This window comes from Musa acuminata, chromosome BXJ1-9 (genome assembly GCF_036884655.1).
Source record: "Musa acuminata AAA Group cultivar baxijiao chromosome BXJ1-9, Cavendish_Baxijiao_AAA, whole genome shotgun sequence".
In the NCBI taxonomy this organism is placed as follows: Eukaryota; Viridiplantae; Streptophyta; class Magnoliopsida; order Zingiberales; family Musaceae; genus Musa; species Musa acuminata.
This window is the reverse complement of record NC_088335.1, coordinates 26,130,821-26,202,909: the sequence shown is the minus strand read 5'-3', so window position 1 is coordinate 26,202,909 and position 72,089 is coordinate 26,130,821. Positions and strand designations below refer to the sequence as shown.

Sequence of the window (72,089 nt, the reverse complement as noted above, 5' to 3'; positions counted from 1 at the left end):
TCCTTTGGCAATCGACCTTCATCCACCCACTCCTGGGTCACACCTAGATGAAGCACCGCTCTAGGATAGTCCGTCGCCTAGTAGCTCCCGAAGTCCTCCGACTTCACTATAACTTGTGCACCATTGTTTGGATCCTGGGCCTCTGCCCCTACCAGCACAATCTCCGCTGCGCACCGCTTCCTTCATAGCAACTCGAATGGCAACACTGTGGCATATTCTTCAAGAGTACCCGCCTCTGCGTCCTCTTGCCCCGTGCTAAGGCATTCTGAACCCAACTTCGCCTCCGCAAATTGAGTCGCCTTAGTTCCTCCATCAAATGCTTTTCCGAGATAAGGTGCATGTGCCCCGAAGCTCCCTTCATCTTTGGCACCATGCAAGATGAGTCCGCTCCGTCAGAATGAAGGACCCATGGAACAACATAATCCTACTATTGCCTCTGCAAGAGTTCATGTCCTTGACCTCTGTTTAAGGAAAGCACTGTGCCTCTGCTCCACGTTCCAACTTCTATGCTGGCTCCCTTCATGCGGCTTGAGTACTTCGCCAAGTTACACCCAAGTTGCTCCGCTCCTCATTTTTGCATTGAGTCGATGGTGGCCCTCGCACCCACTATTCCACGGGTCAACCCTCCCTTGAGTCCGATCTCCATATCGACTCTAAGTGTGCCTTCATTTAAGTTGCTTCAGGTCGCTCCCCCACTTGATCTCGCAATGCATCCACCAATGCATTCTCTCGAGCGAGATCATGCGGCAACTCCTCGCTGCTTGCTCGGTCCATTGAGCTTCGTGGAGTTGTTGTTCGTGAGGTACTTCTCCTCAACATGTGAAGTCCGTCTCACATGATTCTCCCTCTGGAGTGCCGAGACTTATCCCTCCTGGATAACTATCCCGTTGGAGCAATATCTCTCTTCATTTCGGAGACCACCATCCCCTTGGACTACTCCGATCTGCTGAACAAACTGTGCATTGTTCTGCCTCCTGCAGACACACTTGCTAGATTGCGCCTCCACGTCAATACAACCACCGCTGCACCCCTCAAGGTCTAGCAACATGCTGAACTCGTTGCACACTTCAGTCTCCTCCGGACGTATCCTTCGCATGCCGAAGAGAAAGTTTCAATGCTCCATGGCGCCGAGTCTCGGTCGCCTTGGGATGGCCACGAACATTCCATCGTCCGCATACAAGCCCATGCATGAGTACCAAATTCTTCGAGTTAGCAATTCCCCTCACCTCTGTGAGCTTTGCATAACTCTTTTGGTCGTTGAGCAACTAATTCCACCTTGGATGGTCTCATTCTTGCCAAGCGCCTCGCTTGCCTAGAGCAACATCAAGTATAGTTGTCAACGTTGAGCCGTAGCTCAAACTCAGCCATCCCAACCTTTGTGCGCTCCGAATTCTTCCAAGCTTACCTGTTCTCGTGGTGCCTCTTGCGCGAAGGGTTGGCCATTCCCCTGAATGCCAATGTTAGATGCCCGCTCCTCTGAGCGACTCTTTTCCCTACATCTCCATGCCCGTTTTCCCTCAAACGGTCGTGCGTTGCTGACTGCCCTCAACGCAGCCCCGCTAGGTCCCCCACGTTTGCATGTCAAGTGTTTCTATGAGTGCTTGTCCCGCTCTGATACCATAATGTCACGACCTTAGCTGGTTTTGCCTAAGGCGTGCGGCACCCTTGCGCATCCGTCCGCAAAGGTCAGCCTCCCCGAAGCCTCCCATTGTCCCTTAGGACCAACAAAAGAGAGAACGGGTTAAAGAGAACGCCTCAATCGGGATCCACAAGCAAACATGTCCGAAAAACACTTCATAGACAATGCAAATTACAAACAGACTTTACAAGCTCTGAATAGTTGCACAACAAAGGGTAAAATGGTCCATTACAGACCGAAAAGCTCTCGAACGTGTCCACATGACACAACCTTTATTTACAAGCCTAAAGAGGCCACCAACCCAACTAAAATAGGACTATTAAGCCTTCGGCCGCCCCTTTACATTCTGTACAAGGCATGAACATGCCAAAAGACACGGACATACATAAGCATTATATCAAACACCTTGTTTAGAAGTTTGTCCGTGACATGTTGGCGGCGGCCTGTGCGGCGGTGCAACACTCGCGGGTGGTTCTGCCGGTGGGGCAACGCCCGAAGGCGGTGCTGCCCCTGTAGGTTGGCACCCCTACGGGCGCCGCCGCCTCCGCGGTGCTGCCCCTATGGGGGTCGGTAGGCACCGCTGCCTTGCGGCGCCTCACCCCGTGGGAGAAGCGGCCGCAAGCGCCTTTGCCCGCGGGCTGCCAGCCCCGCTGGATACAAGCCTGCTGCAAGCAGGCCACCGGCCAGCTGCTGCAGACGCAACCCCTATGCTGCCTGCTTGCGGCTACGCTACACGCACGCATATCAAGGGCAGCAACTGTTGCTGTCCTTTCTCGCTTTTGCGTCAACGATTTTGACGTCAAAAGTTTTTCCTAAACACAACACACACAATTCAAAACCAATCATTCGCACGAACAACCTAGCTCTGATACCACTGTTAGGAAATCTTGGGGGCGACATCACATGCGCAGCGGAAGAACAAGAAAACAAAATCTCTTATTCCCAAAGAGATGTTCGTCGTCGTGCGAAGATTGGTACGTAAAATCCGCGAAACTTAAAACTACGTATAGAGTATATTGTGTTACCTAGGGAGATCGTATATCCCTGTTTCCTTGCAGATCCTTAGGAGAGGGTGAAGGAGGTCAAGCGTCCTCCTCTCTAGTGATGATCCACATAGCAGGGCTGCGACGACGCTCCTCAAAACTCCGGGCCTACTCTGAGGTGGAGATGGGGAGGAGAATAGGAGAGGCAAGCAAAAGCTCTAGCCTATGAGGCTTTGAATCCCTCCTATTTATAGAGGTCCCCTGTCAAACCCTAATGGGTCCTCCCCTAGTGGGTATTGGATCTGCATCCAATAAGACAAGGGCTTCGTCGGATATCTCAAATTCGAACCTCTACTCATCGCAATGCCTATCATATGTGTGTGACCCTCTAGGCCCAATATCGAGCTAACCATGAGTCATACCTATCAGAACTCCTTCTAACTCAGTGAATTATTATCTTTGTAATAATTCACTTGACTCATCAACTACGAACGTACTAGGCCACTGCGCCGTAGTCCCCAGACGATACAAGGGAATCCAATCCATTTGACATGTCTGTCCTTAGTTACCATGTACCTATAGTCCCTCATCCATCTAATATCCTAAAGACCGTATATCGAGCTTGGTGCTGTCAGACCCATACGGTTTCTACTCGAGTCTCGCTCTAATCGGATTCTCCCAGAAAACTCTTTTTCTCTCAACCCAAATGACCCTGGCCAGGGATTTTTCTGAGCAAGAACACATGTGATATTCCTCTCATGACGCCGAGAGTGGATGATCCTCTATCAACACTCAATAGCCCTCGTAAGGTCGACTACCGCTCCCAATGACCAGCTGTACTAGATCTGGGACAACCAAACCTACAAGTATGGTATCAAAGAGTGGAGCACTCATCCAGGACATCCTTGGTGTCTCAAGTCTAAGGACCAGATACACCACTAGGACTACGAAATCGCTATTTGACAATAAGGCATCATCAACCATCCAACATTCCGTAAGCGGATCAATCAGTGAACTCATTCTTCAATGAGCACCTGTACTTATCCCTAGTGTCCCTACACAAGCAGCTATGAGACCAACTGCATCCATCATATGGACGGGTATACAGCACACCAGTCTATCTGGTTATCACGATGTCCCTCTCGAGTAACCTATGACCAGGATTATTTAGGATATGTGTTTAATGGTGAATCGATCTCATTATCGTGATCTCATCACGATCCGAGTCCCATTGCTCAAATCCAAGGACATCACAATATATATATGTATATATGCAATAGTTATAAAGTGATATACGCCAAAATATAATAAGTAACAAGATTATGTATCAAGTCACACGTGCCATCACTCACGTGATTGGCTTGCTGGGCACCTATGACTAGCAGACTTCCGATACACCCTTGGATTTCTTCTAGCAGACTCCCAGTAGGCTCCTAGTCTTGTGACGAGTTCAGTGAGTCTTTGGCAAGTAGTCGAACCTTCTCGGTAATCTCCGCGAACCTCCAACGATCTCTTTGACGGACATCCGAAAACTTCGACAAGTCCCTAATTCCTTCTCGGTTAGTTTCGGCAGCACTTCCGACGATTCTTCGGACTTTCGGCGGATTCTCGAACACCCAACGAACTTGACTACGGTAGACTTGCTTTATGTCTTCAAGCTATCGTAGTTAATCTTGTACACTTAACTCAATAATATGGATTAGATCAATTAACCCATCAATTGACTTCATCATCAAAATTAGAGATTCAACGGATGGTACCTTAATAGTGGATGCTAAAGGTACATGACTGGAGATCCATCTTAATTCTCAAAGCTCACTAGCCTAGATAAAGGGTATGTCACCTTTGGAGACAACAATAAGGGTAAAATCATTGGCAAAGGAACTATAGGTAACAAATCCAACTTTTTTATTGAAGATGTGTTGTTGGTTGATGGCTTAAAGCAAAATCTTTTGAGCATTAGTTAATTGTGTGATAAAGGATATATCATTATATTTGAATCCAATGCTTGCATTATTGAAAAACCATACAAAAATACATCTATGATTGCCATAAAATAAAATAATATATACACTATCAACATTGATGATCTTTGTAATGAAATATGTTTTTCAATTTTGAATGACGATGCTTGGCTTTGACATAGGAGATTAGGTTATGCTAGCATGAAACTAATCTCTAAAATCTCATCTAAAGGACTTATAAGAGATATTCCTCACATTAAGTTTGTTAAAGACAATGTGTGTGATGCATGTCAATTAGGAAAATAAATAAAAGGTAGTTTTAAACCAAAGAATCAAATAAGCACTTCTAGACCATTGCAATTAATCCATATAGATTTATTTAGATTAATTGATACATCAAACCTAGGAGGTAGTAAATATGCATTTATAATTGTGGACGATTATAATAGATACACTTGGACATACTTCTTAGCACATAAAAGTGATTGGTTTAGATATTTTTTAAAGTTTTGTAAACTTGTTCAAAATAAAAAAGGCTTTATGATTTCATAAATTTAGAGTGATCATGGTGGTGAATTTCAAAATCATGATTTCCAAAATTTTTTTGAATAAAATGGATACAACCATAATTTCTCTACTCCAAGAAATCCTTAACAAAATGGAGTAGTAGAAAAATAAAATAGAAACTTACAAGAAATGGCAAGAACCATATTGAACGAACATAGCCTACCCAAATATTTTTGGGTCGAAGCCATTAATACGACATGCTATTTCATGAATAGGGTTCTAGTAAGACTATTACTTTTCAAAACTCCATATGAATTGTGGAACAACAAAAAACCCAACGTTTCATATTTTAAAGTTTTCGATTCTAAATGCTTTATCTTGAATGAAAAAGATGTCTTAGGAAAGTTTGATGCTGATCAAGGTATTTTTCTTGGCTATTCTTCTAGTTCTAAAGCCTTTTGTATTTTTAACAATAGAACTTTGGTTATAGAAGAATCTATTCATGTTGTCTTTAATGAAGTTTCCGAATTTAAGAAAAATGAGTTTGATGATGATCTTAATTTTGATGCTTTGAATTTAAATGAACCTTCTCCTTCAACTAGCAACTTTGATGCATCTTCTTCCGAAATATCCTTACCCGAGGAATGGAAGAATTTAGATGCTCATCCTAAGGAGCTAATCATAAGAGATATATCAAAAGCGGTTCAAACTCGTTCTTCTCTTAAAAATTTTTGTGCCAACGTCGCTTTTCTTTCTCAAATTAAACCTAAATGCATTAACAATGTCACGCCCCCTCCCCCGAATTTAATTCTCATTCAGGAGGTGTGAACCTAACTCAAGATTGATAATATTATAATTCATCATCAATTCAGGATCCAATCACACATTTGAGGTCACTAAGAAAAACATTCAAGTCATTCACCTCTACAATCCATAATTCACAAAACCTATGCAATTTATAATCATACATCATGTCACTAGATGATTCTTAAAATCCAAAAGCAACTTAACTAAACCATAACTATATCATAAATCCATAAGCGCGGCAATTAATGCAATCACAAAACCAACATGTACTACATGTTTATATCAATACACAGTTTAGACTTAACAGTTCCAAAATCCTGATGTAAGAGGTACTTTTCAAATATTTACAAGATACATCAATCTAGATTTGTCATTGATATTTCATTACACATAAAAAGAACTTGTACAATATCAACCAATCAAGTACGAAATATTTGCCCCAAAATCTTCTAGCCTTCCACTACCTCAACCCAATTTACACATTTTAGTGAGCGATAAGCTATCCTGAAAAATTTATATATCAACGGGGTGAGCATATAAAGCTCAGCAAGTGACTAACATATCCATAGCAAAGAGGACAGGTTTCAAACAAATAAGGTATCAATATCATACAAAGTAGAGATACAAGATGAAACAGTAGCATGTTTTGTTTGAATGCAGAATTACAATGTCATATCGTTCAAAGTACGTTTTGTTCATACAATCGAGGAAAGGTAGTTGGAGCATATCATTGGCATAAGGAGCATATCGATGACATATGGTAATTTCAAGGCATAACAAAGATGTAAGGAGCATTTTGGATATCATGAATGCAGAATTACGATGTCATTTCGTTCGAAGCACGTTTTGTTCATACAATTAAGGAAAGGTAATTGGAGCATATCATTGGCATAAGGAGCATATCGATGACATATGGTAATTTCAAAGCATAACAAAGACGTAAGGAGCATTTTGGATATCATGAATGCAGAATTACGATATCATTTCATTCGAAGCACGTTTTGTTCATACAATCGAGGAAAGATAATTGGAGCATATCATTGGCATAAGAAACAGTTCAGAACATATCAATGGTGAATGAAATGCTTCAGAACGTATCAATGGCATATGGAAATATTTTGGAAGCATAAGAAGCATTTCAGAACATATCAAAGAACAAATACGAAATAGAAGCTCAAACGTCGTACTCTAGCATAGTGCATGTGAGGTTTAACTCAGTGGTGGCTCCACGCCGTGATGAGTTCTTGACTCCATTCACGGGTAGCCCTTTCCTACTCGAGCCCTCTCACCCTACCCAAGTGCTAGGTCGGCTCTGAATTTCATATCAAACAAATAGAAGGTGAAGTGGGATTCCAAACATAATATGGTCCATCCATTTCTGAATGACCACCAAACATAATCTAGAGCATCGCGGGCTCTAAGCACATACCCTTTACCATTTCTGGCAAAGGTCCAAATAATCCCACAAACACCAGAGTACAAAAGGGTATTGTGAATAATGAATTGGGACATATCGGAAGCACATGCGGAACAACGAAATGTACATATGCCTTACGAGTCAATACGATACAAACATAATCTTTCATAAATGTATTCAGATTTGAAAGAAAACAAAAGCAAGAGCATACAAGGATTTTCAAGAAATCATATATAGCTCAATTGAAATAAGAAAGTTAGATAAATTCAATGTCCAAAGAAATGAAATTAGAAGAGGCACATATCGAAAGCAAATGCGGAACAATGCGATGCATGTGCCAAATCATTACGATGCAAACATGATCTTTAGATGATAGCTGCAAATGTACAAATAAATAGAGGATAAAAGTATACAAGAATTTAAGGTAATAATGTAAAGCTTAACTGAAGTAAGAGTTTTTGCCGAAATCGATTTCCAAAGAGAATAAACAAGGAAAGCCGAAATCGACCAAAGCTCGATTCTGACAGAATTTGATAGGAACATTGTATGAACTATTTGGATAACCAATTATACTCCAATTTATACAAAGCAGGTGTCATTAGAAAGCTTTGTCAATCTAGTTTTAGACAAATCAAGATTAACAAGAATTAAAATTTACAATAGGGAGTTACAGATAATTTTGTAGCGAAAGGTCTGAAAATATTAGCTCTATTTTACTGAATCCATAGGGTCGATGAAAACAAATGTTTCAGTTAGCAATTGTACTCCAAAAATTTCAAATCAGGAATACACAGAAAGCATTTTGAGTCTAGCTTCGAATAAATCAACTTTGTATGAATCTGAGTTCACAGCAGAAAGTTATAAGTAGTTAAGCAACAAGAGGTCAGAAATTTCAGTCCTTGTTTTGCAGAATCTGTAGGGTTAATTTAAACAGAAGTCTTAGTAGGTATTTAAACTCCAAATCATTCGACCTTAGTATCAAAATAAAGAGTTTTTTGTATACTTTCAAATGGAAAGGTCTTGTCTAAATCAGAGTTTATTACAAAATGTTATGACCGAAACATTGCATAAAGGTCAAATTACCGAAAAATTACATATTCATAGCTTTATATCAAAACAAAAGAAGGTCTGGTTCTCAGTTGAAATCTTTCAAATTTTGTAGAATAAAAATGGAAACAGAGATTAAGGTTACTGTGGGATGGGGTTAGAACACTTGCCTTAAAATTATTTGAATCCCAAATGTGAGAAAATTGATGAAAAACCTCAAGCTCTTCTTCTTCTTCCCTTCTCTTCTCAAACTCACGTTGGCTGTAACTCTTCAGGTTTGTTTTCTTTAACCTTTCATCTAATTATTTGAGTTTTGGCTAATGCAAAAGGGGCTAGGTGTCATCTTTAGAGCAATTATAAGTGGCACCAACCTTAGGTTAGTTTGTGACACATATCCACTATATATTTTTTTTTTTAACTTAAATCTGAATCTTTCATAAATTATATCAAACTTCTAATATTTACTCTTATGTCCCTAGCCATAAACCTTTAATATAATATCATTTAATATAAAATAATTATTAAATAATCCTTATTTTTACAAACAAACCTTTTACTAAATTTTTAAAAATGGGGGATGTTACAAACAAGGCCTTGAAAGATGATTCATGGGTTATCGCAATGTAAAGAAGAGTTGAATCAATTTGAGAGAAATGAGGTATGAAAGTTTGTTTCGAGGCTAAATGATCATTTAATTATTGGTACTAAATAGGTCTTTAGAAATGTAATATCCCTCTCTTTTAAAATTTATTAATAAGAATTTATTTGTAAATCGGAGGACCTATATGTAAATATAGAAATTCCAAGGACTAAACTGTTAAGTTGCAAAAAAAAACCCAAAATTTTAGTTTTATCCCACCGCTTCCCACGCTCTCTGTTAGAAACAGAGAGTGGAGCTGTGGGGCGTGGGGAGAAGAAGAAGAGAAGTAGAGGGAGAAGAGAAGAAAAGAAGAATAAGAAGAGAGCGAAGAGGTAGAGGAGAGAGAGGTAGCAGCAGCAGCTAGGGCTGCAGCACCTCTGTTTCCTGTAGGAGGAAATAGAGGAGTGCATGTGTGGGGCGTCGGGGAGGAGAAGGGAAGAAGAGGAGAAGAAGAGAAGAGGAAGAAGAAGAAGAAAAGAGGAGGGTGGCTGCGGCAAGGGCTGCAGCGAGGAGAAGTGGGGCGTTGGGGAGGAGAAAGGAAGAAGTGGAGAAGAAGAGAAGAAGAAGAAGAGGAGAAGAGGAGAAGAAGAAGAAGAGAGAGGAGAGTGGCTGTAGTGAGGAGGTGTGGGGCGTCAGGGAGGAGAAGAAGAGAAGGAGAAGAAGAAGAAGAAGAGGAAGAGAAGAAGGAGAAGCGGGAGAAGAGGTTGTGACACCTCTGTTTCCTGCAGGAGGAAACAGAGGAGAGGGTGTGTGTGGTGTCGGGGTGGAGAAGGGAATGAGAGGAGAAGAAGAGTAGGGGAGGAAGAAGAGGCTGTGGCTACGGCGGTGGCAGTTGCAGCTGGAAGAGAAGAACGAGAGGGAAGAAGAGGAAGAGGGGAAGGTGGCTGTGGCTGCAGCTGCGGTAGCAGCTGTGGTGGCGGCGGTGGCTGCGGTAGCTACGGTTGTGGCGGTGGCTGCAGCAGCTGCTCTTGGGAAAGAGAAAGAAAGGAATGGGAAAAAAAAAGGGTTGTGGCCATGATTGAGGCTTTGGCGGCAACGGCTGCGTTTGCAGTAGCTATGTCTGCGAAAGAAGAGGAGGAAGAAGGCAATGCGGTGGAAGGGGCTGCGACTGTGGCAGCGGTAGCGGCGGTGGCTGCGGCAGCTGCGGCAGCTGCATTTGGGAAAGAAAAAAAAAAGAAGGAACGAGAGTAAGGGAGAGGAGGTGAATGTGCCCCTATGTTTTGCACGAGCTGCAGTTGTGGAGGAAGAAAGAAGATTGGTGCAGAAAACAAAAACAGGGAGAGGAGATAGAAAAAAATAGAAGAAGGATTCGGGCATACACCTTCTTCGGATCAAAATCTTCGAAAGGCAAGTGTCCCGATCTTTTCCCATGCAAGTGTTCCGATCCTTCCTATTGCAAGCTTTCTAATCTTTTCTATTGCAAGTGTCCTGATCTTTTCTCCTACAAATGTTATATTTTTCTAACCTTTAAACAATGGAAGGCTTCGATTGAGAACCAAACAGGTAAACAGATTAAGCGACTTCGAATAGATAATGGCATGGAATTTTATGAAGGTGACTTTAATGAATTTTGCAAAAATGAAGGAATCGTTCGGCATCGCACTGTTAGGATGACGCCTCAGCAAAATGGTGTGATCGAATGTATGAACAGAATACTCTTGGAAAGAGTAAGGTGTATGATCTCAAATGCAGGGTTGACAAAGGACTTTTGGGCAGAGGCAATTAATATGGCCTATTACATTGTCAGTCGCGCTTCTTCTGTAGCACTTAACTTTAAAACTTCAGAGGAAGTTTGGTTAGGTACTCCTGTTGATTACTCTGATTTAAAAATTTTTGGGTGTCCAGCATATATGCATATAAATGAAGGAAAATTAGAGCCTCGAGCTAAAAAATGTATTTTCCTTGGGTATGCTTCTGGGGTGAAAGGATACAAATTATGGTGTTTTGATCCCAAATCCTCAAAATTTGTAATCAATAGAGATGTTACTTTTGATGAATTATCTATGTTATCTTCTAAAGATGAATCTACTAGTTGTACAAATGATAGTGCACAGAAGCAGGTGGAGCTTGAGATTGGTAGGTCTGATTCTTTTCAGTCGAACTCTTCTACTCAAAGAATGCCAGTAGATGGTCCCGAGTTTACTGATGCAGATGATCCAGAGGAAGAGCAATATTCCATAGCCAAGGATAGACCACGGAGAAATATTTGACCACCACAAAGATATATAAATTTAGTTGCATATGCTTTGTCTGTTACAGAAGAAACAAGTGAAGTTGGTGAGCCTACTTCTTACTAAGATGCAGTTTCTTTTGATAATTCCGCTAAGTGGTTGATTGCGATGAATGAAGAAATTGAATCTCTCCATCGGAATAGAACTTGGGATCTTGTGAAGCCGCCTTCGAGTAAGAAAATTGTTGGATGCAAATGGGATACCATTGCTGATGAGAAAGTCATTGTTCAGAAAATTCATACGAAGGACAATCCAGCTGATATGCTTACGAAGCCTCTTCCAGTTTCAAGTTCAAGCAGTGCTTGGACTTGGTTGGTTTTCATTGTTGGTGATTGCCCGTTGGGGCTTTTATGAAGAAGGTGGAGCAAGTTTTGTTGGGACATGCCAAGGTGGAGATTTGTTAGTTTGGTAAGTTCCATAGTCCCACATCGGGAAAATCAGGCTTGTTATCTCCTATTGGAACTATAAATAAGGGTCTGAGCATTGAAGTCAGATGCACCACAAGTAGCACCACAAGAAAAACCTAAGTGTTTGTTTTGGGTTTAAGTTCACACTCAGTTAAATAGTTTGGGCTTATAGTTGAGGTTTTTCTTGTTTAGTATTTTCGGGTGTTTTATGGCCTAGGAATATCTTCCTAAAACATTTGTAATAGTCCCCCTTTTATAGTAGTGATTTGCTCCGCTTTCATCCGTGGATGTAGGTCAAGGTTAATTGACCGAACCACATAAATCTGGTGTTCTTATCGCTTTTATCTTTTTGCTTTATTATTTTGTTGGGTTACCAAAATTACCCTTTGGTAAATTTCCTGGGGCTAGCTCTAATAGCGGCCATGGTTGAGGCTGCGACTACAGCAGTGCAGCTAGGAAAGAAGAGAAGGAAAGGAAGAAGAAGAGAAAGGAAAAGGGAAGAAGAGAGGAAGAGGAGAAGGGGAGGCAGCTGCGATAGTGGCAGCTGCAGCTGGAAGAGAAGGAGAGGAAACAAAGCAGTTGAGGAAGAAGAGGCTGCGGCTACGGCGATGGCAGCTGCAATTGGAAGAGAAGAAGGAGAGGAAGATGAGCAGGGGAGGAAGAAGAGGCTGCGGCCGTGGCTGAGGCTGCGATTGCAGCGGTGCAGCTGGGAAAGAAGAGAAGGAAAGGAAGAAGAAGAGAAAGGAAAAGGGAAGAAGAGAGGAAGAGGAGAAGGGGCCTCTACGGCAGTGGCAGCTGTAGCTGGAAGAGAAGGAGAGGAGATAGAGCAGGGGAGGAAGAAGAGGCTGTGGCTGTGGTGGCTGCGGCTACGACGTTGGCTGTGGTAGCTGCGGCAGCGGTGGTGGCTGTAGCAGCTGCTTTTGGGAAAGAGAAAGAAAGGAAAGGGGAAAAAAAAGGGCCTGTGGCGTGATTGCGGCTGCAGTGGTGGCGGCTGCATCTGCGGCAGTTGTGTTTGGGAAAGAAAAAAGTAGGAACGAGAGAAGGGAGGAAGGAAGTAGTGCAGTGGAAGGGGCTGCAGTTATGATAGCAACTACGGTCGTGGCTACGACTGTGGTAGTGGCAACAACGATGGCTGCGATAGCTGCGTTTGAAAAAGAAAACGGAGGAATGAGAGTAAGAGAGAGCAAGTGACTATGCCTCTATGTTTTGCATGAGCAGCAGTTGTGGAGGAAAAAGAGAAGACATGTAGAAAACGAAATAGGGAGAGGACACGGAGGAAAAGTAGAAGGATTTGGGCTGACATCTTCTTTGGATCTTCGGATCAAAATCTTTGAAAGGCAAGTGTTCCGATCCTTTCTATTATAAGCTTTCTAATCTTTCCTATTGTAAGTGTCCTGATCTTTCCTGATTCATAATATTTTATTTATCACTTGGGTATTCAACCTAGAACACTACATTATGTGCTATATGTAAATACTATCATTGGAGATTCTTTGATAACGAATTTGAATCTGGTCCTCTTGTCTGATTTTTATTAGATAATTTAAACTTTTTGCTGATTTAGTTCTCCTAGAGATTTGGAGTTTTGATATTATACTTGCTATGGATTGGTTATCTTCTTATCATACCAGTATGGATTGTTATATAACAAATGATCACTTTTTGCATATTAGATCAGCCCATCTTTTATTTAAGAGTATTGGACATTATTTATCTTCTTGCCTAATGTATCCCAGGATAACTTGCTTGGATTACCTCCAAACGTGACTTTGCTTTTGATTTGGTCCTTGGGACAATCCCAATATCTAAGCCTCTTTACAAAATGATATCATTTGAGTAAGTGGAATTGGAAAAGCAGCTATAAGGACTATTAAATAAGGATTTTATTTGGCTTAATATTTCATCATGTGTTGCTCCGGTATTAGTTAAAAAGATGGATGGAACATTGAGGCTTTATATTGATTATAGACAGTTGAATCAGGTGACCATCAAAAACGATTATTCTTTAAAGTGACGACTTGTTTGATTAACTACAGGGTGTATAAGCATTTTCAAAGATTAATTAAAGGTTGAGTTACCATCAATTGAGGATCAAGGAGGATAATATTTCGGTCACTCTTAGATAATTGTGTAATTGTATTGTATTGATGAAACTATTTGAGAGCAGGAGGAGGAATAAAGAAATCATAATCCTCATCTTTTCATCGATTGAGCTATGACCAATTTGGATGACTAAATTTTCTTTTTAAGGGGAGGAGAGTGTAATATCCCTCACTTTTGAAAATTATTAATAAAAATTTATTTATAAATCGGAGGACCTATATGTAAATATAGAAATTTCAAGGACTAAACTGTTAAGTTACAAAAAAAAAAGAGAAAACCGAAAATTTTGGTTTTATCCCACCGCCTCCCATGCTCTCTATTTCTCGAGGAGCAGTGGGGCATGGGGAGAAGAAAAGAAGAAGAAGAGGGAAAAGAAGAGAGGAAGAAGAGGGAGAAGAGAAGAAAAGAAGACAAAGAAGAGAGGGAAGAGGGAGAGGAAAGAGAGATAGCTGCCTAGCTGCAGCACCTCTGTTTCGTGTAGGAGGAAACAGAGGAGTTCATGTGTGGGGCGTCGGGGAGGAGAAGGGAAGAAGAGGAGAAGAAGAGAAACAGAAGAAGAGAAGAAGAAGAAGACGAAGAAGAAGAAGAAGAAGAAGAAGAAGAAGAAGAAAAGAGAAGGTGGCTGCGGCAAGGGCTACAGCGAGGAGCTGTGGAGCGTTGGGGAGGAGAAAGTAAGAAGAGGAGAAGAAGAAAAGAAGAAGAAGAGGGAAAAGAAGAGAGGAGGAAGAAGATGGAGAAGAGAAGAATAGAAGAAGAAGAAAAAGAGAGGGAAGTGGGAGAGGAGTGAGAGGTGGGAGCAGCTAGGGCTGCAGCTGCTAGTCATAAGTGCCCAGCAAGCCAATCACGTGAGTGATGGCACGTGTGACTTGATACAGAATCTTTTTGCTTATTATATTTTGGCGTATATCACTTTATAACTATTGCATAAATGCATATATATTGTGATGTCCTTGGATTTGTGCAATGGGAATCGGATCGTGATGAGATCACGATAATGAGATCGATTCACCTTTAAACACATATCCTAAATAATCCCGGTCATAGGTTACTCGAGAGGGACATCGTGATAACCGGATAGACTGGTGTGCTGTATACCCGTCCATATGATGGATGCAGCTGGTCTCATAGCTGCTCGTGTAGGGACACTAGGGATACAGTACAGGTGCTCATTGGAGAATGAGTTCACTGATTGATCCGCTTACGGAATGCTGGATGGTTGATGATGCCTTATTGTCAGACAACAATTCCGTAGTCCTAGTGGTGTATCTGGTTCTTAGACTTGAGACACCAAGGATGTCCTGTATGAGTGCTCCACTCTTTGATACCAGACTTATAGGTTTGGCTGTTCCCAGATCTAGTACAGCTGGTCATTGGGAGTGGTAGTCGACCTTACGAGGGCTATTGAGTGTCGATAGAGGATCATCCACTCTCGGTATCATGAGAGGAATATCCCATGTGTTCTTGCTCAGACAAATCCCTGGCCAGGGTCATTCGGGTTGAGAGAGAAAGAGTTCTCCGGGAGAATCCGATTAGAGCGAGACTCGAGTAGAAACCGTATGGGTCTGACAGCACCATGCTCGATATACGGTCTCTGGGATATTAGATGGATGAGGGACTATAGGTACATGGTAACTGAGGACAGACAGGTCCAATGGATTGGATTCCCCTGTATCGTCTGGGGACTACGGCGTAGTGGCCTAGTACTTCCGTAGTCGATGAGTCGAGTGAATTATTACAGAGATAATAATTCACTTAGTTAGAAGGAGTTCTGACAGGTATGACTCACGGCCAGCTCGATATTGGGCCTAGAGGGTCACACACATATGGTAGGCATTGCGATGAGTAGAGGTTCGGATATGAGATATCCGACGGAGCCCTTGTCTTATTGGATGCAGATCCAATACCCACTAGGGAAAGGACCCATTAGGGTTTTGACACGGGATCTCTATAAATAGGAGGGATTCATAGCCTCATAGGCTAGAGTCTTTGCTTGCCCTTCCTATTCTCCTCTCCCTCTCCACCTCAGAGTAGGCCTGGAGTTTTGAGGAGTGTCGTCGCAACCCTGCTGTGTGGATCACCGCTAGAGAGGAGGACGCTTGACCTCCTTCACCCTCTCCTAAGGATCTGCAAGGAAACAGGGATATACGATCTCCCTAGGTAACACAATCTCTATACGCAGTTTTGTGTTTTTGCGGATTTTGCGCACCAATCTTCGCACGACGATGAACATCTTTTTGGGAATCGGGGATTTTTGTTTTCTTGTTCTTCCGCTGCGCATATGATGTCGCCCCCCCCTATGATTTCCCAACAGTGGTATCAGAGACAGGTTGTTCGTGCGAATGATTGGTTTTTGAACTGCGTGTGTTGTGTTTAGGAAGAATATTGACGTCAAAATCGTTGACGCAAAAGCAAGGAAGGGCAGCAACAGTTGCTGCCCTCGATCTGCATGCCTGCAGCCAGCCGCAGCCGCAGCCAGGCAGCACAGCGCCGGCGCATGCGCAAGCGCTGTGCCTGCAGCAGCCGGCCGGCGGTCTGCTTGCAGTAGGCTTGCGGCCGGCGGGGCTGGGAGCCCGCTCGGTAGAAGCGCCTGCGGCCACTGAGCCCGCGGGCAGAGGCGCCGCGGGGCAGCAGCGCGGGCTGAGGCACCGCAGGGCAGCGGCGCTTGTGGCCGCTGCTCCCACGGGCAAAAACCCCGCAGGGGCGGCCGCCAGCGAGACAGCACCACCTGCGGGCGCTGACTCGCGGGCAGAACCGCCCGCGAAGGCGGCGGCGCCCGCGGGGGCGCCGACCTGCAGCGGCAGCGACCCCAGCGGGCGTGCCACCTGCAGGCGAGGGCAGTGCCCTCGCCCTCGCCGCACAGGCCGCCGCCAGCAGGGTGGCGGCGGCGGCGGCGCAGCAGCGAAAAGGGGAAAGGGTATTAGGGTTTTCTGCGCAAAAGACAGGTTTGCCCCTCGGAATTTGAGAAATTCCAGTTTCTGTCTTTTATCCAAATTACGAAAATACCCTTAGGAATTGAGAAATTTCCTATATATCCCTGATTTCAGAAAATATTAATTAATTAAAAGGTTTAGTTGATTATTATTTTTATTATTATCTAGTAGTCCTACATGATGATGATTATTTATACATGTGATGTATGATGAGTGGACGGATGATCATGGACCGTGTGATGTGTGTACTTGTGATTATTATTATTAAGGTCTGCGAACCTCCATTATATTTCTCGTTTATTGTCGGGCCTGCGTGCCTATGATTAAGTTGTAATCACATGAGGAGGCGCAGCGGGAGCGTGGAAGCCATAGCGGGACCCACGAGACGGACGATCGTGATGCATGAAGATGCATCAAGATGTCGACGGAACCAACGAGGACGAGATGGACGATCATAAGGCATGGAGATGCACCATTGCACACATAGATCTTGATGTGAGTGATTAGGCCTACTGGCTCGGGCCTAATCATATTAGGTTGTGGTCCATGATCATCTGGTGTGATTGCTTATACACATACTAGATATGTATATATATTTGCATGCGATGTAGATATATATTAAATATGTATATGTGTGACATGTCATATTAGGAGACCAAATCATAGAAACATCTCTCGATAATATTAAGTCGGTAAACGTGAGGCAATTAGATTGACCCACGTGGCCTTCCATCGTTATGAGTAGGAACCGAATCCCGGTGTAGGTTGAGTTGGTCGAGTCCCTCGAGACTCACCTATATCGCGATTCGCTATCTTGCTTACGACATAGAGATGTCACCGGTGACCTGAGGGCATGATATGCTTGGTCGAGTCCCTCGAGGGTATATCATCAAATCAGACTCATCTTGTAACGAAGGTGTTGACTTAACCGAGCATCATGGTTGGTCGAGTCCCTCGAGGCCATGGTGATTCGGAGGCCGAACAGGACGGGAATCACAAGGAGTTGTGATCGGCAAGAGTTGTCTACCTTTTAGGCTTAGTGTGATTGGTCGAGTCCCTCGAGGTTACACTAAGACGCTGATTGGATCCTGATCCCCACTAGAAGTCTGCCGGAGACTTCCGTTTCACGTGCTGAGGGTGTCGTGTGACTCGTTAGTAAAATAGTGGGAGCATATTAAGATAGAAGTCCATATCTTGATAGTTTATTTCTTGCAAAATCTGCATGTTATTCATTTTTGCTACATCTTTATTTTCAGAAAATGTCGCTTTCAAATCCCTTACGTGGCATACTTGATGTCAACCGCCTCACTGGTCCAAATTATACGGATTGGCTCCGTAACTTGAGAATTGTTCTCACAGCGGAGAAAATCGTGTACGTCCTTGATACAGTGATGCCTACGCCCGAAGAAGGGGCAAGCGAGGATGAGATCGCTCGCTACGTGAAGTACATTGATGACTCCACTCTTGCTCAGTGCTATATGTTGGGCTCTATGACTCCAGAGTTACAGAGACAACATGAAAAGATGGATGCCAGATCCATTCTCCTACATGTCCGTAAATTGTTTGAGGAATAGGGAAGGACTCAACGATATGAGATATCCAAGAGCCTTTTCCGCGCTAGGATGACTGAGGGGACACCGGTTCAGAACCATGTCCTAAAGATGATTGAGTGGATAGAGAAACTCACAGGTCTAGGAATGGTCCTAGAGGATAACTTGTGTGTGGACATTGTGCTTCAGTCCCTACCAGATTCCTTTTCACAGTTCATAATGAACTTTAATATGAACAAGCTTGAGGTGACTCTCCCAGAGCTCCTCAATATGTTGAGGGAGGCAGAGAGTACTATTAAGAAAGAAAAGCCAGTTCTCTACACTGGTGAGACCAGAAAGAAAAGGAAAGCAGAAAGGTCCCTTAAGAAGGGAAAGGGCAAGGGCAAACAAGGTAAAGCAAAGGTTGCTAAGAAAGACCCAACAAAGGACAAAGGCCAGTGCTTCCACTGTGGTAAAGATGGGCACTGGAAGAGAAACTACAAAGAGTACCTTGCAGAAAGGGCGAAACAAAAGCTTGATGAAGCTTCAGGTACATTCATGATCAGTCTCCATTTGTCAGACTCTTATGATAACACATGGGTATTAGATACCGGTAGTGCTTATCATATATGTAATTCGTTGCAGGTTCTGGCAAGGCCTAGGAGACTAGAGAGAGGCGAGATGGACCTCAAGATGGGTAATGGAGCAAAAGTTGCTGTATTAGCTGTTGGCGAGGTCGCCCTACATCTGCCTAGTGGAGCTTTTATTGCATTAGATGCATGTTATTTTGTTCCTTCTATTATCAAAAACATTATCTCCATTTCATGTTTAACAGTTAGTGGATATAAATTTGTTTTTGAGAACAATGGTTGTTCGATATTATTAGATGATAAGATCATCACGAAAGGAACATTGCATAATGTTTTATTTATGTTAGACACCACTCCACATATCATGAATATAAATGTGTCTAAAAGGAAACGAGATGAGTTGAACAGTGCATACCTGTGGCATTGTAGGCTAGGTCACATCCATGAAAGAAGGATTCAAAAGTTGCTAAATGATGGATATCTAGATCCATTCGACTATGTGTCATATGCAACTTGTGAGCCTTGCATTCGTGGAAAACTGACCAACTCTCCATTTAGTGGAACTGGAGAGAGAGCCACTGAGTTGTTGGAACTCATACATAGTGATGTATGTGGACCCATGTCAACTCATGCCATTGGAGGTTACTCCTACTTCATTACATTTACTGATGATTTCTCAAGGTATGGATATGTGTACTTAATGAAGTACAAGTCCGAGGCCTTTGAGAAATTCAGAGAGTATAAGAATGAGGTGGAGAACCAGACTGGAAAGAGTATCAAAACTCTTCGATCAGATCGAGGAGGTGAGTACTTAAGTATAGAGTTTACTCACTTCCTCAAGGACCATGGGATATTATCCCAATGGACACCTTCTTATACACCTCAGTTCAATGGTGTCTCTGAAAGGAGAAATCGTACATTATTAGATATGGTACGGTCCATGAGGAGTTTCGCTGACCTACCCATCTCATTCTGGGGATATGCCCTAGAAACCGCAGCTTACCTTCTGAACAGAGTTCCAACTAAGTCGGTGGTGTCTACACCATATGAGATATGGAAAGGAAAGAAGCCTGATCTTAAAGTAGTTAAGATTTGGGGCTGCTCTGCCCATGTTAAAAGACACAACCCCGATAAGTTAGAATCAAGGACAGGGCGATGTAAATTTGTGGGATACCCCAAGGAAACTTGTGGGTATTACTTCTATCATCTCGAGGACCAAAAGGTCTTTGTAGCTAAGAGAGTAGTGTTCCTTGAGAAGGAACACATTCTTGACGGAGACAGTGGGAGAATGATAGAATTGAGCGAGGTTGGAGAACCAAGCTCAAGCACCACTCTACAGCCCGAGTCTGTTCAGGTATCTAATACACAAGTTTCAACTTTACGCAGGTCTGATAGAGTATCCCATCCTCCTGAGAGATATGTGGGACATATTAGAGCAGAGGATGTAGAGGATATTGATCCTCAGACCTACGAGGAGGCTATTATGAGTATAGACTCCGGGAAGTGGAAAGAAGCCATGAATTCTGAGATGGATTCTATGTACTCCAATAAGGTTTGGAACCTAGTTGATGCACCCGAAGGTATTGTACCCATCGGTTGCAAGTGGATCTTTAAGAAAAAGATCGGAGTAGATGGAAAGGTAGAGACCTATAAAGCAAGGCTAGTGGCTAAGGGGTATCGTCAAAGGCAAGGTGTTGACTACGACGAAACTTTCTCACCCGTAGCAATGCTAAAATCCATCAGAATTCTATTGGCTATTGCAGCACACTATAATTATGAGATCTGGCAGATGGATGTGAAAACCGCATTCCTCAACGGGAACCTGAAGGAGGAGGTGTATATGATGCAACCTGAGGGATTCGTGTCCAAGAACTGCCCAGATAAGGTGTGTAGGTTGCTTAGATCCATTTATGGACTAAAGCAAGCTTCCCGAAGTTGGAACATAAGATTTGATGAGGCAATCAGATCTTATGACTTCGTTAAGAACGAAGATGAGCCTTGTGTATACAGAAAGGTAAGTGGGAGCGCTATTAGCTTTTTGGTGTTATATGTGGATGACATCCTCATCATTGGGAATGACATAGGAATGCTATCCACAATAAAGGCTTGGTTATCTAGACACTTCTCCATGAAGGACTTAGGAGAAGCATCTTATATCTTGGGGATTAGAATCTATAGAGATAGATCCAAAAGGATGCTTGGCTTGTCCCAGTCCAGGTACATAGAAACTATTGTCAAAAGGTTTGGCATGGAAAATTCCAAAAGAGGTCTCATACCGATGAGACATGGGATATCGCTTTCTACGAGTATGTCCCCAAGACTCCAGAAGAAAGGGCGAACATGGATATGATACCTTATGCCTCAGCAATAGGGTCTATCATGTATGCCATGCTATGTACTAGGCCTGATATAGCGCATGCTCTGAGTGTCACGAGCAGGTATCAGGCGGATCCAGGCTTGGAGCACTGGAAAGCAGTAAAGTGTATCCTTAAGTACTTGAGAAGGACTAAGGATCTTTTACTAGTATATGGAGGTAATAGCCTTAAGGTTGAAGGCTACACTGACTCAAGTTTTCAGTCTGATGTCGATGATAGCAAGTCGAATTCAGGGTATGTGTACACCTTGAATGGAGGAGCAGTGTGCTGGAAGAGTTCCAAGCAAGATACCACTGCTGACTCGACCACAGAGGCGGAGTACATTGCTGCATCAGATGCAGCAAAGGAGGGAGTCTGGTTGAAGAAGTTCATCACAGATTTGGGAGTCGTGCCGGATAGTGAGGAGCCGATTTCCCTATATTGCGACAACAACGGGGCAATTGCTCAAGCGAAGGAACCTAGGTCTCATCAGAAATCTAAGCATGTTCTGAGGAGGTTCCACCTTATCAGAGAGATCGTGACCCGAGGAGATGTAGTAGTGGAAAGAGTTCCATCCGAAGATAACATTGCAGATCCACTAACAAAGCCATTGTCTCAGATTGTCTTTGAGCGTCACAGGGGTCTGATGGGGATCAGACACATAGGTGATTGGCTTTAGGTCAAGTGGGAGATTGCTAGTCATAAGTGCCCAGCAAGCCAATCACGTGAGTGATGGCACGTGTGACTTGATACAGAATCTTTTTGCTTATTATATTTTGGCGTATATCACTTTATAACTATTGCATAAATGCATATATATTGTGATGTCCTTGGATTTGTGCAATGGGAATCGGATCGTGATGAGATCACGATAATGAGATCGATTCACCTTTAAACACATATCCTAAATAATCCCGGTCATAGGTTACTCGAGAGGGACATCGTGATAACCGGATAGACTGGTGTGCTGTATACCCGTCCATATGATGGATGCAGCTGGTCTCATAGCTGCTCGTGTAGGGACACTAGGGATACAGTACAGGTGCTCATTGGAGAATGAGTTCACTGATTGATCCGCTTACGGAATGCTGGATGGTTGATGATGCCTTATTGTCAGACAACAATTCCGTAGTCCTAGTGGTGTATCTGGTTCTTAGACTTGAGACACCAAGGATGTCCTGTATGAGTGCTCCACTCTTTGATACCAGACTTATAGGTTTGGCTGTTCCCAGATCTAGTACAGCTGGTCATTGGGAGTGGTAGTCGACCTTACGAGGGCTATTGAGTGTCGATAGAGGATCATCCACTCTCGGTATCATGAGAGGAATATCCCATGTGTTCTTGCTCAGACAAATCCCTGGCCAGGGTCATTCGGGTTGAGAGAGAAAGAGTTCTCCGGGAGAATCCGATTAGAGCGAGACTCGAGTAGAAACCGTATGGGTCTGACAGCACCATGCTCGATATACGGTCTCTGGGATATTAGATGGATGAGGGACTATAGGTACATGGTAACTAAGGACAGACAGGTCCAATGGATTGGATTCCCCTGTATCGTCTGGGGACTACGGCGTAGTGGCCTAGTACTTCCGTAGTCGATGAGTCGAGTGAATTATTACAGAGATAATAATTCACTTAGTTAGAAGGAGTTCTGACAGGTATGACTCACGGCCAGCTCGATATTGGGCCTAGAGGGTCACACACATATGGTAGGCTTTGCGATGAGTAGAGGTTCGGATATGAGATATCCGACGGAGCCCTTGTCTTATTGGATGCAGATCCAATACCCACTAGGGAAAGGACCCATTAGGGTTTTGACACGGGATCTCTATAAATAGGAGGGATTCACAGCCTCATAGGCTAGAGTCTTTGCTTGCCCTTCCTATTCTCCTCTCCCTCTCCACCTCAGAGTAGGCCTGGAGTTTTGAGGAGTGTCGTCGCAACCCTGCTGTGTGGATCACCGCTAGAGAGGAGGACGCTTGACCTCCTTCACCCTCTCCTAAGGATCTGCAAGGAAACAGGGATATACGATCTCCCTAGGTAACACAATCTCTATACGCAGTTTTGTGTTTTTGCGGATTTTGCGCACCAATCTTCGCACGACGATGAACATCTTTTTGGGAATCGTGGATTTTTGTTTTCTTGTTCTTCCGCTGCGCATATGATGTCGCCCCCCCCCCTATGATTTCCCAACAGCAGCACCTCTGGTTCCTGCAGGCGGAAACAGAGGAGAGGAGGTGTGGGGCGTTGGGGAGGAGAAGAAGAAGAAGAGGAAAAAGAAGAAGAGAAAAAAAAAAAAAAAGAAGGATGACTACGGCATGGGCTGTAGTGAGAAGGTGTGGGGTGTCGGGTAGGAGAAGGGAAGAAGAGCAGAAGAAGAAGGAGAAGAAGGAGAAGAAGAAGAAGAGGAAGAGAAGAAGTAGAAGCGGGTGAAGTGGCAGTACCTCTGTTTTCTGCAGGAGGAAACAGAGGAGAGGAGGTGCTATGCGTCGGGGAGAAGTAGAGAAGGAAAGGAAGAAGAAGAGAAAGGAAAAGGGAAGAAGAGTGGAAGAGGAGAAGGGGAGAAGGGGAGGCAGCTGCAGTAGTGGCAGCTGCAGCTAGAAGAGAAGGAGAGGAAACAGAGGGGAGGAAGAAGAGGCTGCAGCTATGGTGGTTGCGGCCGTGGCTACAACTGCGGCTGCGGCTGCGACGTTGGCTGCGGTAGTTGCGGCAGCGGTGGTGGCTACAGCAGCTGCTTTTGGGAAATAGAAAGAAAGGAAAGGGGAAAAAAAAAGGGGCTGTGGCCGTGATTGCGGCTGCGGTGGTGACGGTTGCGTCTGCGGCAGTTGTGTTTAGGAAAGAAAAAGTAGGAACGAGAGAAGGGAGGAAGGAAGTAGTGCAGTGGAAAGGGTTATGGTTGTGACAGCAGCTGCGGTCGTGGCTACGATTATGGTAGTGGCAGCGACGATGGCTGCGACAGCTATGTTTGAAAAAGAAAATGAAGGAATGAGAGTAAGAGAGAGCAGGTGACTATGCCTCTATGTTCTGCATAAGCTGCAGTTATGGAGGAAAAAGAGAAGACATATGTAGAAAACGAAACAGGGAGAGGACACGGAGGAAAAGTAGAAGGATTTGGGCTAACACCTTCTTTGGATCTTCGGATCAAAATCTTTGAAAGGCCAGTGTTCCGATCCTTCCTATTGTAAGCTTTCTAATCTTTCCTATTGCAAGTGTCCTGATCTTTCCTTACTATAATTTTATCTCTATATTTTCTTTGAATATGAGGAACTTTAAATTGTTCTAGCCTTGCATTTGATATATCTCCTGTTTAGACGTAACGATTCGAATCTGTGCAACTTCTGAGATTTTGACCTTTCTACCTTTTTATGGTTATATCTTCATGTATTGACCTCTGATTTGGACAAAACTTATTTGATCAGAATATAGACTCATAAAACTTTCTTTTAATAGCTTAATTTAAGAATTTGGAGTAAGTTTGTCTATCCAAACTTCTATTTCAAATGAGCCTACAGATTCTGCAAAACAGGGATCGTAATTTTTGACCTTTTGATACCGAGCTGCCTATAAGTCAATTTTGGAAACTCCGATTTGTTCAAAACTGATTTCATTAGAAACTAGACTCATAGATCTTTCTTTTGATATATGGACTGAAAGATTTGGAGTCCAAACACTTGCCCAGTTATCTGTTGAATTCTGCCAAACAAAGATTTTGTTCTTCGACCCTTGTTTACCAAATTATTTGTAACTCTCCGTTGGACAGTTCAATTCATATGAAGCTTGTTTTATCTGAAAGTAGATTAAAATATCTTTCCAATGATATATTTCTGAGTAAATTGGAGCACGATTGATAGTATGAATCATTTGTTCAATGTGCCTCTTGAATTCTGCCAGAAATCGAGCTTTGGTCGATTTCGCATATTCTGGTTTCATTCCTTGGGAAATTGATATCCTTTAGCTTTCTTATTCAATTGAGCTTTATATTACTGCTTTGAATCCTTGTATGCTCTTATCGTTAAAATTATTTGCATTCTTGAAAACTATTGTGTAACATTTATGCTATATCGTATTGACTCATATAGGCACATGTATATCCCATTGTTTCGTATTTGCTTTCAATATGTGCCTATTCCAGTTTCATTCATTTAGATATCGAATTCATCTAACCTCCTTATTTGTATTGAGTTGTATGTGATTGCCTGGAATCCGTGTGTGCTCTTGCTTTCATTTCCTTTCAAATCTGAATACAATTGTGAAAGACTATTGCTTACTTCGTATTGACTCGTAAAGGCACATGTACGTTTTGTTGTTCTACGTGTACTTCTGATATGTGCTATCTATTGTTCATACTATCCTTTTGTATTCTGGTGTTTGTGGGATTATTTGGACCTTTGCCAGGAATGGTAAAGGGTATGTGCTTAGAGCCTGCGATGCTCTAGATTATGTTTGGTGGTCATTCAAAAATGGATGGGACATATTATGTTTGGAATCCCACTTCACCTTCTATCTATTTCATCTGTTATTGTTACGCTTTGAAATGTTCCATATGTCATTGATATGCTCCGGAACATTTCATACACCATTGATATGTTTTGAAATGTTTCATCTGCTACTGTCCTAAATTATTGTTCACAATACCCTTTTGTATTCTGGTGTTTATGGCATTATTTGGACCTTTGCCAGGAATGGTAAAGGGTATGTGCTTAGAGCCTACGATGCTCTAGATTATGTTTGGTGGTCATTTAGAAATGGATGTACCATATTATGTTATGGTCCCATTTCACTTTCTATATGTTTGATATGATATCCAGAGCTTTGGGTATATGTTTCTATACATGCTTTGGATAAGAATTATATGAATGCAACGTCAAATTCGACGTTTGAGCTTTTGTTTCATATTTGTTCTTTGATATGCTCCGAAATGATTCATATGTCATTGATATACTTTGAAATGTTTCACATACCATTGATATGTTCCGAAATGTTTCATTTGTTATTAATATGCTCCGAAACATTTCATACCCCATTGATATGCTCCGAAATGTTTCATATGTTATTGTTATGCTTCGAAATATTCCATATGTCATTGATATGCTCCGGAACATTTCATACGCCATTGATATGCTCCGAAATATTTCATCTGATACTGTCCCAATTTATTGTTCACAATACCCTTTTGTACTCTAGTGTTTGTGAGATTATTTGGACCTTTGTCAGAAATGGTAAAAGGTATGTGCTTAGAGCCTACGATGCTCTATATTATGTTTGGTGGTCATTCAAAAATGGATGGATCATATTATGTTTGGAATCCCACTTCACCTTCTATTTGTTTCATCTGTTATTGTTACGCTTCGAAATATTCCATATGTCATTGATATACTCCGGAACATTTGATACTCTATTGATATGCTCTAATTACTCTGTGCTCCATTTGCTATTAACTGATATGTTCTGAAGTGTCCTATTTGCCATTGATATGCTCCGGAACATCTCATACGCTATTGATATGCTCCAATTACTCTGTGCTCTATTTGCTATGAACTGATACGTTCTGAAATGTCATATTTATCATTGATATGCTCCGGAACATCTCGTACGCTATTGATATGCTCCAATTACTCTATGCTCCATTTGTTATGAACCAAATATATTATGAATGAAATGACATTTGCGATTCTATATCTAATGAGATGATATCCTTGAATCTCTTGGATTCTGTCTTGCATTGTAATATCTTGTTTGTTTGGAAACTGTCCCTTCTCGTGATAGATATGCTTTGTCACGTGCTAAGCTGTTTTTAGCTCACTCTGTTGTTATATAAATCTTTCAGGTCAGCTTGTCACTCTCTGAGATGTTTGAACTGGGTTGAGGCAATGGAGAGCTATTCAGAATTATGGGCAAGTCTTGTTGGTTATTATGTTATTGTTGTATAAGCATATTTTGTATGTAATGAAATGTTGTCGATGAACCGAAATGGATATACCTTGTAAAAGTATTAGACGATCTCTCTTATTTGGAATTTCGGAATGTTAAGTCTAGTTTACGATGATATGAACTTGTGGTAAATGGTTGGAGTTCTGATTGTATAAATTACTTAGCTTGTGGATTTATAAATGTTGTTCATGTTTGTTAAGTTGGCTTGGGTTGCCATAAATGTGAATTATCGAGAGATGTGATATATGATTATAAACTGCACTGGTTTTATAGATGTGAATTTGATAGAATATTTTTCAGTGTCCTCAAATGTTAGTTTGGATCTTGGATTGGTTTGCGATGAAAATTTTAATAATATCGATATTTTTAAAGGGCGTGACACTTAGTCCCTTCACTTATGGAATTCATTGACAAATGCATCTCTCATGGATTTCACTCTTGTGAACTTTTAACGGATTTGATTTATGAATTTTTATTCAAGGATTTTTTATCCTTCATTTCATGCTTCTTCCTTACTTTTCTCATGAAAGAAAAATTTTATTAATTTTTAGTGTGTAATGATCACTCAAAAGAATAGGGATTTGATTTCATATTGGATATCTTGATCCTTTTCATAAATCTATTCTCTTTGTCAAAATTAAAGCATGATTTAATAAAACTCATTTATTATTTTGAATTTGACTTGGTTCAAATCCTTTTATGAAATTTGGTTCTTCATGGATTTTTTCCTTACCTTTCTTCCTCTTCTCATTTTTCTATGACAAAGGAAGAAAAAAAAACTTGCGCAACTAAAGAAGAAACAAAAAGCCCTTGAGTAAAATGTTAGCTTTTCAAAAAGTTATCATGCAAAGTTTTTGCTTACCTTTCTTTATAGTTTGGATAAATTAGTGTAAAACTTGCTTGAATCTTTACCACACTTGTATTGTTGAATTGTTCTCTTTTTATTGATGACAAAGGGGGAGAAATGTGACAAATTGATGACAAAATGAATGTCTTAGATAAGTGCATAAAATGTATTATGAATGCTTGAAATATGAGTAAATATAATTGAAATCATCAAATACATCACAACATATCGTAAATACTTAAAACATATCAAAATGTATTTTATATACATTATAGATACTTGAAATGTTTCATGCTTGATAATTGTCTATCATAAGGCATCATGAGCTTAACTTGTATTTACAATTGACATCTTGCCGTGGATTGATGAATTTCTCAAGAATTTTATCTTGCTAAATTTCATATTTTAAATTTGTATCATACTTGAAAATAATGATTGACTATCATCATTAGACTTGAAAATGGATGTCCAGCCTTGACATCATTTGTTTTAATACGTGGTATAGTATTTTGAATTAAAAAATCATGATAAGTATCATGATGTACATGTTGATAAGTTTAAATGAAAATAACTTATCGGTTTGATACTTGAATTCAAATATCTTGAATTCAAGAATGTCTTTTCTCAAGCATGGCATACAGATAGGGAGAGTTAAAGTTAACTCCGTCATTAATTAATTATCATCATAGAAAATGGGGAGATTATTGAATCTCGGATTTTAATAATGAAATCAATTGGCAAATTGTTTGATCTAATCTATATGTTAAGAAAAGTATGTAGGATTAACTACGATAGCAGTAAAATATAAAACAAATATTGTTCTGGAGTTAAGATCTAGATTTTGTTGGAAGTCTGAACGTTCATCGGAAGTTCCATAAAAATTAACCGAGAAGTCTAGAAGCTTGCCAAAGAAGCTCGTCGAAACTTGCCAAGAAGATCGTCGTGAAGTCTAGGAGCTTGTTAGAAGTCTGTTGGAATATTACCGAGAGATCGTCGGAAGATTATTGGAAGCTCGCCGAAAGAACAATTAATGAACCGAAACAAGAATACTTTGTTAAATATCTTAATTATTGTAGTTAGACCTTAAGTTGAGTTAGGTTTGGAAAATAATCCTACTAACTCAGTTAGGGGCCAACTGGACCCTTAATAGGACTGAATTGGGCCAGATTGAATATCCCATTTAGCACCTGAAGTCACGACCGACGGTGGCATCGCCTAGTGATAGTCTCCCAAGTGGTTGGGTGGTACCATCGACAGTTAATGCTGTCAGATGGTGATACCGCCCCTGTCAAGTGGTGGTACCATCAAAGCTCAGTCTTCAAGCTTTATCAGGTGGTCGTACCACCTAGTGTTAGTTTGTAGGTAGTAGTACCATCCAATAATGGCAGTGGTATCGCCAGTACCCCGACATCTAGGGATGTGACACTTTTTGGTTCCAATTTTGAAGTCATTGGGGTCTATAAATACCCTACCCTTTTTTGCATAAAAGGGCACGAAAGTGTGAATATAATCTTGTATTCTAGGGGTGTTAAAAGTGTTGTAAAAGTGTAAGAGTCCTCCTCTTCCATTTCTAAGTATTGAGATCATTCGAGAGAGGTGTGAGACTTGTAAGGGTTATCTCCTAAACCCGTGAAAAGGAGAAAGCGTTGTAAAGAGATGGTTGGTCTTTGCCTATTGAAAAAGGACCATTAGTGGACGTCGGTGACCTCGACAGAGGAGGAATCGAAAGTGGATGTAGGTCACAAACGACCGAATCACTATAAATTCCGGTGTGTTCTTTACTTACTATAAATTCTCTTTATTGCATTTAAATTATCTACATTACAAACTGTCCAACCTTTTATTCTCTACTTATTCAAAGTGAAATAAATGATTTGATTCGAAATCGATTTTTATTGTATGAAGTTTCTCGAATCGATGTAATTTTTTCGCTACACTAATTCACCCCCCCCCCCCTACCGCTCTTGATCCTAACACAAAGAATGCATTAAAGAAGTTGATTACCAGCTGTAAAATATTTAATTTTGAAATTTCCTATGCATAAATGGTTGTTTCATGCTTTAGTACTTATTTTAGTGTTTAGGGATTAGAAAGGGGTTTAGAAACTGATGACATTGGCAAAAGCTCTCTTAGCAAACTCTATATCTTTTGGATGCTTCATTTAGTGGTGAGTCTTATTTTTCAATTTTGTATTCTTGTTTAATTTTCTTGGGGTGGTAAACTTTCTATATCCCTTTGTGATTCTAAATTTGGTAGTGAGCTATTTTTTGATTTGAAGTATTATCGTGAGTTTGTTCCTTTTTTATTCGAAAAACTTATTCCAGCAAATATAACTGAATTACCAGTTTTTCTTTTGAAATCCATTTTGCCCCGATATCAGAGTGACATGACGATTTGTCACGGACAAAGTTCTAAACAGGATACTTGATGTAATACTTATATATGTCCGTGTCTTTTGGTTTGTTCATGTTTTGCACAGCATATAGAGGGATGATCGAAGGCTTAAAAGCCCCATTTTAGTTGGGTTTGGTGGCCTTCTTAGGCTTGTAAATAAAGGTTGTGTCATATGGATACTTGTGAGAGATATTTGGTTTGTGGTGGATCATTTTGACCCTTTGTTGTGTAACTGTTCAGAGCTTGTAAAGTCTGTTTATAATTTGTATTGTCTATGAAGTGTTTTCGGAAATGTTTATTTGTGAATCCCGAGTGAGGCGTTTTCTTTAACTCGTTTTCTCTTTTGTAGGTCATAAGGGACAATAGGAGGCTTCAAGGAGGTTGACCTTTGCGGACGGACACGCAAGGGTGCCGTACGATTTAGGCAAAACCACCTAAGTCCGTGATAGAATGTTGATAAAGGAAACTCTTTGCCAATATTTTCTATGATATTATCTCAAGGGTTCTCCTAGCATCAATCTAAATAGGTCATATTTAATCATCAATTTGGCTTAGTGAAATTGATTTGATTTGACTTATTTTTTTGAGTGGTATCACATCTAAAAGAGATGAACTATGTGGGGAAAATTTTTCGGCAGATGATAAATATTTTAATCCTAGATCGTCCCACTTTAGTCCAAGTACTAAAGATATCTTATCTTGTATTATGCTTCATATAAAAGATTGTATTAGGGATTTGTTTGATAAAATTTTATTGACGATCAAGTTAGTATGTGTCTACAAGCATCGAAAATTCATAAGTATTTGTTTAGTAAGTATAAGTATGTGTCTACAAGCATCGAAAAGACTGTTTAATATAGTATCATTTTTGTAACCATCAATTTAAAGAAGAAATATATCATTTTATATCAGATGTGACATATCTAATTGGCTAGTTTTCATCGATACCTAATAGGACATATCCTAATAAGACCTCATGTAACGAGTCCTAATTAATCAAAAATAAAAATCATATCATCTATCAAATTAATAAATTAAAAATCGCATTCTATTAATTAGATCAGTAGTCATGTTTGATTTTACAAAAACAATTATTCCTGATTTATCAACACACGAGAAAGAACAAGAACAATGCAGGAGATTGTATGACCTTCGATTACTTATAATAATTAATTAATAATAATTTAATGAATATATTTATTATTATTATTAATTTATATTTAAATATTTTATTTTAAATTAATTAATAAATTGGTTATCATTTTGACAAATAGCATGTTTGGATTTACGGAGGCTCCTGTATTGATATGTGAGGGAAAGAGAGAAGTGGATCCAAATGGCCGCACTGCTACGTCAGTGATGGCACATGTAGGCGAGTCGGGTGGACACCATTTTTGTTTGTCATCCAACTCGGTCGCTGAGACGTTATTTCCTGGACTAGCAATTAACGATTGGGTAACAGTTCTGTATCCCAATGATAAATTATTTATTTATTTATTATTATTATTACTAATAGAGAGTGCGCACCGATTCGACTTAGGTGCCAACAGTCGAATTTGGCGCTTCACCATCTTCCGTGGCTCAAGTAGCGACATGAAGCTTTTTAATATAGTTGAAAAGTCGTCGTCAAACAGAGCTGGGAAAAAGATAGGCGAACTTCACGAGAACTATTTAGTCTACCCAGACGACGTGCTAACGTTACGCCGTTTAATATTTCGTCAAGTCCTTTTATCTTTTAACTCATTTTACGACCACGAGGAAAAGAATCACATGTTACTTACCAGTACAGTCACTGCTACAGGAAAACTTTTAATTCTAGATTCTCTCTCTCCTAATGTAGCCGAGAACCGAGACTTGCCACCAACCATGCACGTGTCTTTATGCCACCAAAAGGTTCCCAATGTTGATTGTCCAACGGTATGATTACTATTATACAATTCTTAGGAATAAAGAACTTAATAACTATCCGAAACATGTAATTGTAGCTTTGGACAATCATACTAGTCGGTCGACCTATGTTGTTGACGGCAATTTAAACACCTAAAAAGACACCACAGCCTCTGTAAAAACATTTATACATTATTACGAGTGGGAGAGACGATGAGACTGATCTGATGTCTGGCTTCGACTAACTTGTGTGTTTTGGTTCCCCAAGGTCTTCTTATGTGACAGTAAAAAACATTTCTATTAATTATATAATCAATTCCACAAGCCCAATTTTTAAGCTTCCAACTACTTTTGATTCCTCGTCTAATTACCATGATCCATCAGATTTTTTTTTTGAATGATAAATCATGAGGATGAGATTTAATTCCAAACGTTATTGTTAATTATCAAAATTTTTAATATTTAAATTAGAGGATATCTTCAAAATTTATTAGAACAATCCTTCATAGGTGAGTTTGACATTCATCATATCAATATTTTGATTATAAATTTATTTGATGATGTCTCAAATGTTGAATCTTACTTGAGTATAACACGACAACTATGTTAAATTGATAGATATATTTTTTTCAATGTAAATAATGAAGGTGAATTTTAATCTGAAGAGCTTTGACTTAACCCGATGTGATTGAAGATGTCAGCTCTGCGAACTCAAGCTGATGCTAGTCGCTACTCCACGGATCAACCGAGGCTCCCCGTGTAAGTCGTAACACCAGGTCATCTATCATCAAATAACAAACGACTTTTGACACGGACACGTGCCTGTGCTGAGTATGTACAGTAGTCGTGCACCCGAGTGTCGGACTGTTAACCTCCTTGTCGCTTCTCCCTCCCTGTTCGATCACTACCCTGCTCTATTTTCACTGTCGTCATTTTGTGCAATCCCTAAATCATCCTCTCATCTTCTTCTATTTACTATTTTTTTCCATCGCCGTCCCTTGCATTCGGTTGGAGCAATTTTCTTGGTCACTCCCATGTCGCAGCTCTTTCATAGTTATAGGTTATGTTTTTTTACCAGCTGTGTCGGCAGACCGGTCAATACAAAAGAAAAAGGCAAAAATGAATGAAGAAAGGGCAGGTGAGACAAGATGATGGACCATAAGGCACAGAAAGAGGGGAAACCGATTGAGAAAATTTAGAAATAAAAGAAATTGATAAGAGGATAAAGGGCGGGGTCTACGTTTTGCTAAGCCGCTTGATCTTGATCATCAGAGACAGCTCAGACGTTGCTTTCCCAACTGTGCTGGTTGTTGGTCTTTCTCGTTCATTAATCAACCACCCCGATCGCCTGCTTCGCTCTTCCAGGCTTCCCTTCCGATTGATGCATTCATTCCTCCAGCCGAGGGGAGACGGAGATTGTTCTATTTCTTTTTCTTTTTTTTTTGCCCTTTCCAGTCCTATTTTACAGAACCAACCAAGGAAAAAAATCAGTCCAGGTGGGCATCGTAAACAAGCAAGGAATAATAAGTGGGAGTGAGAAGAAGTGGGGCAGGTAGCGGACTCGCTGGCATCACCTTCTTTAGGAAGTAAGAGAAAGAGAGGCTTCCGTTCCTCCCTGTCCGCTCTACTACGCACCAGAGTAGAGAGGGAGGGAAGGGATGAGATCTCGCCGCTTGAATTGAGTCGAATTGCTTGCTGACTTGTTCTTTTCCAAGAATAGATAGAATATCACCAACAGGCGCATGGAGGCGAGCGCTGGTTTGGTGGCCGGCTCTCACAACCGGAACGAGCTCGTGGTCATCCGCCGCGATGGAGAATTGGGGGTATCCTCTACATCCTCTTCCTCCGTTTCTTTCATCCCGTCAGGCGTTCCGTTTTAACGTTCGTGTGGAGGTTTTGTGACTCGATTCTTGCCTGCAGCCGAAGCCGCTGCAGCAGCTGAGCGGGCAAATATGCCAGATCTGCGGTGATGACGTCGGACTCACCGTCGATGGAGATCTCTTCGTCGCCTGCAACGAGTGCGCCTTCCCCATTTGCAGGACTTGCTACGAGTACGAGCGCCGGGAGGGCAATCAGGTTTGCCCCCAGTGCAAGACCAGGTTCAAGCGGCTCAAGGGTAAAAATACTAAGACACTACGCCCTCAATTCCTCCTCCCTGCTTCAATTGTGGTAGATCTACCTTTAATTTTCTCTCCCCGTGTTTTTCCAGTATAATTATCCACGGGTTCTTATTTTCATGGTCGTAATTGATTTTGATGATTTGTTATTCAGGCTTTCTGCTATTTGAACCTCCTTATAATTTTTAGGATTTGGTTCACTTCCTGTGAAAATTGGGTTGAGCATTTAGTATTATTAGCAATGCAAACAAACACCTATGATTACCTTGCAGTAGATCTCTCTAGTCCACTGTCCTTTTGTTGGACCCTAGTACACTTCGTATCTTCTAGTTTCCTTGTAGTAGATCAATGTAATCTGCATTGCTTGCAACAAACCCTAATATAATTCCATCCCTTCTCTTTCTCTTGTCGCAGATCTCTCTGGCCTTTAATCCTTGTTGTTTCATATTGTAGAATTTTGTCATCCTCTCTTGCAGGGTGCCCTCGTGTGGCTGGTGACGAAGAAGAGGATGATGTCGATGATCTTGAGAACGAGTTCAACTTTGTTGGGGGAGATCAGCAGGACCCAAAGTACATGGCGGAGGTCATGCTGCAGGGCCACGGGAGCTATGGCCGCCGGGTTGATATCAATACACCTCATGTGGCTCATGCTGTGCCTCAAGTTCCACTTCTCACCAATGGCGAGATGGTAATTGAACTGACACTTTGCTGCCAGTACTTTGCACCCAATAGAACCCTTCTATTATGATGGGTGAAGTTCATTCCTCTTCCAGGTTGACGATATTCCTCCAGATCAGCATGCGCTTGTTCCTTCTTTCATTGGTGGTGGAGGGAAAAGAATTCATCCGCTTCCCTTTCCAGATCCCAATATTCCAGGTACCCAAATTTCTGCACCACGACTAGGATCTTCAACTTGAATAAGGTTGAGCAATCATAATACTGACCCAGCAGGTTTTCTGGTTCATCAGGAAATTAATGGAAAACTGTTGCCTTGCAGTTCATCCTAGATCAATGGATCCTTCTAAGGATCTTGCCGCTTATGGATATGGAAGTGTGGCCTGGAAGGAACGAATGGAAAATTGGAAGCAGAAGCAAGAGAAAATGCACATGACCAGGAATAATGGTGGTGACAAGGGTTGGAATAACGACGGTGATGAACCTGATTTACCATTGTAAGCTCCAAATCCTGTTGAATGTCAATCGTCCTTAAAAATCATACTTCAGTAACATTTGGACAATGGTTTACTCCAGTTTACAAGTCTGATATTGTGTGTTTATACTCAAGATTCCCTTTTCAATTTTATGTTTTAACAAAAATACATCTTCAAATAGTTCTACTGTTCTTTTAGAACTGTTTTTCAAATGAAAGTGCTGACAGAATGTCTGGCTAAGCTGCATCCTGCTACCACACAAAACTTGAGGCTGACCAATCAGTATAATTAGCATTATAAGAGACAGGTATAGATTTTTGTTCCATTTAATGGTCATTTATTTTAACATTGAAATTGATGGGCATTACTTTATCAGTTTGAGCAAGGAAGCTGTGACTAGAAACTAGTCGCCATATAAGTGCAAGAACAATTTTCTTTCCACAAAGTCCTGTTGTTTATAGTTATTAAAAAAAATGGATTACTCTGGCTGTTATCTCTGAATGAGTTATGACAACAATATAGCATAACTAGAAATTAGGCAAGCAAAAATTTTTCAAGTTCGTATCTCTTTGACAAGGCCGATTGATCATAGCTATCATATTGAGGTTTTTTTCTTTTTTTTGAGTTACTGAGTCATGAATTCAGGATATTGTTAAGTTCAACATGGTTACACAAATTTTATTGGTCTATAATGTGAAATTTAGGAAAATGTCGTTTTCAGATATTGCTTTGTTTTTTTTCTTTCCAATGAGGCCAAGGTGGATATCAAAGACTGTATTCTGCTTGTATTTCATTTATTCTTGTATTGAAACAAAATAAATTCTCATGTTTTGTAGTTACAGCATTTGACTTCTTTGTAAGAAACTGTAACTTGTCATTGAATTTGTGTTCTATAGAATGGATGAAGCGAGACAACCGTTGTCCAGAAAGTTGCCCATTTCTTCTAGCCAAATAAACCCATACAGAATGATCATCATAATTCGTCTTGTAGTTGTTGGGTTCTTCTTCCATTACCGAATCACAAACCCTGCATCTGATGCATATCCATTGTGGCTCATATCCGTCATCTGCGAAATTTGGTTTGCTCTTTCATGGATTCTTGATCAGTTTCCCAAGTGGCTTCCAATTGAAAGGGAAACTTATCTCGACAGATTGTCATTGAGGTAGTTGTGGTTGCTAATATGGTAAACTTGTTCACCTTATCACTCATTTATCTGCCTAATTGTTCGTTTTTTTTCCCTAGGTATGAAAAAGAAGGGCAGCCTTCTCAGCTATCTCTGATAGACATCTTTGTGAGTACAGTTGATCCTATGAAGGAACCCCCTTTAATCACTGCAAACACTGTTCTCTCAATCCTTGCTGTGGATTACCCTGTTGAAAAAGTATCTTGCTATGTATCTGATGATGGCGCTGCTATGCTGACATTTGAAGCATTGTCAGAAACATCCGAATTTGCAAAGAAATGGGTTCCTTTCTGTAAGAAATTCAATATTGAGCCCCGTGCACCAGAGTGGTATTTTCAGCAAAAGATGGATTATTTGAAGGATAAGGTCCACCCTTCGTTTATTAAGGAACGAAGAGCAATGAAAGTACGAAAACTTATACATATATCTTCTTGATAAAATGTGTATGTAAATAATTTTTTTCTGAATTTGATTCTGTTTGCAGAGAGAATATGAGGAATTCAAAGTACGAATCAATGCCTTGGTTGCAAAAGCACAAAAGGTACCAGAAGAAGGGTGGACAATGCAGGATGGAACACCATGGCCTGGAAATAATGTCCGTGACCATCCAGGCATGATTCAGGTGAATCTTCTGTCCCTTGTAGTCTTTTGTTTGCTGCTGTGGTAACAAACAGCTTTTTGCCAATGCAATTGATAGTTATTCTGCTGATATAAATTTTTAGGTCTTTTTGGGGCAAAGTGGTGGGCATGATGTGGAAGGGAATGAATTGCCACGGTTGGTTTATGTCTCTAGAGAAAAGAGGCCAGGATTCAATCATCACAAAAAAGCTGGTGCTATGAATGCTTTGGTAACAAGCTGTCCCATAGATCGATTTTTCTGCCTTTGTGTAACAGTGGCTTTAGGTTTACTCATTTGATTCTATTGCTTTTGGCAGGTTAGGGTCTCTGCTGTCCTAACAAATGCACCTTACTTGTTGAATGTGGATTGTGACCACTGCTTCAATAATAGCAAAGCTATACGAGAAGCAATGTGCTTCATGATGGATCCACTTGTAGGAAAGAGAGTGTGCTATGTGCAGTTCCCTCAGAGGTTTGATGGTATTGATCGACATGATCGCTATGCTAATCGAAACATAGTGTTTTTTGATGTAAGTGTCACATTTTATTCACATTCCTTGGTTACACTTTTGAATCTTTTGCACAGTTTCCTTGTTTATAAGTTCATATACCTAGTATGCATAGAGAAGTAAAATAAAGACTTGATGCAGATCAATATGAAAGGTCTGGATGGGATTCAAGGACCTATTTATGTAGGCACTGGATGTGCTTTTAGAAGACAGGCACTCTATGGATATGATGCTCCAAAATCAAAGAAGCCACCAACTAGGACGTGCAATTGCTGGCCTAAGTGGTGCTGCTGTGGATGCTGTTGTTCTGGTAGGAGGAAGAAGAAAAATGAAAAAGCTAAGCAGGAAAAGAAGAAGAATAGTTCCAGGAGAGGTGACTCTGGAGCACCAGTATTTGCACTGGAGGGCATTGAAGAGGGCAAGCAAGGTATGCCTATGCCTGTCACTGTCATGTTGTTGGTTCATCTTGTTATATGTCTTGTAGTTGTAATAACCATATGAACATGAACATTGAGATAGGACATGATTCCATTTAGTTTGCCCGAGTATAGTATTTGAGAGAACTTGATGCTCAAATCATCTTGAAAGTCTACCCCAGTGTGTTAGCACTCAGGCATTGGCTTGTATCTGGATTTTTTCATTCTGTTTGGAACTTTTTAACTTTTTGTAGAACTATATGAAATATGTTACCACAGGTTACCTAGTGTTTGCTAAGTAGCTACTATATACTTTCTTGCTATACAACAGGTAGGTCATAATGCTCAGGAATAAGGTGCAACACTATTGCCTAGTTTGCATTCATTGAAATGCTTTGGCCTTTATATATTTTGCTAACTGTCATGTTCTTTTAAAACTAGATTATAACCATTCACTACTCTCTATTAGGCAACACTAGTTCATGGAAAGGCACAAATACAGGGCTATTTAGAAATACATTAGAATTGTTCCAATCTTTGTGTTATCATACAATTTCAATATCTTAACCGTTTAGTATGTTCACAGGAAATGAGAGTGAAAAACCAAATCTGATGTCTGAACAGAAGTTAGAAACGAAATTTGGACAGTCACCTGTTTTTGTTGCATCTACTCTCCTCGAGAATGGTGGAATACTTAAAGGTGCTACTCCAGCATCCTTACTAAAGGAAGCTATCCATGTTATTAGCTGTGGCTATGAAGATAAGACAGACTGGGGAAAAGAGGTAATTCTTTTGGTCTTGAAATTTTTTATGTGTTGCGCTTAAGGTATCTTCCTAATTTGCTATGCTTTCATCACAGATTGGGTGGATCTATGGCTCAGTGACAGAAGATATATTGACAGGATTCAAAATGCATTGCCATGGGTGGAGGTCCATATATTGTGTGCCAACAAGGCCTGCATTCAAAGGTTCTGCACCCCTCAATCTCTCAGATCGTCTTCACCAGGTCCTTAGGTGGGCTCTTGGGTCTGTGGAAATTTTCTTGAGCAAACACTGTCCTCTCTGGTATGGATATGGAGGTGGACTTAAATGGTTGGAAAGGATGTCATACATTAATGCTACGGTTTATCCTTGGACATCAATTCCTCTTTTGGCCTACTGCACCTTGCCTGCTGTCTGCTTGCTCACGGGAAAGTTTATCACCCCAGAGGTGTGATGTCATTTTCTCTTTTTAAATTTCAAATGGATTCCTTTGATCTTTTATTTCTTGATGCTAATAATGACTTTTTTAACTGCAGCTTAGCAATGTCGCAAGTCTTTGGTTCCTGTCGCTTTTCATCTGTATCTTTGCAACAAGCATCCTGGAAATGAGATGGAGTGGTGTTGGCATTGATGACTGGTGGAGAAATGAGCAGTTTTGGGTTATTGGAGGTGTTTCCTCACATCTGTTTGCTGTGTTTCAGGGGCTTTTGAAGGTCCTTGCAGGTATAGACACCAACTTCACTGTGACAACGAAGGCTGGTGATGATGATGAGTTCTCCGAGTTATACACATTCAAATGGACCACGTTGCTCATTCCTCCTACGACTTTGCTTATTGTGAACTTCATTGGTGTGGTAGCGGGTGTCTCTAATGCAATAAACAATGGATATGAATCTTGGGGACCTTTGTTCGGGAAACTATTTTTTTCCTTTTGGGTGATCGTGCACCTGTATCCTTTCCTCAAGGGTCTTGTTGGTCGGCAGAATCGGACTCCTACCATTGTCATTGTGTGGTCCATTCTCCTTGCTTCAATTTTCTCTCTACTGTGGGTACGGATTGATCCATTCCTGCCAAAATCAGATGGCCCTCTCTTGGAGGAGTGTGGATTAGACTGCAACTAAGCACTGGATCATGATTAAGCATTGAAAAATTCATGGGTTGCAGCAGCTCACTCATTGTCATTATTATCACACAGGAAAGCAGACGGCCTTTGCATCTGTGTACATGGCGGTGTTCTGCTTTGATGTATAGATTAAAAGATGGCGTGCTAGAATTTTATTCCCTTGTATGCTACTCTGGCTGTGGACTCCTATTACAGAATTGGGAGGCTGGTACAGCCTTGTGTTTCTTGTTTGTGCAAGATAAGCAGTTGCAGGTTTTGTTCTTTAGTAATTGGATGAAATGGTGGAGGAAGAGTTGTCTTTGTTCATGTATTATTGGAGTTGAACTTCATATTGATTCATCACAATAAGTCAGGCATCGCCTGAGATGTGGAAACGAAGAAGACTCATTAAAATATTCTGTTAGTTGCTTGTATTTTCCGTTCTTTTGGGGTATGTTTATTGTCGTTATTTATGGTGATACGGCATGATATATAGAACATTTGTACTGTGTATTTTATCTAATAATGTTATCCCTGTACTTGTTCAGAACAAACTCTTTGTACTGATATATATTAACCCTAATGGGGCAAGATTTCAAGACTCGAGTGCTCTCTCTTTGTTGATGCCTTCAAATGGCAAGATTGTTTGTCATGAGTCATGTCTTTACAGTTCAGGCCTGACCGTATGGATCTTTGAGTCGAGGCATGTGCCGATACGCTGATGCATGTGCTTTACAGCCATACTCTGCCTGCTCGTGTCTCGTAACGTTTCCTTGGGTGCATGCTGTTCCTTTGTCCTTCCTCTTTTGGGAACTCGCCGTGACACTTCTTTTTAGATCCATCCTTTTCCTGTATCGGGCCACAGCAGGGACAGCTCGGCCACTAAAGATCGTTCGGCCTCCAGTTCATACATAGATGTCATAGTGAATAAGAAGATCACAAGATAGGATATTCAAGAGAATAATAATCAACATATGTGTCGCACGAATGTTTTATTGTGCTTTTGATAAATAAAAATTTGAAATATGTATATCAGGTTACATGGTAGTACAGCACTTGGACTTTTTTTTTTCTCTCTCTTCTTTCTATCTCCACCTTCGGTTCAAACAAAACCTGCATGGGTCCCATGTCTTATTTCTGGGCGTGAATGATGCTAATATTCCTAGATTTGCTTAGAAAGACGACCTGCTGAGCTGATAAATATAATTCGTTGTTTCACTATTTAATTTTTTGTTAAAAAAGGAAAATATAATCCATTGCCGAGGTACAAAATCAATATTTTGATCGGACCGACCAAAATAGCATGAAGAATAGGAAGTGGGAAAGAGCACACCCAGTTTTCTCCTAACTTGTGTCTTGGATCAATTTACATATCCGAACCCCGAGATCATATTATTTGAGAGAATGTGATGCCACCTTGTGAACGATAGCAAAAATTAAGAACGAACACAACGATCATGAGAAATGTCTGCCGAAGCAGAGGCTACGCAAGTGAGTTAGGGGACTTGAATAATATTAATTCGACCCTAAGAAAGTAAAAAGGAAAAGAAAAAATTAAAAGCAATAAAATGAGGCAAACGGAATGGGCTGTAGCCTATGTATGGATGTATATCCATGTGTTTATCATGTTATAAATGGAACAAATGAGTTATCTTCTACATTTTGGAAGGTAGAATGGGATGAAACAAACATAGGTTGGTCGTTAGTCAATCCCTTTTTCTTTTTCTTTTTTAATTAAAATCATGGATTAATTGAAAATAGAAATAAAGTTGTAAAAAAGAGGGTTAGAGCGCAGGTTAGGAAGAGCTTGAGCGTTCCAAACCCAAGATAACGTAAATAAATTCATAAAAAATGACTAAAGAGTAAAGCCATATACTTGGAAGATCTATGGCTATGGATATGAGACCAACTAATATTAGCTTGGTTTGTAACAAATAACAAAATATCTGATAAAATATTTTGGATTGACTAGGGGCGAATCCATATTTTTCTTCAAAATGTTGATGATCCGGATGTAGTAGATGGATTGAGATGTTTGAGAACCTTTCACATTATGCGATCCTTAAGTCTTCATAAATTGTCCACATCTCGGCATGAGGAACAGAATGCATCTTCTTGTACCAGCAACCTGCAAGAACAACCTCACCATGAGCATTCTTGAAAATAAAATTGACACCACCAAACCTGTCAAAGGAGCCATCACATTCCAAAGAATAATCTAATATGCTTAGGATAAGAGAGAGAAAAAAAAAAAGATGGAGAGACAAGAAAGATGGTCTTGAAAGAGGGTCGTTGAGGCCTAATGTATATTAAAAAAAAATCAATTATAGTGGCAACAACTTTACATCACAGAGGAGACAGATTGGGTTCGTGGTTACAAACGAAATAATCATTATAGTTCTTCCAAAGAAACCATAAAGACTAAGCAATAACAATACGAAAATAAGAGTTTGATTAGATTTTAGGTCACTATCTTCTTGAAGCCAAGAGCCATAAAAGAATTGAAATGAGATGTTACGTTTTAATGACATGAGATCCCAAAAATGAGAGGCAAAAAAACACTCAAAAAAGAAATGATCAATAGAATCAATGTATAGATGATAGATATAGGTTCAGGATACCACTTTAAAGAAGATTGCGGAAGTAGGAAATTTTTTATCAAAGTAATTTTTAGATAAATATTTTGACCGTAGGAGCAACCAGCCCATGAGTCTTTCACCTTAGAAAGAGCAACGTCCTTCGTAAAGCTACATGCACTAATATTTGGAACTAAAAAGAACTAGATTACATGGGGTGTCGGGCCGAGTGAATTAGTATAATAATATTATTAATTAATTTTTAAAACTCAATCGATAAATTAATATATTTTAAAAACTTGATTGATTAAGTTAAAGTTATAAGGAGAATAAAAATAAGTTATAAATAAAGGGCAAGTAAAGAGAGATAAATCAATTTATAGTGATTTGATCTTCTGTCTACTTATGATATTTCTTTCCTCGAGAATATTGACTTTTACTATCTATATTCTTTCTAATGCCCTTGTTATAGCTTTTTTCTTTTTCAAATTGAGGAGATAACCTTAATATAATTTTTTTACACAAGATCTCTCATCTTATATAACTTATAATTTTAACTAAACTTAACAATAGAATACTCAAAATATACTCAATATGAGAGTTTATAATATTTTGAGTGAAGCCAAAAATTTAAGACTTGAAGAGTGAAGTCAAAATTTTAAATCCTTCAAATTTGGGTTATAGGTGATACCACCGCTAGTACTGGATAGTACTAGCACCCCAACGGGGCTACGAATATTGGCTCTAATGGTACTACCACCAGCCTAAGTGGTACTTACCACTGTCCTAGGTGGTACTACTATAAAAAAGCTTGACAAGTACAAAATAGTGCTTGTCAACTAACTTAGGTGGTATTACCACTTGGCCCTAATCGTACCATCACCCATGCTTGCTTTATGTCACTTGTTTCGCCTTTTAATAGGCCCAATTTAACCTAACTTCAAGCCTATTAGCTTTCTCGATAAGTTGGCATTGTTTCAGCTCAATACCAACTCAAATTAACCTAAAATGATCTCAATCAAGACTTTAATAAATTAACTACATATCTAGTATATTTACGAAGATTTTGGCATGTTGTACGCTTTTCTGCCAAGTCATCCGATCTTCCGTCATTTCATTCGAACCTCTAGCATATTACCCATTTTATCGACATATTGACTTTCCTACGACATATAAATGCAATATCCAATTCTTCCGAGATGATGCTTGAATTTATAGCACGAAGTTTGATCTTCGGGAAATCGACTAATCCTTCAGCTCGATGTCTAATTTTCAACATGATAATTTTTCAACGTAACATCCGACTCTCTTACTTGATAGTTGGCCTTTCGGTGATCAAAGTTCGTGATCAAAGTATTTCTTATATCACTTATCTTAAAAGTATATTTAGTCCAATAAACTCATCAGTTAGTTTTATCATCAAAATCCCATGTCTATTTTAACAAATTGATGATGAGATTTTAACAAAACTCCCATGTCTATTTGTTATTTTAAAATATTATGATAAACTTGAACTTAAATGATCATATATCCTTTTAAATTCATATACTGAATTCAGGTTGAAAGAAATTTGATCTTATCGATATTATGATACAATTATTCAAGCCCTAAAATCAATATTCAATCAAGTTTCAATTTATTTCTCGTTTATTATTAGGCCTGCGTGCTTGTGATTAAGTTGTAGTTACATAAGAAGGCGTAGCAGGAGCGTGGAAGCGATAGTAGAACCCACGAGGTCAAGATGGACGATTACAACACATGGAGATGCGTCAAGATCCCAACGGAATCGACGAGGACGAGATGGATGATCAGAGATGCACCGTTACACACATAGATCTTGATGTAAGTGATCAAGCTCATGGCTTGGGCTTGATCATATTAGGATATGGTCCATGATCATCTGGTGTGATTGCTCATATGATGTGTAATTGATTATACACCTACTAGATATATGTATATATATTTGCATGCAATATACATATATATTAAGTATATATGTGTGTGACACGTTACATTAGGAGACCGAATCAAAATCCCCTCTCTCGATAATCTTAAGCTAGTAAACATAAGGTAATTAGATTAACCCATGTGGCCTTCCATCGTTATAGGTAGGGATCGATTCCCGACGTAGGTTGAGTTGGTCGAGTCCCTCGAGGCTTATCTATATCGTGATTCGCTATCTTGCCTATGAGATAGAGATGTCACTGGTGACCTAAGGACATGGTATGCTTAGTCGAGTACCTCAGGTGTATATCGTTGAATTAGACTCATCTTGTAATGAAGGTGTTGACTTAACCAAACATCATGGTTGGTTAAGTCCCTCGAAGCCATGATGGTTCGAAGGTCGAACAGGACGAGAATCACAAGGAGTTATGATCGGTAAGAGTTTCCTACCTTTTAGGCTTAGTGTGATTGGTCGAGTCCCTTAAGGTTACACTAAGACGCTGATTGGATCTCGATCCCCACTAGAAGTGTATCGGAGACTTCCATTTCATGTGATGAGGATGTCCCGTGACTCGCCAGAAAAATAGTGGGAGTAGATTAAGATAGAAGTCCATATTTTATTTGTTTATTTTTCTACGAAATCGATATGTTATTTATTTCTGCTCCATCTTTATTTTAAGAAAATATCACTTTCAAATCTCATTCGTGGCATACTTGATGTCAATTGTCTCACTAGTCCAAATTATACGGATTGACTCTGCAACTTGAGAATTATTCTCACGGTGGAGAAAATTGCATACGTCATTGATATAGTGATGCTTACACCCAAGAAAGGGGTAAGCGAGGATGAGATCGCTCGCTACGTGAAGTACATAGATGACTCCATTCTTATTTAGTGTTACATGTTTGGCTCCATGACTCTTGAGTTACATAGATAGCATGAAAAGATGGATGTCAGATCCATTCTCCTACATATTCGTAAACTGTTTGAGGAACAAGGAAGGACTCAGCGATATGAGATATCCAAGAGCCTCTTCCACGTTAGAATGACTAAGAGGACATCGATTCAGAACTATGTCATAAAGATGATTGAGTGGATATAGAAACTCATAGGTTTGGGAATGGTCATAGAGGATAACCTGTGTGTGGATGTTGTGCTTCAGACCCTACCAGATTCCTTTTCACAGTTCATAATGAATTTTAATATGAACAAGCTTGAGGTGACTTTTCTTGAGCTCCTTAATATGTTGAGGGAGGCAGAGAGTACTATCAAGAAATAGAAGCTAGTTCTCTATACTAGTGAGGTCAGAAAGAAAAGGAAGGCAGAAAAATTCCTTAAGAAGGGCAAGAGCAAGGGCGGATCGGGTAAAGCAAATGTTGCTAAGAATGACCCAGCAAAGGACAAAGGCTAATGCTTCCACTATGGCTAAGATAGGCATTGGAAGAGGAACTGCAAAGAGCACCTTGCAAAGAGGGCAAAACAGAAGTTTGGAGAAGCTTCAGGTACATTCATGATCCATCTCCATTTGTCAAACTCTTATGATAACATATGGGTATTAGATATCGGTAGTGCTTATCACATTTGTAATTAATTATAGGTTCTAGCAAGACCTAAAAGATTGACGAGAGGCGAGATGGACCTCAAGATGGACAATGGAGCAAAAATTGCTACAGTAGCTATTAGTGAGGTCACCCTACATCTGCTTGGTGGAGCTATTATTGCATTGGATGCATATTATTTTATTTCTTCTATTATCAGAAACATTATTTCTATTTTATGTTTGATAGTTAGTTTATATAAATTAGTTTTTAAGAACAATGATTGTTCAATAATATTAGATGATGCGATCATCACGAGAGGAACATTACATAATGGTTTATTTATACTAGACACTGCTCTACATATCATGAATATAAGTATGTCCAAGAGGAAACAAGATGAGGTGAACAATGCATATCTGTGACATTATAGGCTAGGTCACATTCATGAGAGAAGGATTTAAAAGTTGCTAAAGGATGGATATCTAGATCCATTCGACTATGAGTCATATGCAATTTGCGAGTCTTACCTTCGTGGAAAACTGACCAACTCTCCTTTTAGTGGAACTGGAGAGAGAGCCATTGAGTTGTTGAAACTAATACATATGATGTATGTGGACCCATGTCAACTTATGCCATAGGTGGTTACTCCTACTTTATTACTTTTATTGATGATTTCTTAAGGTATGGACATGTGTACTTGATTAAGTATAAGTTCGACGCCTTTAAGAAATTCAGAGAGTATAAGAATGAAGTGGAGAACTAAACTGAAAAGAGTATTAAGACTCTTTGATCAGATCAATGAGGTGAGTACTTGAGTACATAGTTCACCTAGTTCCTCAAGGACCATGGGATTCCATCCCAATGAACACCTCCTTATACACCTCAACTCAATGGTATATTTGAAAACAGGAATCGTACAATGTTAGGTATGGTGCGGTCCATGATGAGCTTAACACTTTTCACTTTTAAGTAGGAGGAGGACACTTGACACTTTCCAAAGCTTCACAACTCAGAATCACTAGGCTTTTTGTTCTTTTTTTGTGCTTTTTCAAGCAGGAAAGAGTAAGGTATTTATAGGCCCCAATGACTTTAAAAATGGAGCTAAAAAAGGTCTTATCCCAGGTTTTCGGGTATTGGCGGTACCATCACTAGTACTTGTTAAATCTCGCATTTTAATGATGAAACAAATTGATAGTGTTTATCTGATCTGCGTTTTGAGTGATGCAAGAAGCTTCGATCAGGGAGAGATAATTAAAAGCAGGAAAAATAATGTTGGGCCGGAGTGGAACATGTTAGAATATTGGACGTTGAGCCGGAGGATCGGTCGACGTATCGACAGAAGGCTTTCGGCCATGGGTTTGGGAATCGGGCCACGAAGAGCATAAATTGCACCAAGAAAATCAGAGTTACAGAGGTCAACTAACCGATTGGGCAATAGGCCGTAAGAGAGGACGATGCACTAAAGAATCGGACGAAGCGTCGATGAACCAATGACATGTCGGACAACATTTGATTTAAGCTATGTATTAATTGTATAGATCGAAATAGGTTTTAAGTGTGTAGGATTAACTATGGCAGCGATCAAAGCATAAAGCAAAATGAAGTCCTAGAGTCAAGAAAGAGATTTCGTTGGGAGTTCGAGAGTTCGTCGGAAGTCCGAACGTTCATCGAAAGTTCTGTCGGAATTGACCGAGAAGTCTAGGAGCTTATCAAAGAAGCTCATTGGAACTCACCAAGAAGATCGTCGTGAAGTATAGGAGCTTGCCGGGAGTCCGCTGGAACACTACCGAGAGATCGTCGGAAGTTCATTGGAAGCTTGTTGGAAGCTCGTCGGAAAAACCTAGACTTACCAGACTTATTTAGCTTAGTGTATGCCTTAAAATTCATAGTTAGCACATAATTGGGTTGGAATTGGGCTAACTCAATTAAGGGTCAATTAGTCCCAAGTTTGGGCTGTGTTGGGCCAAGTGAAAGGCTCAAACAGTGACCCAAAGATGAAACCATCATAATAGTTTCCGAGACTATCAAGTGGTGGTACCACAAGTCTGGGTGGTGGTATTGCCCAGACACAGTCATCTAGGTGGTGGTACTGCCAGACTGGGTGGTGGTACCGCCTAGTGTCAATGCTGCAGGCGATGGTACCGCTAGGACCCGAAAAACCCGGGATGAGACACTTTTAGGCTCTAAGTTTGAATTCACTTGAGGGTTATAAATACCCCTCTTATCCTTGGTTAACACACACAAGAATTGAGAGCAAAAAGAAGAAAAACGCTATTGTAATCTTGTGAAAACTCCTCTAAAAGCTCTAAGTGTTAGTGCAATTTAAAAGAGGAGTAAGTGGGGGTGTAAAGGTTATCTCCTAAACCTATGAAAAGGAGAAGAAGGGTATAAAAGGGTAGTTGATCTTTGCCCATTGAAGGAAGATCATTAGTGGATGTCGATGGCCTCGATGGAAGAGGAATCGGTGGAGTGGATGTAGGTCACGACGACCGAACCACTATAAAATAGTTTGCATTTATGTTTTGCTGTTTATCTTTATTGCAAACTGCTTTACTTCCTCATTACTTTTATTGCACACCCTTCCATACGCCTTCAAAGTTAAACTCACTTTATCGAAATGATTTTATCGAACGAGATTTTTGAACCAACGTAATATTACCGCTACACTAATTCACCTCTCCCCCCCTCTTAGTGCTGACTCAATCCTAATAGTACTGATCGGTACTACCACCTACACCTCTGACAACTAACGGTACCACTGCCCAATCTAGGCAGTACTACTACTTGACAACTTGGGAGACCGAGCTCTAGCAATACCACCGCCTGCTTGGGTGGTACCACCACTTGACAACATTAACAACTAGTAGTACCACCACCTAGTTTGAGCAATACTATCGCTAGACAACCTGGAAAATGTGTACTTCACTTTTCCAGCTCATAGGCGGTTCCACCGCCAGACCTAACACTAAATGGGCCTCCCAATAGGCTCAACTTAGCCCTAGATTAGGCCTAAATAGCCCGTAATTGAGTTAGTTGTTAAATCTCAGATTTTGATGATGAAATTAATTGGTAAATTGTTTGATCCAATCTATATATTGAGAAAAATATGCAGGATTAACTACGATAGTGATCAAGGCATAAAGCAAAACGAAGTGCCGGAGAATTCGTTGGGAGTTCGAGAGTTTGTCGAGAGTTCGGAGGTTCATTGGAAGTGCCGCCGGTATTGGCCAAGAAGTCTAGGAACTTGTCGAATAAGCTGTTAGGAACGAGTCGGCACTAAGAAGGTGAATTAGTGTAGTGAAAAAATTACCGATTTCAAAAATCTTTGTTTCGATTAAACCCGATTTCAATGAAAACCGTTTCGTAAAGGTATTGACTTGAAAGTGTATGAGAGTGTAGTGAAAGCAATAAGAAGGTAAAGCAATTTGTAGTAAAGATAAATTGCTCAAAGCGAAATGCAAACCATTTTATAGTAGTTCAGTTATCGTGACCTACATCCACTCTATCAATTCCTCTTCCGTCGAGGCCACCGGCATCCACTAATGATCGTCTTTCAACGGGTGTAGATCAACTACCCTTTTACAACTCGATTCTCCATTTGATAGGTTCAGGAGAGAACCCTTACAACCCCCTTCACTCCTCTCTTAAACAAGATTATAATAGTATTTTCTTTTCTTTATGCTCTCAATTGTGTGTATATTAACCAGAGATGAGAGGGGTATTTATAGGCCTCAAGTGGATTCAAACTTAGAGCTTAAAAGAGTCTCACCCAGGGTTTTTTGGGTCCTAGTGGTACCACCGCCTACAGCACTGACACTGGACAATACCACTGCCAGACACCCTACCATTGGATGGTACCACCATGTTGGGAAATCTTGGGGGCGACATCACATGCGCAGCGGAAGAACAAGAAAACAAAATCCTCAATTTCCTAAAAAGATGTTCGTCGTTGTGCGAAGATTGGTGCATAAAAATCTGTGAAACAAACTACGTATAGAATAGATTGTGTTATCTAGGGAGATCGTATATCCTTGTTGTTGAATCTCGGATTTTGATGATAAAGTCAATTGTCATTTGTTATCTAATCTATATGTTGAGATAAGTGTGCAGGATTAACTACGATGAAAGTGAGACATGCAGCAGGAGTTACGCTAGAGTCAAGACAATGATCACGTTGGGAGTTCGAGAGTTCGACGGAAGTTCGGACAGTCGTCGGAAGTTCTGCGGGAACAAATCCGAGAAGTCCATAAGCTTGCCAAAGAAGCTCGTCGGTGTTAGGATCGGAGCGACACTAAGAGGGAGGGGGGGGTGAATTAGTGCAGCGGATTAAAACTTCGGTTTTAGAAAATCTTTCGTACAATAAAAATAATGTTTCGTTTGAAACCGTTTCAATTGCGTTGAAAGTGTACGTAATAAGATGAGGGCAGTGAACTTAGCAAAGTAAAGGTTTGCAGAAAGATAAATGCATAAACATAAACGCAAACCGGAGATTACGCCGATTTTAAAGTGGTTCGGTCAAATGACCTACATCCACTTGCGAGGCCCCTCTTCGATGAGGCTCCCACCTTCCACTAACAAATCTCTTGAAAGGGAAGGGTAAATACCCCTCTTACAACTCTTTACAAGCGGTTCACTCTCTTACAAATTTTCAGCAAGAAAGAAGGAGGTGGACACTAGCAAAATGAAAACAAGATTAGCTAGGACTTTTCTAAAACCTTTCTCTCAAACACTTGCTGCTCAAAAAGTTGTTTTCTCAGCTGAGACTTGAGGGGTATTTATAGGCCTCAAGAGGATTCAAATTTGGGTTCCAAAAATTTGAATTCTCGTATGTTCCTGATGTTGGCGGCGCCACTGCCCAGCCAAGCGGTGCCACCGCCCAGCGCTCGGGTGCTGGACGGTGCAACCGCCCAGCCCAGGAGGTGTCACCGCCTAGCTCTCGGGTGCTGGGCAGTGCCACCGCCTAGGCTAAATCGGCTCACTGGTTGGGCTCCAAACTTGGCCCAAACCAGTCCGAACTCGGGCCCAATTGGCCCATACTTGGGTTATACGATTAACACCTAATCCAAGCGATTGACGCACCGGAGCAAGTTGCAGTAAATGTCTTAGGAAAAATCGTAGTTAGCACATTGATTAAGTTGAAAATGGGAGGTGATCCCATTAACATAATCTTGGGGCAATTGGGCCCCTGAAAAACCCAAATTGGGCTGAATGGATCAACCCATTCGGACCCTGATTTCTGCTAGGCGGTTGAACTGCCCAAGGCAGGAGGTTGCACCGCCTGGGCTCAGTCTCCGAGCGAGACTGGGAGGTGCAACCGCTCCAGCCAGGCGGTGGCACCGCCTAGGGCTCAGTCTCCAAGCGAGACTGAGTGGTGCAACCTCCCCTGATAGGAGGTGGCACCGCTTGAGCTTAGTCTTCGAGCTCTGCCAGGCGGTGCAACCGCCTCAGTCAGGAGGTGTAACCGCCTGAGCTTGGTCTTCGAGCTCTGTCAGGAGGTGCAACCGCCCCTGACAGGAGGTAGCACCGCCTAGAGGCTCAGTCTTCGAGCTCTGCCAGGCGGTGCAACCGCTCCAGTCAGGAGGTGCAATCGCCTGATCTCGGAATTTCGGGAATTGACAGTTTTGAGCTCCAAATTTGAACTAGGTTGGGGCCTATAAATACCCCACCCATTCAGCACTGAAAGGTAATCAACTTACACCGAAATCTTGATCTTTTTCTGTGATTCTTAGAGCTCAAAATTGTTGTAAAGGCCAAAAGTTCTTCTCCCTCTGTTCTTCCAAGTTCTTAGTTATAAAGAGAGGAGAGAAAATTCTGTAAGGGTTGTCTCCTAAGCCCGTCAAAAGGAGTGAAACTGTAAAAGGGTGGTTGGCCTTCGCCTATTGAAGGAAGGCCTCTAGTTGACGTCGGTGACCTCGTCGGTGGAGGAAGCCAAAAGTGGAGTAGGTCAAGATTGACCGAACCACTCTAAATCTCGGTTTGCATTTACTTTGAGCATATTATCTTTACTGCAAACCTCCTCTAAATCTTATTGCTTTCTGCGCATATACGATCGGGTTTCAAGCTTTACACTTTTTGAATCAGCGTTTAGACATAAATCTATTTTTCGTACGATCATCATATTTTAGTTTGCGTTTACGTTTGATTTCTATCTTAACTGCAACCTGCCTTTATATCCTTGCCTAAGCTGTATCTCGCCTAATCAAAGTGATTTACGAATCAGCATTTAGACGTAAATCAGTTTCTTTGTACGAACGTCGTATTTCAGTTTGCGCTTATATTCTGGTTTTCATCATAACTGCAAACTACCTTCATAGATTGACTTTAACGTCATCTCGCTTGATCTTAAGTTAAAGTAATCTTAGAATTGGCATTCACACAGAAATCGTCTTTATCGTTCGAACGTTTTTTTTTGGTCGAAAGATTTTCGTTGCACTAATTCACCCCCCCCCCCCCTCTTAGTGCTCTTGATCCTAACAATTGGTATCAGAGCGGGATTAACTATCTAACGGATTAAAACCCAAGAGAGATGGCATACGCCGGAAACCAAGAGGGCCATTCTATTACACGTCCACCCATGTTCAGTGAGACGGACTACACCTATTGGAAGACCCGAATGAGGATCTTTCTTATTTCTATGGATTTTGAACTTTGGAATCTTGTCGAAAATGGATTTTCGAAGCCTTCTCTTCCAATGATCGATTGGAATGAATTGGAGAAGAAGGCTTTTGCTCTTAATGCAAAGGCTATGAATGCCTTATTTTGTGCACTTGATAAAAACGAGTTTAACTGTGTTTCGACTTGTGAAATCACATTTGATATTTGGCACACACTCGAAGTGACTCACGAAGGCACAAGTAGAGTAAAAGAGTCAAAAATCAATCTTCTGTTACATTCTTTCGAACTTTTTCGGATGAAACCGAGTGAAACCATTGGCGACATGTTTACCCGTTTCACGGATGTCGTCAACGGTCTAAAAGGACTCGAAAATTTTTTTCGGATTTTGAGCTCGTAAATAAGATTCTAAGATCCCTTCCTAAGAGTTGGGATCCTAAAGTCACTGCTATTCAAGAGGCAAAAGATCTAAGCAACTTCCCTCTTGAAGAACTAATCGGGTCATTAATGACCTACGAGATGACTTGCAAAGCTCATGAAGAGCAAGAAGACATCCTTTCAAAGAACAGGAAGGATATGACACTTAAAACTTCAGAATACCACTTGAGAGAAAACTCAAGTGATGAGGACTGTGATGATGACTTGGCACTTCTAACAAGAAAATTTAAAAAATTTATTAAAAAAAACAAGTTTAAGAATGAAACAAAAAATAAATTTGAACCCAAGAAGGACCAAGTTATTTGCTATGAGTGCAAGAAGTCGGGACACTACAAGAGTGATTGTCCCCAAGTCAAGAAGAGAACATCAAAGAAGAAGGCGCTCAAAGCAACATGGGATGACTCGAGCGCATCCGAAGAAGAGGAGTCCAACACCGAGCAAGTTGCTCATTACGCCTTAATGGCCATCGGAGAGGAGGTAACAAATTTAATAGATGCAGATTTATCATTTGATGAATTACTAAATGCCTTCCATGACTTATTTGATGAATGCAAGATTATTAGTAGAAAATACAAATTGCTAAAAAAGGAGCATGATAGTCTTACTTGTTATTTTGATAAGTTAAAAACTGAATATCATGATAGTTTAAGTTCATGCACAAAATGCCATGATCTAGAAACTCTCCAAAAGGAAAACTTGCTACTTAAGGACACCTTGAAGAAATTTGAGGTTGATAGCAAGTCACTAAACATGATCCTTGCAAACAAGGGTCATGTTCCCAAAAGAAGTGGAATCGGATTTGTGAGAAGTCCTCACCAAAATCCAACCACCTTCATAAAAGGCCCCATCTTACATGTTCGAGACCAAAGCAAATGCAACTTTTGTTGCAAACTTGGACACAAAACGCATTATTGTCCATTCAAGAAAATTAGTCCGAATAAATTAATTTGGGTTCCTAAAGGAACCATGATAAATTCTATGCAACATGATAAACAATGTAGATCTATTTATGAGGCACCCAAAAGCAAATGGGTTCCTAAAAATCATCCTTTCTTGTAGAAACCTATACCATCGTAAGCTAGGAGCAAGAGATAGTACCTTGATAGTGGATGCTCAAGGCATATGACCGGAGATCCATCTCAATTCTCTAAGCTCACTAGCATAGACGAAGGCTATGTCACCTTCGGAGACAACAACAAGGGTAAAATCATTGGCAAAGGAACCATAGGTAACAAATCCAACTTCTTTATTGAAGATGTTTTGTTAGTTAATGGTTTAAAACATAACCTCTTGAGCATTAGTCAACTATGTGATAAAGGATACATTGTCAGATTCGAATCTAATGCTTGCATCATTGAAAAACCACACAAAAAGATGTCTATGATTGCATTAAAATAAAATAACGTATACACTATTGACATCAATGAATTGTGTAATGAAATGTGTTTTTCGGTTTTGAATGAGGATGCTTGGCTATGACATAGAAGATTAGGTCATGCTAGCATGAAACTAATCACTCAAATATCATCTAAAGAACTTGTCAGAGGAATTCCTCATATCAAGTTCATCAAAGATAATGTATGTGATGTTTGCCAATTAGGTAAACAAATTAAGGCTAGTTTCAAATCTAAGAATCAAATAAGCACCTCTAGGCCCTTACAATTGATCCATATGGACTTGTTCGGACCAATCTCTACATCAAGTCTAGGAGGTAGCAAATACGCCTTTGTCATTGTGGATGACTATAATAGATATACATGGACTTACTTCTTAAAATAGAAAAATGAATGTTTTAGATATTTTACCAAGTTTTGTAAACTTGTTCAGAATGAGAAGAGGTCTATGATTTCGTCAATTAGAAGTGGTCACGGTGGAGAATTTCAAAACCATGATTTCCAAGAATTTTGTGAACTCAATGGATACAACCATAATTTCTCTACTCCAAGAAATCCTCAACAAAATGGAGTAGTAGAAAGAAAAAATCAAAATTTACAAGAAATGGCAAAAACCATGTTGAATGAACATAGCCTACCCAAATATTTTTGGGTCGAAGCTGTAAACACCGCATGCTATATTTTGAATAGAGTTCTGGTAAGACCCTTACTCACCAAAACTCCTTATGAGTTATGGAACAACAAAAAATCCAATGTTTCATATTTTAAAGTCTTTGGGTGTAAGTGTTTTATCTTGAATGAAAAGGATAACTTAGGAAAATTTGATGCTAAATCTGATGAAGGAATCTTTCTTGTTTATTCTTCGGTTTCTAAAGCTTTTCGTATCTTCAATAAAAGAACCTTAATTATTGAAGAATCCATTTATGTTCTTTTCAATGAGATTTCCGAAATCAGGAAAAATGATTTTGATGATGATGTTAATTTTGATTCCTTAAATTTAAATGAAACCCCATCACCAACTAGCAACTTGGATGCATCCACTTCCGAAACATCCTTACCTAAGGATTGGAAGTATGTAGATGCTCATCCCAAGGAGCTAATCTTAGGAGACACATCAAAGGGGTTCAAACACAATCTTCTCTTAAAAATTTTTATGCGAACACTGCTTTTCTCTCCCAAATTGAACCCAAATGTGTTGACGAAGCCATGAAAGATGATTCATGGATTATCGCAATGCAAGATGAAATGAATCAATTTGAGAGAAATAAGGTGTGGAAGCTTGTTCCTAGGCCAAATGACCATTTAGTTATTGGTACTAAATGGGTCTTTAGAAACAAGCAAGATGAAAGTGGTATCGTGGTTAGAAACAAGGCTAGATTAGTGGCCAAAGGTTTCAACCAAGAAGAAGGTATCAATTACGAAGAAACCTTCGCTCTTGTGGCTCGATTGGAAGCCATATCGATTATGAAGAAACCTTCGCTCCTATGGCTCGATTAGAAGCCATAAGGATGCTCCTTGCCTACGTTAGTAGTAATAATTTTAAGTTGTTTCAAATGGATATTAAAAGTGCTTTTCTTAATGGCTTTATTTCCGAAGAAATCTATGTTGAATAACCTACTAGATTTGAAAATAATAGCCTCCCTAATCATGTGTTTAGATTAACTAAAGCTCTCTATGGTTTAAAATAAGCCCCAAGGGCTTGGTATGAGAGACTTAGTTCTTTTCTTATTGAAAATAATTTCACAAAAGGCAAGGTTGATACTACATTATTCATCAAGAATTTTGAAACTAATTTTCTCATTGTTCAGATTTATGTTGATGATATTATCTTTGGTTCCACGAATGAATCTCTTTGTGAATCGTTTGCTAAAACTATGAGTCTTGAATTCGAAATGAGTTTAATGGGAGAATTAACATTCTTCCTAGGCTTACAAATCAAACAACTAAGCAATGGCATCTTTATTAGTCAAACTAAATATGCTATAAATTTATTAAAAAAGTTTAATATGAATAACTCAAAGGCTATTAACACTCCTATGAGCACCTCCACTAAGTTAGAAATTTATGAAAGTAGAGAAAGCTTCGATCAAAAAACTTATAGGGGTATGATAGGAAGTTTACTTTACCTCACTGCAACCAGACCAGACATCATGTTCAGTGTAGGACTTTGTGCTAGATTTCAATCAAATCCTAAGATATCTCATCTCAAAGCAGTTAAAAGAATACTTAGATATCTTAATGGTACCACAAATCTAGGATTATGGTACCCAAAATCAGAGAATCTTGAGTTAATTGCTTATGTTGATGCGGACTTTACTGGCTGTAGACTAGATAGAAAAAGCACATCAGGATCATGTCAATTTTTAGGACATGCCCTTGTTTCCTGGTCATCTAAGAAACAAAACTCGGTTGCACTATCAACAACCGAAGCTGAATATATTGCAGCAAGTGCAGTATGGATGAAAAACAACTTAGAAGATTACAAAGTTCATCTTAAAAATATTCCCATTAAATGTGATAACACAAGTGCAATATGCTTAACCAAGAATCCTATACAATACTCAAGAACAAAACATATTGATATTAGACATCACTTTATACGAGATCATGTTGCTAATCATGACGAAACCATAGAGTTCATTGATACTAAACATCAACTAGCTGATATTTTTACAAAACCTCTGAGTGAAGAGCAATTTGATTTCATAAGAAGAGAATTAGGAATGTTGATGTGTCCGAATACATAAACTAGTTAAAATTATTTTTCAGACTTTATTGAATGATCAAATCACTTGATTGCCATTACATGCCTAAATAATATGTTGGAAATTATGTGTTGAATACAAAAATATTTTGTCTTCATGATTGTATTTGAAAATCTATAGCATAGTCTTGTCCGAATGCATAAAAGAGTTCATTTCATTTTCGGATTCGCTTAACAATTGAAATGCTAAAAATCAGATTTTCTCATACATTCTTATGAAAAATATTTCATCTGAAATGAATTTGATGAAATAATTCCTGCTTATGAATTCCATCTTGAAATATGGATTTTTACTTGCAAAAAGCTGTTTCACACACATATCTTGACTCAAAGTAAACTCACAAATAGCTGGTATCACAAATGGCTTTCCTCCTTCATGCAAAAAGGATTATAACAAAAAAGAGGAAGAAGTATTCAACGTAATCTACGTATCATGCCTTCCTTTATATGCTTGATAATTTGCTGATATCACAACTACCATGCTTTTTGTTAATGACAAAGGGAGAGAAATATATGAATTGATGCTATAAACACTGATACTATAATTATGCCATACTTGCATCACCAAGAGATATATGAACATATGTCATACATTAATTTGCATTATGCCTTGAGTTGATATCTTACCATGTGAAGAAATGCAATACTTGCTAAAATATTTAAAATGTGTACATCATGTAATGATATCAAAATCTTACTTCACAGCTTTACATGTTGATATCTTACTATATGATGAATTGCTACTATTACCATCATTCAAACTTGTTATATTCGAAAATGAATGTCAAGCCTTGACATCATCTTCAAAGAGATACATCATGATGGAAATCATGATGGGAGTATTGATAAGTTCAAATGATTTTAACTTATCAATATGTCTCTTGAATTCTTAGGTTTTGAATTCAAGAATGACTTATCTCAAGTATGGCATATAGACAGGGGAGTTAAGGTTAACTCCATTATCAATTGATTGTCATCTTAAAAAAGGGGGAGATTGTTGAATCTCGGATTTTGATGATGAAGTCAATTGTCATTTGTTATCTAATATATATGTTTAGATAAGTGTGCAGGATTAACTACGATGAAAGTGAGACATGCAGCAGGAGTTGCGCCGGAGTCAAGACAATGATCACGTTGGGAGTTCGAGAGTTCGACGGAAGTTCGGACAGTTGTCAGAAGTTCTGCGGGAACAAATCCGAGAAGTCCATAAGCTTGCCAAAGAAGCTCGTCGGAACTCGCCAAGTGAATCATCGCAAGTCCAGGAGTTTACCAGAAGTCCGCAGGAGCATTACCGAGGGTTCATCGGATGATCGACGAAAGTTTGCCGGAAGCTCGCCGGAAGAAGCGATTGACGCATCGGAGCAAGTTGCAGTAAATGTCTTAGGAAAAATCGTAGTTAGCACATTGATTAACTTGGAAATGGGAGGTGATCCCATTAACTTAATCTTGGGGCAATTTGGCCCCTAAAAAACCCAAATTGGGCCGAATGGATCAACCTATTTGGACCTTGATTTCTGTCAGGCGGTTGCAGGAGGTTGCACCGCCTGGGCTCAGTCTTCGAGCGAGATTGGGAGGTGCAACTGCTCTAGCCAAGCGGTGGCACCGCCTGGGGCTCAGTCTCTGAGCGAGACTGGACGGTGCAACCTCCCCTGACAGGAGGTGGCACCGCTTGAGCTCAGTCTTCGAGCTCTGCCAAGCGGTGCAACCGCCTCAGTCAGGAGGTGCAACTGTAATATCCCCAATTTTTAAAAATATATTAATAAAGATTTATTTATAAATTAGAGGACCTATATGTAAATATAGAAATTACAAGGACTAAACTGCTAAGTTGCAAAAAGAAAAAAAAAGGAAAAACCGAAAATTTCGGTATTATCCCACCGCCTCCCACGCACTCAGGAGCGGTGGGGCATGAGGAGAAGAAGGAGAGCAGTTGAGGGAAAAGAAAAGAAGAAGAGGGAAAAGAAGAGAGGAGGAAGAAGTAGAAGAAGAAGAAGAGGAAGAAAAGAGGAGGTGGCTGCAGCGAGGGCTGCAGCGAGGAGCTGTGGGGCGTTGGGAAGGAGAGAGGAAGAGACAGTGAGGAAGAAGAGAAGAAGAAGAAAGGAAGAAGAAGAGAAGAAGAAGAAGGAAAAAGAAAAAGAAGAAGAGGAAAAGAGGAGGTGGCTGCGGCAAGGGCTGCAGCGAGGAGCTATGGGGTGTAGGGGAGGAGAAAGAAAGAAGAGGAGAAGAAGAAGAAGAGGAAGAGGAAGCAGGAGAAGAGGTTGGGATACCTCTGTTTCCTGCAGAGGAAACAGAGGAGAGGGTGTGTGTGACGCCGGCGAGGAGGAGAGAAGAAGAAGAGGAGAAGAAGAAGAGAAGGGAAAGGAGGAGCTGCGGCGGTGGCAGCTGCAGCTGGAAGAGAAGGAGAGGAAGAGATGGTGAGGAAGAAGAGAAGAAGTGGAAGTGGGTGAAGAGGCGGCACCTCTGTTTCCTGCAGGAGGAAACAGAGGAAAGGAGGTGCTGTTCGTCGGGGAGAAGAAGGGGAGGAAGGAGAAGAAGAGAAGAAGAAGAAAGGAAGGAGAAGGAAGAGGAGAAGGGAAAGAAGTAGCTGCGGTTGCGGTTGTGGCAGCTGCAGCTGTGGTAGGGAAAGAGGAAGAGGAAGGGAAAAGAAGAGAGGAAGAAAAGGAAGAAGAAGAAGAATAAGAAGAAGAAGAAGAGGAGGTGGCTACAGTGAGGAGCTGTGGGGCGTGGGGAGAAGAAGAGAAGGAAAGGAAGAAGAAGAGAAAGAAAAAGAGAAGAAGAGAAGGAAAGGAAGAAGAAGAGAAAGAAAAAGGGAAGAAGAGAGGAAGAGGAGAAGGGGAGGCAGCTACGGCAGTGGCAGCTGCAGCTGGAAGAGAAGGAGGAAATAGAGCAGGGGAGGAAGAAGAGGCTGCGGTTGTGGTGGCTGCGGCCATGGCTGCGACTGCGACTGCGGCAGTTGTAGTTGGGAAAGAAAGGAAAGGAAGGGGGACAAGGGGCTGCGGATGGGATTACGGCCGCAGCGGCAGAGACTGCGTATGCAGCACTTATGTCTGCGAGAGAAGGGAGGAAGGAAGGTAGTGCGGTGGAAGGGGCTGCGATTGTGGCAGCGGCAGCGGCGGCGGTTGTGGCAGCTGCGTTTGGGAAAGAAAAAGAAGGAATGAGAGTAAGAGAGAGTAGGTGACTGTGCCTCGATGTTCGACACGTGGTGTAGTTGCGAAGAAAGGAAGAAAACGGGAGCACAAAACGAAACAGAGAGAGGATACGGAGGAAAAGTAGAAGAATTTGGGCTAGCACCTTCTTTGGATCTTCGGATCGAAATCCTTGAAAGGCAAGTTCCCTGATCGTTCCTCCTATAATTGCTCTAATCTTTCCTATTGCAAGTATCCTGATCGTTCCTCACTGCCATTTTTATCTCTACATTTGCTTTGAATACGAGGAACTTTGAATTGTTCTAGCCTTGCATTTGATATATCTCCTGTTTAGACGTAACGATTCGAATCTGTGCAACTTTTGATATTCTGACCTTTTGATACCGAGCTGCCTGTAAGTCTTTGTTGGAAACTCTGATTTGTTCAAAACTGATTTCATTGGAAACTAGACTCGTAGACCTTTCTTTGATATATGGATTGAGAGATTTGGAATCCAAACACCTGTCCAGTTATCTGTTGAATCTGACATTATGAATTCTGCCAACAGAGATTTTGTTCTACGACACTTGCTTACCAAATTATTTGTAACTCTCTTTGTTGGACAGTTCAATTCATATGAAGCCTGTCTTATCTGAAAGTATTATCCAATGATTATTTCTGAGTAAATTGGAGCATGATTGATAGTTTGAATCATTTGTTCAATGTGCCTTCTGTATTCTGCCAGAAATCGAGCTTTGGTCGATTTCTCATATTCTGGTTTCATTCCTTTGGAAATTGATATCCTTTAGCTTTCTCATTCAATTGAGCTTTATATTACTGCTTTGAATTCTTGTATGCTCTTGTCCTTAAAATTATTACATTCTTGAAAACTGTTGTGTAACGTTTATGCTATATCGTATTGACTCATATAGGCACATGTATATCCTATTGTTCCGCATTTGTTTTCGATATGTGCCTATTCCAGTTTCATTCCTTTGGACATTGAATTCATCAAATCTTCTTATTGAATTGAGTTATATGTGATTGCTTGGATTCCATATGTGCCCTTGCTTTCAATTCCTTTCAAATCTGAATATACTTGTGAAAGATTATTGCTTACTTCGGATTGACTCGTAAAGGCACATGTACGCTTTGTTGTTCCGCGTGTGCTTCCGATATATGCTGCTTATTGTTAAAACTGCCCTCTTGTACTCTGGTGTGTGGGATTGTCTGGACCTTTGCCAGAAATGGTAAAGGATATGCGCTTGTTGCCCGCTATGTGGGATCCCGCTATGTGGGATATGCGCTTGTTGCCCGCTATGTGGGTATGTGCTTAGAGCCTGCGATGCTCTGCCGGCCCCCTTTGACTTCACCTAGACGTGGGTGGATGGAGCTCCCAGACGTGGGAGACTTTTGTCAGGTGGTCATTCAGAAATGGATGAATCACATTCTGACTGAGATCCCACTACACCTTCTGTATGTTTGATATGATATCCAAAGCTTTGGTTATGTGTTTCTGTACATGCTTTGGATAAGATTGATATGTTTGCAACGTCAAAGATGACGTTTGAGCTTCTGTACGGTATTTGTTATTGATATGCTCTGAAATGTTTCCTCCACTATTGATATGTTTCGAAATGTTCCATATGTCATTGATATACTCCGGAACATTTCATACGCCATTGATATGCTCCAATTACTTTGTGCTCCATTTGCTATGAACTGATATGTTCTGAAATGTCCTATCTGCCATTGATATGCTCCAATTACTTTGTGCTCCATTTGCTATGAACTGATATGTTCTGAAATGTCCTATCTGCCATTGATATGCTCCAATTACTCTATGCTCCATTTGTTATGAATCAAATATGTTTTGAATGACATGATACATATGATTTTGTATCTAATGAGATGGTATCCTTGAAAAATTCTATATTCTGCCTTACATTATGATACCTTACTCGTTTGAAACCGTTCCTTTTGTTCTGAATATGTTTTGTCACTTGCTGAGCCGTTTTTGGCTCACTCCGTTGTTATATAAATCTTTCAGGTCAGTTTGTCACTCTTCGAGATGTTTGATTTGGGCTGAGGCAGTGGATAGCTATTCAGAATTATGGGCAAGTCTGGTTGGTTATTATGATATTGTTGTATAAGTATGTTTTGTATGTAATGAAATGTTGTCGATGAACCGAAATGGATATATTGTGTCAAAGTGTTAGGAGATCTCTCTTATATGGAATTTCGGAATGTTAAGTCTAATTTATGACGATATGAACTTGTGGTGAATAGTTGGAGTTCTGATTGTATAATTTATTTAGCTTGTGGATTTATAAATGTTGTTCATGTTTGTCAAGTTGGCTTGGGTTGCCATAATTGTGAATTATCGAGTGATGTGATATATGATTTTAAAATGCACGGGTTTTATAGATGTGAATTTGATTGAATGTTTTTCAGTGTCCTCAAACGTTAGTTTGGATCCTGGATTGGTTTGCGATGAAAGTTTTAATAATATCGATATATTTTGAGGGGCGTGACAGCAACCGCCTGAGCTCGGTCTTCGAGCTCTGTCAGGAGGTGCAACTGCCTATGACAGGAGGTAGCACTGCCCAGAGGCTCAGTCTTCGAGCTCTGCCAGGCGGTGCAACCGCTCCAGTCAGGAGGTGCAACCGCTTGATCCCGAAATTTCGGGAATTGACAGTTTTGAGCTCCAAATTTGAACTGGGTTGGGGCCTATAAATACCCCACCCATTCAGCACTGAAAGGTAATCAACTTACACCGAAATCTTGATCTTTTTCTGTGATTCTTAGAGCTCAAAATTGTTGTAAAGGCCAAAAGTTCTTCTCTCTCTGTTCTTCCAAGTTCTGAGTTGTAAAGAGAGGAGAGAAAATTCTGTAAGGGTTGTCTCCTAAGCCCATCAAAAGGAGTGAAACTGTAAAAGGGTGGTTGGCCTTCGCCTATTGAAGGAAGGCCTCTAGTTGACGTCGGTGACCTCGTCGGTGGAGGAAGCCAAAAGTGGAGTAGGTCAAGATTGACCGAACCACTCTAAATCTCGGTTTGCATTTACTTTGAGCATATTATCTTTACTACAAACCTCCTCTAAAGCTTACTGCTTTATGCGCATATACGATCGGGTTTCAAGCTTTGCACTTTCCGAATCAGCGTTTAGACGTAAATCTGTTTTTCGTACGATCATCATATTTCAGTTTGCGTTTACGTTTGATTTCTATCTTAACTGCAAACTGCCTTTATATCCTTGCCTAAGCTGTATCTTGCCTAATCAAAGTGATTTACGAATCAGCATTTAGACAAATCAGTTTCTTCGTACGAACGTCGTATTTCAGTTTGCGCTTATATTCTGGTTTTCATCATAACTGCAAACTGCCTTCATAGATTGACTTTAACGTCATCTCGCTTGATCTTAAGTTAAAGTAATCTTAGAATCGGCTTTCACACTGAAATCGTCTTTATCGTTCGAACGTTTTTTATCGTCGAAAGATTTCCGCTGCACTAATTCACCCCCCCCCCCTCTTAGTGCTCTTGATCCTAACACTTGTATCCTTGTAAATCTCTAGGAGAGGGTGAAGGAGATCAAGTGTCCTCCTCTCTAGTAGTGATACACACAACATGGCTGCGATGACGCTTCTCAAAACTCTAGGCCTACTCTAACGTGTAGAGGGGGAGGAGAATAGGGGAGGTAAGCAAAGGCTCTAGCCTATGAACCACTGAATCCCTCCTATTTATAGAGGTCCCTTATCAAACCCTAATGGATCCTCCCCTAGTGGGTATTGGATCTACATCCAATTACCCAAACCTTTTAGATTAGTGGATCTCTATCTAATAATCTCTCATGGGCTCTTATTGGATCTCGTCCATGGGATCCAATCAAGGGCTTATTGGATATCCAATAAGATCGGGGATCCAACAGATATCTCATATCCGAACCTCTACTCATCGTAATACCTACCATATGTGTGTGACCATCTAGGCTCAATATTGAGCTGGCCATGAGTCATAGCTATTAGAACTCCTTCTAACTCAATGAATTATTATCTCTATAATAATTCACTCGACTCATCTACTACGGATGTACTAGGCCACTACACCGTAGTCCCCAGATGATATAAGGGAATCCAATCCATTAGACCTATCTATCCTCAGTTACTATATACCTATAGTCCCTCATCCATCTAATATCCCAAAGACCGTATATCGGGCATGGTGCTATAAGACCCATACGGTTTCTTCTCGAGTCTCGCTCTAATCAGATTCTCTCGGAGAACTCTTTCTCTCTCAATCCGAATGATCCTGGCTAGGGATTTGTTTGACCAAGAACACATGAGATATTTCTCTCATGATGTCGAGAGTCGATGATCCTCTATCGACACTCAATAGCCCTCATAAGGTTGACTGCAACTCCCAATGACTAGCTATACTAGATCTGGGACATCCAAACCTATAAGTCTGGTGTTAAAGAGTGGAGCACTCATACAAGACATCTTTGGTGTCTCAAGTCTAAGGACCAGATACACCACCAGGACTACAGAATCGCTGTCTGACAATAAGGCATCATCAACCATCCAGCATTCCATAAGCGGATCAATCAGTGAACTCATTCTCTAATGAGCACCTATACTATATCCCTAGTATCCCCACACAAGCAACTATGAGACTAGTTGCATCCATCATATAGACGGGTATACAGCACACAAGTCTATCCGGTTATCATGATATCCCTCTCGAGTAACCTATGATCGGGATTATTCAGGATCTGTGTTTAAAGGTGAATCGATCTCATTATCATGATCTCATCACGATCTGATTCCCATTGCACAGATCTAAGGGCATCACAATATATACATGCATATATGCAATAGTTAATACAAAGTGATAAATGCAAAAATATAATAAGTAAAAAGATTCTGTGTCAAGTCACACGTGCCATTACTCACGTGATTGGCTTGTTGGGCACCTATGACTAGCAATCTCTCACTTGACCTAAAGCCAATCACTTATGTGTCTGATCCCCATCAGACCCTTGTGATGCTCAAAGATAATCTAAGACAACGGCTTTGTTAGTGGATCTGCAATGTTATCTTCGGATGAAACTCTTTCCATTGTTACATCTCCTCGAGTTATGATCTCTCTGATTATGTGGAACCTCCTTATAACATGCTTAGATTTCTGATGAGACCTGGGTTCGTTCGCTTGAGCAATCGCCCTGTTGTTGTCACAATTTAAGGAAATCGGCTCCTTGCTACGTGGCACGACTCTCAGATCTGTGATGAACTTCTTCACCCAGACTCCCTCCTTTGCTGCATTTGTTGCAGCATTGTACTCCGCCTTTGTGGTCGAGTCAGTAGTAGTATCTTGCTTGGAACTCTTCCAGCACACTGCTCCTCCATTCAAGGTGTACACATACCCCGAATTCGACTTGCTATCATCGACATCAAACTAAAAGCTTGAGTCCATGTAGCCTTCAACCCTAAGGCTACTACCTCCATATACTAGTAAAAGATCCTTAGTCCTTCTCAAGTACTTAAGGATACATTTTACTACTTTCCAGTGCTCCATGCCTAGATCCGCCTGATACCTGCTCGTGACACTCAGAGTATGCGCTATATCAGGCCTAGTACATAGCATGACTTATATGATAGACCCTATCGCTGAGGCATAAGGTATCATGTCCATGTTCAACCTTTCTTCTAGAGTATTTAGGGACATACTCATAGAAAGCAATATCCCATGTCTCATCGGTATGAGACCTCTCTTGGAATTTTCCATGCCAAACCTTTTGACAATGGTTTCTATGTACCTAGATTAGGACAAGTCAAGCATCCTCTTGAATCTATCTCTCCCTAAGTCGTTCATAGAAGAGTGTCTAGATAACCGAGCCTTTACTATGGATAGCATTCCTACATTATTCCCAATTATCAGGATGTCATCTATATATAACACCAAAAAGGTGATAGCGCTCCCACTTACCTTCCTGTACACACAAGGCTCATCTTCATTCTTAACGAAATCATAAGATCTGATTGCCTCAACAAATCTTATGTTCCAACTTCGAGAAGCTTGCTTTAGTCCATAAATGGATCTAAGCAACCTGCACACCTTATCTGGGTAGTTCTTGGACACAAATCCCACAGGTTGTATTATATAAACCTCCTCCTCGAGGTTCCTATTGAGGAATGCAGTTTTCACATCCATTTGCCAGATCTCATAATCATAGTGTGCTACAATAGCTAATAGAATTCGGATGGATTTTAGCATTGCTACGGGTGAGAAGGTTTCGTCATAGTCAACACCTTGCCTTTGATGATATCCCTTAGCCATTAGCCTTGCTTTATAGGTCTCTACCTTTCCATCTACTCCGATATTTTTCTTAAAGATCCACTTGCAACAGATGGGTACAATACCTTCGGGTGCATCAACTAGGTTCAAACCTTGTTGGAGTACATAGAATCCATCTCAGAATTTATGGCTTCTTGTTGCTTCCCGGAGTCTATACTCATCATAGCCTCCTTATAGGTCTGAGGATCAATATCCTCAACATTCTCTCCTCTAATATGTCCCACATATCTCTCAGGAGGATGCGATACTCTGCCAGACCTACGTAAAGTTGAAACTTGTGTGTTAGGTACCTGAACAGACTCGGGTTGTAGAGTGGTGCTTGAGCTTGGTTCTCTAACCTCGCTCGACTCTATCATGCTCCCACTATCTCCGCCAAGAATGTGTTCCTTCTCAAAGAACACTGCTCTCTTGGCTACAAAGACCTTTTGGTCCTCGAGATGATAGAAATAATACCCACAAGTTTCCTTGGGGTATCCCACGAACTTGCTCCGCTCTGTCCTCATTTCCAACTTATCGAGGTTGTGTCTTTTAACATAGGCAGGGCAGCCCCAAGTCTTAACAACCTTAAGATCGGGCTTCTTCCCTTTCCATAACTTATATGGTGTAGACACTACCGACTTAGTTGGAACTCTGTTCATAAGGTAAGCTACGATCTCTAGGGCATATCCCCAGAATGAGATGGGTAGGTCAACGAAACTCATCATAGACCGTACCATGTCTAATAGCGTACGGTTTCTCCTTTCAAAGACACCATTGAGCTGAGGTACATAAGAAGGTGTCTATTGAATTATTCTCACGGTGGAAAAAATCGTGTACATCCTTGATACAGTGATGCCTACGCCCGAAGAAGGGGCAAGCGAGGATGAGATCGCTCGCTACGTGAAGTACATTGATGACTCCACTCTTGCTCAGTGCTATATGTTGGGCTCTATGACTCCTGAGTTATAGAGACAACATGAAAAGATGGATGCCAGATCCATTCTCCTACATGTCCGCAAATTGTTTGAGGAACAAGGAAGGACTCAGCGATATGAGATATCCAAGAGCCTCTTCCGCACTAGGATAACTGAGGGGACACCGGTTTAGAACCATGTCCTAAAGATGATTGAGTGGATAGAGAAACTCACAAGTCTAGGAATGGTCCTAGAGGATAACTTGTGTATGGACACTGTGCTTCAGTCCCTACCATATTTCTTTTCACAGTTCATAATGAATTTTAATATGAACAAGCTTGAGGTGACTCTCTCAGAGCTCCTCAATATGTTGAGAGAGGTAGAGAGTACTATTAAGAAAGAGAAGCTAGTCCTCTACACTGGTGAGATCAGAAAGAAAAGGAAACCAGAAAGGTCCCTTAAGAAGGGAAAGGGCAAGGGTAGACCAGGTAAAGCAAAGGTTGCTAAGAAAGACCCAGCAAAGGACAAAGGCCAGTGCTTCCACTGTGGTAAAGATGGGCACTGGAAGAGGAACTATAAAGAGTATCTTGTAGAAAGGGCGAAACAAAAGCTTAATGAAGCTTCAGGTACATTCATGATCAGTCTCCATTTGTTAGACTCTTATGATAACACATGGGTATTGGATACTGGTACTGCTTATCATATATGCAATTCGTTGCAGGTTCTGGCAAGGCCTAGGAGACTAGAGAGAGGCGAGATGGACCTCAAGATGGGTAATGAAGCAAAAGTTACTGTAATAGCTGTTGACGAGGTCGCCCTACATTTGCCTGGTAGAGCTTTTATTGCATTCGATGTATATTATTTTGTTCCTTTTATTATCAAAAACATTATCTGTTGGGAAATCTTGGGGGCGACTGTTAGGACTCTAGCTAGGAGAGTCCTAATTGAGAGGGACATTCATGTAAAACCTACCTAAGTTGACCCCTATTAAAGAGGTGAAGAGGCCGGCTAGGGTTAGGAGGTTGTTTCTTAGAGACGAATTAGGAGTTGTAAATGAATAGGAGTCTTGAGTAGAAGTCCTATTAGGAGTAGGTTAGAAGTAGGAGTCTTGAGTAGGAGTCCTATTAGGAGTTAGAGTTTAGAAACCCTATAAATAGCCATGTATTCCTCCTCTTTTGATAAGCAATAGATGAATCTTTTCTGCAGCCTTTGAGCAGCAACTTGGAGGGAGGAACCCCTATAGAGTTCCAAGGAGGTCGATCCCCTAAAGAGATCAATCCCAAGTTTAGAATCTGCAAGGGTTCTAACATCTGGTATCAGAGCAGCATTCTTGGCGTCTCGCTGCCCTTCTACAGCCATCCATCAAACCTTCACAACCGCTCAAAGCAATTCCCACAATTGCTTAAAAGATCGTCACCAAATTCTGTCGTCATCTCCACCACCACGGATCATCCTTTGATCTCCCCGTGAATTGCAACAAGTTATGGTTTTCTACCTTACTGCTACTGCAATTTAGTTATCCTTATTTGAAAATCCCAAAAAAACTATTCCTATATTTCTGCATAAACTTTTCATCATAAAGTTTTCATCTCTACGACGAAAGATACATTGCAGAATTCCAACCGTATAGCACCGTCTGTTTGATCTTGCTACTATGTTTTTTCTATCCAAATCTCTATAAAATTTTTATGATATCTTTGATACTTCCTAATAGTAGATTTTCCTTTGGTTTTGTCAAAAATTCTCAATATAAACCATTGATATTTTACATCTAATCTGCTATACTTGAAAATCTGCACTGTAAAATTTCAGCCGCATAGCACTGTTTTTTAATCTTGATACTACGTTGTTTCTATCCAAATCTCTACAAAATTTTTATGATAGCTTTGACACTTCCTAACAGTAGATTTCCCTTTGGTTTCATCAAAAAATTCTCAATATAAATCACTGATCTTTTACGTCCAATCTGCTATACCTAAAAATCTGTGCTGCAGAAAATTTCAGCCGCATATTGTTACCTTAACCCATCTATTTGCAATCTTTTTTGAATGAAATTTCTTATACACTTTATAGATCATCTTGATTTCCATCTAAGATTGATCTATTAAGAAATTCATCTCTAAAAACGATTTTATGTTGCTGTAAATTTTCGTCGTAACTCGCTGAAATTTTTCGACGAGAATTCTGCAATCGTAACTTGCACCAATTTCCTTGCTGTTATACTGCCGAAATTTTCTTAATTAAATTAGATATCCTTGCTGTCATATAAACTGTGATATTGCTATCAATTCTCTCCTTAATTCTCTCAAGTTTTTGGTGGAAATTACATCGAGAAACCGTTGTTTCTTCAACGACAATTCTACTCTTACAAGACAGCACATACTTGCTGCAACTTCCACTGATTTCTATCAAACCTTTGCTACCTTCTACCATAGATCCAAAATATTCATCCACAACCCTAAAACTCTACCAAACCACACTCTCAAACTGCACCCAAAACAGCCACAAAACAATCCTAAACCGTAGCCTACATCCACCAATCCACCAACCCTTTCGACCATCACCTCTCTCAACCAATACATGCCTTTAACCCAATAACAAAAGAGAGATCTTAACATCACAGATTTGGTGGCATATACTATGGCATTTGAGGAGGTAATCAATGCTAAATTCAAAGCCTTGGAGGTGCAAATGGAGGATAAGATTCGGACGCTCTTTACCAAACTCAGATTGGGTCGACCACTAAGCCCGAAAAAATCTTATCACGGAGAGAGCATTGCCCAATCGCACCAGGCCCAAAGAGATGAGTTCCAAGGGAGGGGAGGCTCTATGACTGACCCCAACTATCCATGCATGAGAGTGAACTTCCCTAGATGGGAAGAAGGAGACCCGATTGGTTGGATCTCGCGCGCGGAGCGATATTTTCAGTACCACAAAACTGCGGATGCATCTATGGTAAAAATTATAGCTATACATCTTAAAGGGGATGCTATACAGTGGTTTGACTAGTTTGAACACACTTATGGAGTCCTTTCATGGCAATAATTCAAAGAAAGACTGCTGATCCGCTTCAGACCAACCGATTACGAGAATATTGATGGACAACTAGCAAAGATCCGACAAACCTCCACCGTTCAGGAGTACCAAACCAGGTTTGAAAAGTTATCTTATCAAATTCATGATTGGTCTCAAAAATAGCTATTGAGGACCTTCATTGAGGGCTTTAAGCCGGAGATCCGAGGAGAAGTTAAAGCGCAACAACCGTATACGCTTATGGCAGCCATCTCTTTCGCACGACATCAAGAGGAGCAATTGAACCATGAAGCTCGGAGGACTAGGGTCGCTCCCCAACCAGTAATATTGAAGCCCTCAGCCCCCCCTACTGTCGACCAAATCCCTACACCAAAGAGGTAAACAAGAGAAGAGCTTCGGGAACAATATGCGAAGGGGTTAAGTTGGCATTGCGACGAGCCATGGAGCCGTGAGCATCGCTGTAGTAAAGGGAGACTTCTTATGATTAAACTAGTAGAAGAAAAGGTCATTGAACATCCAGAAGAGAGCCTTGAATATAAAGAAGAAGATGTAGAAGAAGAGCCACAACCGACCGAAGTTACGGTACATGCACTAGCCGGTTACTCAAACCCGCAAACGATGAAAGTTGGAGGCCTTCTCAAACAACAACCGATCACTGTTCTCATCGACACGGGTAGTACTAATAACTTCTTAAACAGTAAGGTTGCTGTCCAGATGAACTTACCTATTGAGAATTGCAGCAGGTTTGTCGTTAAGGTCGCCAACGGACGGATTTTGAAGTGTGATCGTATGTGCCCGCAAGTGAAATTGTTGCTGCAGGACCAAGAGATAATTGCAGATTTCTTCCTCCTCCCTCTTGATGATCATGAGGCTATGCTCATAATTAAATGGTTAATGACATTAGGTGATATTTCTTGAAATTTTATGCAACTAATTATGAAATTTTATAGTAAAGAGAAACAGGTGATATTGAATGAGAAACGTGGGGGCGACGTAACGACGATTTGCACACAACAAATGGAGAAGGTTTTGCATAAAGCATGCAGCAGATTTTTGGTATAACTTGAGCAGCAAATTAAGGGAGAGCCAATAGAATTTGACGATCCAAACCTACTTCCTTTGCTTGCTGAATTTTCAGATATATTTGACGAACCGTACAACCTACCTCTTACTCTTCGGTTTGATCATTATATAACGATTCTTCCAGGAAAATATCCAGCAAATACTCAGTTATATCAGTATCCACATATCCAGAAGGATGAAATAGAAAGGATTATAAAAGAGATGCTCAAAACATGAGTTATTTGGCCAAGTTGCAACCCCTACTCTTCACTGGTGCTCCTCGTATGAAAG

General features: G+C 40.4%; 1 protein-coding gene across 1 annotated transcript; it reads left to right on the top strand.

Moving 5' to 3' along the window:
- The first annotated feature begins 33,633 nt into the window (after positions 1-33,633).
- On the top strand, positions 33,634-40,662 carry LOC135593433 (probable cellulose synthase A catalytic subunit 5 [UDP-forming]). The gene is made up of 14 exons (XM_065083460.1): positions 33,634-34,027; positions 34,125-34,320; positions 34,798-35,009; positions 35,095-35,197; positions 35,319-35,493; positions 36,369-36,635; positions 36,716-37,061; positions 37,141-37,278; positions 37,379-37,504; positions 37,592-37,804; positions 37,925-38,210; positions 38,786-38,982; positions 39,059-39,409; positions 39,498-40,662. Exons 1-14 carry the CDS (start codon positions 33,947-33,949, stop codon positions 40,080-40,082), a joined length of 3,276 nt encoding a protein of 1,091 aa, XP_064939532.1. The 5' UTR covers positions 33,634-33,946; the 3' UTR covers positions 40,083-40,662.
- Positions 40,663-72,089: the final 31,427 nt, after the last annotated feature.

Coding starts and splice junctions, on each gene's coding strand:
- LOC135593433 (XM_065083460.1), top strand. CDS start 33,947: ATGGAGGCGAGCGCTGGTTTGGTGGCCGGCTCTCACAACCGGAACGAG. Junction 34,321..34,797: donor CAGGTTCAAGCGGCTCAAGG/GTAAAAATACTA, acceptor CCTCTCTTGCAG/GGTGCCCTCGTGTGGCTGGT. Junction 38,211..38,785: donor CATTGAAGAGGGCAAGCAAG/GTATGCCTATGC, acceptor GTATGTTCACAG/GAAATGAGAGTGAAAAACCA.